This window comes from Nuphar pumila, chromosome 4 (genome assembly GCF_984573655.1).
Source record: "Nuphar pumila chromosome 4, dmNupPumi1.hap1.1, whole genome shotgun sequence".
NCBI classification, from domain to species: domain Eukaryota; kingdom Viridiplantae; phylum Streptophyta; class Magnoliopsida; order Nymphaeales; family Nymphaeaceae; genus Nuphar; species Nuphar pumila.
Window position 1 is genome coordinate 33,279,256 of NC_143252.1, and position 72,089 is coordinate 33,351,344.

At 37.3% G+C, this 72,089-nt stretch overlaps 2 protein-coding genes across 2 annotated transcripts; one reads left to right on the forward strand and one right to left on the reverse strand.

Annotated features, from left to right (window-relative positions):
• Positions 1-6,049: 6,049 nt before the first annotated feature.
• Positions 6,050-34,286, reverse strand: EER4 (Transcription initiation factor TFIID subunit A). The gene is made up of 9 exons (XM_090004271.1): positions 33,597-34,286; positions 31,838-32,053; positions 27,615-28,136; positions 24,269-24,343; positions 23,372-23,450; positions 22,961-23,025; positions 21,618-21,653; positions 21,281-21,508; positions 6,050-6,682 (listed from the first exon to the last, which is right to left on the reverse strand). Exons 1-8 carry the CDS (start codon positions 34,119-34,121, stop codon positions 21,344-21,346), a joined length of 1,683 nt encoding a protein of 560 aa, XP_089860397.1. The 5' UTR covers positions 34,122-34,286; the 3' UTR covers positions 6,050-6,682; positions 21,281-21,343.
• On the forward strand, positions 13,657-18,243 carry LOC149839900 (uncharacterized). Its single transcript, XM_090004948.1, has 4 exons — positions 13,657-13,986; positions 15,423-15,932; positions 17,717-17,896; positions 18,061-18,243. Exons 1-4 carry the CDS (start codon positions 13,657-13,659, stop codon positions 18,241-18,243), a joined length of 1,203 nt encoding a protein of 400 aa, XP_089861074.1.
• Positions 34,287-72,089: the final 37,803 nt, after the last annotated feature.

Genomic DNA, 72,089 nt, shown 5'->3' on the forward strand with positions numbered 1-72,089 from the left:
TTTACGACCTAAGCATTTATCCTCTTTTTTTCGCCAGCGGTTACAAATTAGATATGATATGTTTATCATTCGCTCGACTCTTTGACAAATGGACCCTAGCAGTTTCTCTCTTACTCCAGCAGCTAAATGCAGTATATGTCCAAACGAACATAACATATATATGTATATTATTTATATACAAGGATATACAAGGAATCCCATGATTGAATCATTCATGGTTCATATCCCTTACAAAGAAAGGTTCTTTTGAAAATCCAAAGAAAAAGAAATCCCAGGACTTGTAATGTTTCTTTAGTACCTTTAAATGAATTGACACAGATCCATGTCCTCCAGTAGGATAATGTATAGAGGACGGTCGGGATAGCTCAGCTGGTAGAGCAGATGAAAGTTTAAACAAATTGCCTAGTGGTCCTATTAATTTTTCGATGAAGGCGCCTGACTTTTCTGGAGAGAACTTACATGACACCTGATTTTTTCAGGTGAAAAAAAAAATAGAAAAATGATTTTGACATAGGTGTCTAATGTTTCAGGTGACAAAAAGGCAAAACTGTCAAAAAATCAATTGGCTAGATGTGTCATATTTTCTAATTCACGGCCAATCTCGGTATTGTGCTTAAAAGCTAATGCTATCTGCATCTTTATTGATTAGATTTATAAATAAATCTTACACCTGATCTTATTTTCTTTTCCAGCAAAAAAACCTTGTATGTGTGTGTAGAGAGATCTAGCAAGAAGGATCAAGGGCGGGGCATGCAGGGCAAGGCTGGGATTGGAGACGGGGTCGGAGCGGGGCGGGGAAATAAGTCCATCCCCGTTTCATGTCCTCCATTCCTGGTCCAAACGGGGCGGGGCAGGGCCCCATTTTCCACCTAGAATTATTTATTTGCCCATAAGTTGCAAAAGTGGCTTTCAATAATTGAAAAAAAAGAAGAAAAGGTTAAACTGTGGCTTTTAAGAGTTAAGTTGATTAGATTATCCAAAAAAGAAGAAAAAAAGAAAGAGTTGAGTTAGGTGAATGTAGGGATGTAAACGCTTAAGATTCAGGTCAGATGTAATGAATACCAGATTCGAAAAATCGAATATTGGATAAACCGATAGAGATTTGGATGGAGAAGAGTTTATACCAAAATCCATTTTTTTTTTACATGTTACCAATTTTGTGTATCCATAGAATAGGGTAATAAAAATGCAAAGCCATATCCTAATCCATTTTATAATCAGATTTGGTTTTGGCTTAGGGAATCCGACTAAACGGAGTTGAATTCGGTCAGATATATGATAAAATCCGGTCTGTTGACATCCCTGAGTGAGTAAAAAGTAACATAGTTAGTCCACTAAGTAATTTCTCAAAAAAGTTAGGCATTTTTCTTAAAATATTGGAAACCTGAAGTGCTTAAACGGAAACTTATCATAAGGAGTACAATAAAGGACGTGATCAGTGTTGTTAAGGTGCAAAAGGCCGGCCTCGCCTTGAGGCCAGGCCCTTTGAGCCTAAAGCACCAGCATAAGGCGTGAAAGAAGAAGAAAAAAATAGTTTTATATAATTTGTTTTTAAGTTATATAATTAGTTTTTTAATTATGTAATTAGTTTTTTAGTTACCTACTTTATCAATAAAGCATTTTTTATTTATTTATATTTTTAGATATTTTTTTTTATATATTTTTTAAAATTTTCAAAAAAAAAATGAGGCTTACCCTTTAGGCCTTGCCTCAGTTTTTGGTGGAACGTCTTGCTATGCCTCAACCCTTTTCATAACATTGGATGCGATGTATAATTTTTGGTGATGAAAGAGGCATTTTTCTGACCCATCATGTCATGAATCCATGTTTGTGCTTGTTGCAAAGATTGGTTAGCATTGTCAGAGATTTTGTTACTTGGATTAAATTGTATTTGAATGTAAATATCGATTTAGGCTCAACCCAAGTGACATCTTGAGATAGGGGTGTCAACGGGTCGGGTTTGACTGCGACCTGACCTGTACCAAATCCTGTGGGGTTAGGGTTTGGTGATAAAAAAGGAGGTCCTATTAAAATCCGGGTCTATTAGTATATGGAGCCGGGTATGGTTTGTGAAATTTCATACCAGACCTGGGTCTAACTCGAGTTTCGACTAAGACCCCTGATTTTTTAATATAAAAAAGAAAATTATTAGTTTACCAATATAGGCCGGGTTTGGTTCATGTAATCCCTAAAGGGATCGGATACGGTTTTTCTTATGTTGGATCCGATCTGCCCTGCCCCAAAACCCCATACCTGCACTTCAAAGTCAGATCCCGGTAAAGCATCCGACCTGTTGACACCCCTACCTGGAGACCTCCCAACAAAACGCCTTAAGATACGGATAACTCTACACATTTTTACCAATGTTGTCAGTATCCGTATCCGCCCTGAAAATCGTTTGGCCACCAATTCAGCTGTATCAGCCCGATACTCAACTGAATCGTTCTGTATCATCCCAAAAATAATAAAAAATTATTGCGTGTCAATCATAAAACAACACGTGTTAAAACCATTAAAATCATCTTAAAATAATATTAAAAAAATATTTTTTGATATTTTATATTTATTAAAAATAAACTATTCATGCTTGAAACATATCAATTTTATACCGATACGATGTGTATCGGCCGATACGCACAGATACTGATAAACATTGCATCTTACTATTAAAAAACCATGACAATCATCATCAGACAAATTGTGACATTTCACCAAGGTGAGCATTGACTTTAATATCCTAATTTGGCCCCATAATTAGGGTTATGTTATCTACTTTTCAAAGTGTTTAATTTTTCAGCCCCAATTAAATGAATTGATCATCTTTAAGAGAGATGTTTTAAAATTAGAATTGGCAAAGGCTCCAAAGTCCTTGTATGTTTGTTAAATATGATTTGCATAATGCAACAAATAGCTTAATTAACATCAATCACTTTAGTGATGCTGATTTTGATGTAGCCCACTTGTTTTTATGCCACCTACCCATGAAGCTTATCTTCTAAACATCTAATCATCAGAGTAGCTTTGCTGATAATTACACAACTAAATTGCATAATTTAGTATAGATAATAATGTGTCAGTTGTTGCTCCACATCAGCTTAAATTGACATGTCAGTGTGTTAAGTTGTTTGATTTATACTGAAGATTGTACCGACCCGATCCGAACCCGAATTCCAAGGTATGGACATGAAAAATGCCAACCCTAATAATATTTGGGTCGACGTGAACCCAACCTGAGCAATATGTGGGCCGGGTACGGGACCAGAGTATTTTATATGTATTTATAATAAAAAAATCTAAAATTATGCAGATCTGGGTGGGATTTCATTTTGGTGACCCTGATAAAACCTGAACCCGGTGATTTGTTATTTAGACGTGTTCAGATATAGCCTAACGGGTCGGGTATCTGACCCGTTGACAGCCCTGATTCATAGTGTGGCCGGCATAGTGGCAAATATCGATGTTTTTCTCAAAAAAATTTAAAAGTGAGATATTACCCAGCTGATAAAAATGTAAACATCGGTCAGAACTATTTGTTTTTAACAGTTTTTTATTTAATTTAATTTTTCCATTTTTTGCCATAAAATGTGAGGAAAGTAAAAAAAATAATTTATCACAACAATTTGGCCGTGAATATTTACCCAAAAAACGTTTTGTCACTGGTGGCTGGTGTTGCTCAACGTACTAAGTGCTCGTTTTGAGGTGCAAGTGGGTAGGTCCAACTGAACTCAAGTTGTGTGTGTATGTGTGTGTGTGTGTGTGTGTGTGTGTGTGTGTGTGTGTGTGTGTGTGTGTGTGTGTGTGAGAGAGAGAGAGAGAGAGAGAGAGAGAGAGAGAGAGAGAGACCAACATAACCTGGTCTATTTATACAAAAATAATTGGATCCATGACCCAGAATATAAATGAATAAAAAGGCAAGCTTGTCAAATGAATAAAAAGACATTGTTCAGCCGTGAATATCTTCTGAGAATCTGAAATGTTTTGTTTTCATGCATTTTAGTTGGAATATTTTAAAATATCAGATACAATAAACAGTAAAAACTACAATACATGTTTCGTCGATGTATCAATCCGACCTTCGTGTCATACCCTGTCCCGATAAGAACTACATGAACCAGACCCGGATCATACCCGGTAAAACAATATTTTTTATCATTTTTACATTGAAAAAGTATGGGTCTTAATCGGAACTCGGGTCAGGCCCGGGTCTGGTATAAAAATTGAGAAACTATACCCGAGTCCATGTATTAATCCAACCTTCGGGTCATACCCGGACCTGATAAGAACTACATGAACCAGACCCTGGTCATACCTGGTAAAACAATATTTTTTATCATTTTTACATTGAAAATTTGTGGATCTTAATCGGAACTCAGTTCGGGTCCAGGTCAGGTATAAAATTTCACAAACTATACCCGGGTTCATGTATTAATCCGACCTTTGGGTCATACCCAGACCCGGGTCATACCTGGTAAAACAATATTTTTATCATTTTTACATTGAAAATTTGCGGGTCTTAATCGGAACTCTGTTCGGGCCCAGGTCTGGTATAAAAATTCACAAACTATACACGGGTCCATGTATTAATCCGACCTTCGGGTCATACCCAGACCCGATAAGAACTACATGAACCAGACCCAGTAAAACAATAATTTTATCATTTTTACATTGAAAATTTACGGGTCTTCATCGGAACTTGGGTCGGGCCTGGGTCTGGTATAAAATTTCACAAGCCGGATCTTCTTATTTATCACAATACCCGGACCCTATAGGGTTTGATTCAGGTAAACCCAACCCATTGACACCCCTAATTGTGGTGAAGTGGCTCGTTCCTTATCCAGCCACATTGGACTCCACTAGTTTGCTAAGTTGTCAAGGGAGTTCATTTCCCAAACCCCCATAGCTCCTTTCAGATGTCCCATAAACAGTTGTTTTTTGCCATCTCAGTTCCCCTGGCTTTTCAAAATACCCTATGCTCAACATCTCCGTGGAAATCCAACTCCCATATTCACCAAGTTTTGATTGGTGGGACTCAGTCGTCCGCTGTGGCCCCATGTCACCCAACAAATGCGGCAAAAGCACGAGTTGTCTTGGACAATTGCGTTCGGGGTGTCAAACACCCTATTAAGGTTGGATTTGGCTTTGGACGCACGCATATCTTGTGCAGACCCGCCTGTTAACAGTCCTAGTAGTTACTATGGATGTCAATGGATCTGATTTTATCTGATATCCAACCAAATCTGGCTTCGCTTAGTTAGACCATAAGCAGTGTATCCCATTATAATCAGATGTGGATATGGCTTTGGCTTTTTGCTACTGAATCCTACCGCCATGCGGATTTAATGGATAATCAAATCAGATTACATGTAGAAAATGGATTTGGTACAAGTTTTTCACCATCTGAGTCCAAATCTGAATCCATTTAGGAAACAACCAATTATCCGAATTTGGTATTGACCACATCCGAACCCCATACCCCGAACCCTGAATTCGAACCGTTTACATCCCTAGTCATTACTCAAATCCCATCTCATGTTTGCTGCCTTCACCTGGCATTTAGAAACACCCCATGCTCGACATTTCAATAGAAATCCTCACTGAATCCAATTAAACAGTCTGATTCAGACAGATATCCAAAAAAAAACTGATCCATTGACATCCCTAACGTTCATAAAACTCTCTCTCTCTCTCTCTCTCTCTCTCTCTCTCTCTCTCTCTCTCTCTCTCTCTCTCTCTCTCTCTCTCTCTCTCTCTCTGCCTACGATGGCCTGCAGATAAGAGCACTATAATAAATTAATCTTATGAGATGCTGGATACAAAGATAATGTTAACAAATGATTAAACATCTTTATGTTGGCATTTCTTCTAGAAACAACTGAGGTCATTTGCTACTCTAGGATGAGGCTCATGGAATTAGTGACATCAATTCAATTAGCAGTTACATCTATAAATTCTAGACAGGCTATGGATATGAAAAAAAAAACCATATATGGAGTGATAAACGTCACAGATCCGATGGCATCATGATCCTTATTTCCCAATAAACAGCCTCTTTAACATCATGCTTCATTGACAGCAGAGTTTATCAGATAAATGCAGATCCGATCAAGATCTTGGAACATTTCTTGAAGCACCCAGCCAAGCAAAAATAGTGATTTACATGATTTTTCATTGCTTAATCCTAGCTCAGATTGGCAAAGTCAGTCTAGGATTGGCATCAGGTCCACACATCCATGAATGTTGACCTCCATCTATTTTCAGATGAATGGCATCGGAATATCTATAGGCTATAGCAGATGACTATACCTCAAGAAAGAACTATGCTGAAAAAAAGAAGTCTTTGCAGAGACACTTCAATTCATCAGACAATCTACACTGCTTCTGAGCTAAGAGGGTGACTTCAGAATAAAATTTTCTTTACATATGCACCAGGAGAGAATCATTCCACAGCAACTCATGACATTTCCTTATTTTTCAATGTGTTAAACATGATCATGATCACAACAACAATGACAGAAGATAGCTTGGGCCCGAGTGGCATAGATCATTTTACCATTCAACTGCAGAACCATCTTTGGACATGTAGATGCTACCGTGTACCGTTAGAACGTGAAGCCTGAATGTTTTTCAGTCAGTATTCACACAAGCTGCCAAACACCTGCGGCTTCTGAATAGCACGCCATCCCTAATCAATCAAGACAATAGAAATTTTCTCAATTAACAATACATCCAACGAAGACTTTTGGGCTTCTCAAGCAGAATGTTGTAAATATTGCCGGATATCGTGGTTGGGAAGACTAATTGCAAGAATCAAACTATAAGAACAATTGCGTAAGCAAATAATTAAAAACTGTTAAAAACTAAAAAAATGTAAAAAACATGTAACACGAACAAATAAGCAAATCTAGAAAATTAGGTTGAGCTATTTAGAAAGCTAAATAAATAACAAGGCAAACATATATATAAATAACTACGAGAGCTTTTAGAAAACCCCTATCAGCAGGAAATAATTTTTACCTAATGAAGAAATCTGAGAAGATGCACAAACACAAAACACCCTTTTTCATAATAAACAAACCCAGATCACGTGCACATTAAATAGTTAACAAAAGGACTGGAAATAATTCCACCTAGAAATTTAAAACCCATAGTTTGTGGTAGAAAAAATTGGCTTCATGCAGCTCATAGAGACATAAATGCTTCATATGTGATTTTATGGTTGTATTTTGTGCAATTCATCATTATTTCAGGTGATATGATTTTTTAAAAATTTTACTAACACTTTCTGATATTTCTTGATTTTTGGGATTATTTTTAAATTTTTATTAAAAAATTAAAATATGTTTACCATACGATACAGTGTTAGTATTGGCCCGACCGATACGAGTAACTACAACCTTGATTTAAGCCTTTGTGATAGTCATTGGGACCACAACCCCCCTCCATAACAGCACTATTTCTAGCTGTTGGGGAGGGTCTTAAGGCTCTCTCATGTCTTTGTATATAAAGGGGTAGAACCCCTCTTATTTAACCCATAAGTGGTCTCCAATTGTGCATGTTGTTCTTGCACATAAGAGACTTATTTGTGTTGATCTCATTTCATTACATGGTAGTAGAGCCTTGGTGCTCTTGGGTTGTAACTTGTACGTGAAGATCAAGAGGAGGATTGTGAGATTGGTGGAGCATTGGTTTGTTGGATTGTTGCCTTTGAAAGTGCACTATCAAACTACTTTAATACATTTTTTTGCAATCTTCTTTTTTTTCTATCTTTTTCTTCTGCTACTCTTTATTTTCTTGGTATGATAGCTGAAAAAGTAGTTCTAGTTGTTGGAAGAAATTATAATTTGTGGACCACCGCCATGAAAAGAATTTTAGTTGGCAAAGAATTGTGGGATTATGTTGATAACTCTATATCAGAACCTCAACATATTCCCACAAAATCTATTTGTGGGGAAGATGAAATTACCAATGAGACTCTTAAAGATAAAGAGAGAGAAAATACACTTTTAGACTACAAAAAAGGCTATTAAAGCATGGGGTGTTGGATATGCCAAGGTTTTATCCATATTTATAAGTATGTATAAAGAACCTTGTGAAAATATATTGGAATTTGAGAGGGCTGATGAAGCATGGGTTTATATCAAAGAAACCTATATCCAACATGATGGTGCTCATAAATGGGACTCGCAAGACAAGATTCACAATTGCAAGCGAGAAAGAAGTATTAGAGAGAACTATAGTACTCTCAAAAGACTATGGGACCAAATGGCTAAAATGAAGCCTATTTGGGATAACATTGATGATGCTCGCCGTAAGAAAAATCAAATCACTGGTGAGCAATCTTTTCAATTTATAAGAGAGTTAAGCCCAAATTTGAACATGTTCGAGTTTCTATCATCCACCAGCACAAAAATCAAGAAGATCTTCCTCCTTTACATGAGATTCTAGCCCAAGTTTGCATGGAAGAAAAGGCTAAAATCTATGACCAAATCTAGAAAGTCTAAGGACAATGTATTGGTGGTTGCTAGACCCAGTGCTAATACTTAATTCTTATAAGCTCCCTCACTTATACAAGGATAATTCTTGGAAGGCAATGAACAATGATAGAAGGTATGATGGGAATGATACAAAAGAAAAAATTACTTGTCATAATTATGAAGAACCGAGGCACATCAAATCTTTTTGCTCTTAATTCAAAAATGATAAAAGAGTAGCTACTCTAAAAGCTCCTCAGAAAAACAAGGAAGCCTCCAACTCCGGTTATCAAGACATGTCCTTGTCTCAACTTGCGAAAGTTCTACAACCGCTCCTCCTCCTTAACTGGTGTTGCGGTTTCCTCCTTCTCACCTCTCGGTAAGATTTCTTGGCTCCTAGATTCCGGTATCTTGTTTCATATGACCTTTAAAGTATTATGTTTTCCGATTGTATTGTTAACTCAAGTAGATCTAATGTTTTTTCTGCGGATGGATCCTCTCTTGAAATTAAAAGAATTGAAAAAATTTCAAATTCTTCAAAATTTTCTATTCCAAAAATCGGAATTGTTCTGAAAGTTAAACTTAAATCTTCTTTCAATTTCCCAAATAATCGACCATGGTTGTAAGATCTCCTTCACATCTGACCAGTGTTTTATACAGGATCTCAAGTTCGACAAGCAGATTGGGGAAAGACATAAGGAGATCTCTAATACATGGACCGGTTGACCATTCCTAAAGATTCCTTTTATTTCAATGTACAAAAATTGAATATTTTTTATGGCATCAAAAACCAGGTCATCCTAGCATTTCTAAATTATCCAATGTATCTCATTTGAGAAAATTTTGTAATAAAAAAATTCAATGTATTGACTCTATTCTTGAGAAAATGAAAGTCATTTCTTATCAAGAGAGAACTTTTGTTGCCTCCAAACCGTTTGAATTAATACACTCGGATGTTTGGGGTTTTGCTCCTATTGCCTCTAAAGGAGGATTTACTTATTATGTAATATTTGTGGATGATTATTCTCGTTTCACTTTGATTTTCTTTCTTAAGCACATACATAAAGTTTTTGAAACTTTTGAAATGTTTCACAACCTTGTTAAGAATCTCCTTAAAACCAATATTTCTACATTTCGGTTTGATTCAAGAGGAAAGTATATGTCAAAAGGCTTTAAAAATTATTTGGAGAATCATGACATTTTACATCAAAGATCTTGTGCATACACGCCTCAGCAAAATGGTTTGGCCGAAAGGAAACATAGGCATATAGTGAAAACCACTAGAATCTTGCTTATATCTAAACATGTTCCAAAACACTTTTGGGCCGAAGCTGCGCTTAGCTCGATTTATCTCATAAACAGACTTCAACCAAACTTTAAAATATTTTTCCTTATAGAAACCTTATAGAACTACTAACTATTTCAGACTAAGAATTTTTTAATATAAATGTTTTGTCCTTACAAATAAAAATGACAAACTTTCACTGAAAGGTATTCCTTGTGTTTTTCTTGGTTATGGAGAAACCCAAAAAGGATTTAGATGTTATGATTTTAAACATGATAAACTCTATATAAAAAGGAACGTTACCTTTATAGAGCAAGAATGTTTCTTTGATGTGCCTATTAAAAAAACATGATTACTATTTTCTTGAATTACTTCCTAAATATAACGATGATATATTAAACAACAATGATGTTAATGATGAACCTCGATCCAACATCCAGTATGGTGAGTCTAATGGTGAACCTCCAGTTATCTAATATGAAAGAATAACCAGTGATAGACATCCAAATGCCTGCTAGAACCAAGCACTCTTAGGAAATCCAATGGCCTCCAGATAAATTTGCATCCTATAAAAACTTTGCTCCTTAATATGGAGCTTGTCTAGCAAAGATTTTTTCTTATTTTGAACCCTCTTAATACAATCATATCAAAATTTGTCTTGAATGGATGAGTGCTATTAATGATGGAATACAAGGCTTACAAAAATCAAAAACCTAGAATATAAGAAGTTTTCATCATGGAAAGAAGACAATAAGTTGTAGAAGAATCTTTAAATTAAAACCAAGAGTGATGGAATTTTAGAAAGACATAAGGCTAGATTAGTGACCAAGCGTTAGTCTCAAAAATATGGTTTAAATTATAATGAAACTTTTGCCTCAGTAGATAAGATGACTTTCATTAGAACCCTTATAGTTGCCGATGTCATTAGATGTTGGCCTATTTATCAAATGGATGTCAAGAATGCCTTCCTCGACGGTGAATTGAAGGAAGAAGTTTATATGGACTCACCACCTGGATACGAGGTTCCTATTAAAAAGTTGTTTCACTTAAAGAAACTCATTTATGGTTTGAAACAAGCGCCTAAAGCCTGGTATGGTTGTTTTAGTTCTGTTATAGTGAAATTAGGCTTTACTTCCGATTATATTGACATTGCTATGTTTATTAAGAAATATGATGCAGGTATTGTTATTTTTCTTCTCTATGTCGAATACCTGAAGAAGACCATTATCATGTCTTATGTAGCATCGAAATTTTAGTTTGCCAAATTTTCTACGAAAGTTCTTGATGCAGAGCAGGTTCGGGACATCCACGAGCACAGAGAGTACAGGCCGGGATGCCCCAGATCCATCAGCACTCAAGAGTGGTCCCGGGTCCGGGAACCAGACCCGGACCCAGATCCAAACTGAAGCCCTTTAAATAAGTTGCCTAGGGTTTCATAAGAAGGGAGAGAATTTTCAAAAAGCACAGCCGCAGTTTTCCTTCAGCAGTTTTTTTTCCTTACTTTTTTATTGTTTTCCTTTTGATGTTATAACTTTGGGAGAGGGTGATTGAGTCTAGGTTGAGGAAGGTTGTCATGATATCGAAGAATCAATTTGGTTTTATGCCTGGAAGATCAACTATGAAAGCTATACATCTTCTTAGACAACTTATTGAGAGAAATAGAGAGAGGAACAAAGATTTGCATATGGTTTTTATTGATTTGGAGAAGGCTTACGATAGAGTACCTAGGGACGTTCTCTGGTGGACAATGATGAAGAAAGATGTTTCTCTCAAGTACATTAGTATAATTAAAGATATGTATGAAGGAGTAGTAACCAATGTCCGCACTTGTGGAGGGGTGACAACCAATTTTCCTATAACGGTTGGGTTACATCAAGGATCTGCTTTAAGCCCTTTCCTATTTGCTATAGTGATGGATGAGCTTACGAGATCAATTCAAGAAAATGTGTCGTGGTGTATGTTGTTTGCTGATGATATTGTTTTGATTGATGAGTCTAGAGCTGGGGTTAATGCTAAGTTAGAATTATGGAGACATACATTGGAAGCAAGAGGTTTTAAGTTGAGTAAGAGTAAGACAGAATACATGGAATGTCGATTTAGTAAGCAATGAAGTAGTGATGGGAGTGTAGTGAAGCTTGGTGAGCAAGAAATATCGGTGGATGATTCTTTCAAATATTTGGGATCTATCATTCAAAAGTATGGAGAAATTGATGGAGATGTAAATCATAGGATAAAGGTTGGGTGGATGGAATGGAAGAGTGCAACTGGAGTGTTGTGCGATCGTAGAATGCCATTGCGGTTGAAGGGAAAGTTTTATAGGACGACTATTAGGCCCGCTTTACTATATGGTACGGAATGTTGGGATGCCAAGAGACATCATATTCAAAAAATGAGTGTAGCTGAGATGCGTATGCTTAGATGGATGTGTGGAAATACAATAAAAGATAAGATTCAGAACGAGGAGATACGTAAGAAGGTAGGTGTTGCACCCATTGAAAATAAGATGAGTGAGAATCGTTTACGGTGGTTTGGACATATTCGGCGAAGGCCTAATGATGCTCCAGTTAGAAGGATGGAGAAATGGGAAAATATATTAGTTAAAAGAGGTCGGGGTAGGCCTAGGAAGACATGGATGGAGGTGATAGGAAAGGATATGAATGCTTTGAACCTCACCGAGGACATGGCATTGGATAGAAATGAATGGAGGAGAAGGATTCATGTGGAAGAACCAGAATGACTTTCTTTGTTGGTTCATATCGCCGACCCCAATTGTTTTGGGATGGTGTAGTAGTAGTTGTTGTTGTTGTTGTTGTTGTTGTTGTATTGCTTCCTTTCCAATCACTGTCAGTCATTCTCATATTAGTTAATGGTTTCTTATTTTCCTATAAGCATTGTTAGTCTTTTAATAACACGTTACTCAGGCCCATTGATCTGAGTTTTTGATTCACTGTGTGATTGAGTTACGACGTGCTGAACCACCGTGCATTGGGTAATCAGCATCAACGATAATCCCTCCCCTCAGCGTAGCTGCGTTGAAGCCCTTACTGCATCAAGGCGGGTCGGCGTGGTCCCCATTAACGTGAAGTTGTGATTTGTTTTCGCCGCATCAAAGCGAGGCACCCATTAACGTGAAGTTGTGATCTGTTTTCACCGCATCAAAGCGAAGCACCCATTAACGTGAAGTTGTGATCTGTTTTCGTTGCATCAAAATGGTATCAGAGCCCAGCCCCTCCTCCTTCGTCAACGGCATCACGCAAGAAGCGAAGAACGGTCCTATGAGCAAAAAAGTGCGAGGAGATCATGAAGCGGCTACTGAAAAAGTTGACGAAGATGTAGGAAGATATGCTATACCTAGAAAATGAGGTAGTCAGTCTATCGAAGCGCATGGATGGAGTCGAAGAATGGATGAATGCGCTTGAATCCAAGTTGGATGCGCACGCAGTGCAATTGAATCAGTTAGGCGCGCGCGCGATTAACCCTGTTGATACTATCGTCGTCGATCCAGCCCCGATGACGCTCCAACACACGGCGCGATGAGAAGAAGTTGAAGAAACCTTGCCCAGGGATGCAAGTTGCGGCAGTTCTCCCCATTCGGTAGCTACCCTCCATCAGGAATCAGCAGCGACCCTGGGTCGCACATGTTCAGGTACCCTCCAACCAAACCATCAAGGTGCGAATGCACCCCAGCAGTGGCAACGAGTCTCTGCGACTGCATCGCAGGCTGGGCCCGAGTTGCAGGACCACAGTGTTACATTGGGTCTTGTCCCAGGCCTCGGCTCGTGGCCTCGAGCTGGGGAGCTCGCGCCACAAGGTGGGTTGGGCTTGTAGGGTCCCGACGTGCAACCGAATCACATTGAGGCGAGCCTCCGCAGGGATGTTGGCCGCGCGACCATCCAGCAGATGGTGGCATATCCATCATGGTTTCTTGATGCATTCAATTATGCCATTGCAACAAATATGGACGTCTTAAATTTGCGTATTGGTGGATATGATTACTTAGACCTTTCATTGGTCGAAACAGTTTGGGAGTTGACTGCAAATAATATTATTATGGTTTCGGCAATGGGGAATGACGGGCCTCTTTACGAAACATTGAAAATTCCAACAATAATTGATCTTTTGCAGCCGTTTGGGTTTGCTTTTCGGAACAAGATCCTGAACGGGGATTTCTCTATGGACGGTGAGCAGAGCCACTATGCATTCAGGGCAGATATAGTGAAGTTTCAGCAGGTGAGCATGCTTGTATTGTTAGGATTCTAGCCAAACCCTTAAGACCGCGTGCTGGAGGGACAAAAATTCAGCTTGTGCTTCCATGGGGTGCCATAACAGATGGTATAGACGATCAATTTCAAAACCAATCTACAGGCTTTAATTTGGAATCGTCCAGGAATATCGATACATGTTGTCTATCGTCAATGTGCCTGATTTATATGCATACTGTGGTGACAACAAGTCGTCAGAGCCGACTTCTTCCCAATCAGGGGAGAATGATGCAGAGCATGTCTAGGACGTCCACGAGCACAGAGAGTAAAGGCCGGGATGCCCCAGATCCATCATCACTCAGGAGTGGTCCTGGGTCCGGGAACCAGACCCAAGACCCGGACCCAGATCCAAACTGAAGCCCTTTAAATAAGCTGCCAAGGGTTTCGTGAGAAGGGAGAGAATTTTCAAAAAGCACAGCCGCAGTTTTCCTTCAGCAGTTTTCTTTTCCTTATTATTTTATTGTTTTCCTTTACAGTTTGACGCCTATTGATGTTATACCTTTTTTTTATTGCTTCCTTTCCAATTACTGTCAGTCATTCTCATATTAGTTAATGGTTTCTTATTTTCTTATAAGCATTCTTAGTCTTTTAATAACACGTTACTCAGGCCCATTGATCTGAGTTTTTTATTCACTGTGTGATTGAGTTACGGCGTGTTGAACCACCGCGCATTGGGTAATCAGCATCAACGATCATCCCTCCCCTCAGCGTAGCTGCGTCGACTCCCTTACTGCATCAAGGCGGGTCGGTGTGGTCCTCATTAACGTGAAATTGTGATCTGTTTTCGCCGCATCAAAGGGAGGCACCCATTAACGAGAAGTTGTGATCTGTTTTCGCCGCATCAAAGCGAGGCACCCATTAACGTGAAGTTGTGATCTGTTTTCGCTGTATCAAAATGGTATCAGAGCCCAGCCCCTCCTCCTTCGTCAACGGCATCACGCAAAAAGCGAAGAACGGTCCTATGAGCGAAAAAGCGCGAGGAGATCATGAAGCGGCTACTCAACAAGTTGACGAAGATGCAGGAAGATATGCTATGCCTAGAAAATGAGGTAGTCGTTCTGTCGAAGTGCATGGATGGGGTCGAAGCACGGATGAATGCGCTTGAATCCAAGTTGGATGCGCACGCAGTGCAATTGAATCAGTTAGGCACGCGCGATTAACCCTGTTGATACTATCATGGTCGATCCAGCCCCGATGACGCTCCAACACACGACGCGACGAGAAGGCGTTGAAGAAACCTTGCCCGGGGATGCAAGTTGCGGTAGTTCTCCCCATTCGGTAGCTACCCTGCATCACGAATCAACATCGACCCTGGGTCGCCCATGTCCAGGTACCCTCCAACCAAACCATCAAGGTGCGAATGCACCCCAACAGTGGCAGCGAGTCTCTACGACTGCATCGCAGGCTGGGCCCGAGTTGCGGGACCACAGTGTTACGCTGGGTCTTGTCCAAGGCCTGGGCTCGTGGCCTCGCGCTGGGGAGCTCGCGCCACAAGGTGGGTTGGGCTTGGAGGATCCCAACGTGCAACCGAATGACATTGAGGCGGGCCTGCGCAGGGATGTTGGTCGCGCGACCATCCAGCAGATGGTGTCATATCCATCATGGTTTCTTGATGCATTCAATTATGCCATTGCAACAAATATGGACGTCTTAAATTTGCGTATTGGTGAACATGATTACTTAGACCTTCCATTGGTCGAAACAGTTTGGGAGTTGACTGCAAATAATATTATTATGGTTTCGGCAATGGGGAATGACGGGCCTCTTTACGAAACATTGAAAATTCCAACAATAATTGATCTTTTGCAGCCGTTTGGATTTGCTTTTGGGAACAAGATCCTGAACGGGGATTTCTCTATGGACGGTGAGCAGAGCCACTATGCATTCAGGGCAGATATAGTGAAGTTTCAGCAGGTGAGCATGCTTGTATTGTTAGGATTCTAGCCAAACCCTTAAGACCGCGTGCTGGAGGGACAAAAATTCAGCTTGTGCTTCCATGGGGTGCCATAACAGATGGTATAGACGATCAACTTCAAAACCAATCTACAGGCTTTAATTTGGAATCGTCCAGGAATATCGATACATGTTGTCTATCGTCAATGTGCCTGATTTATATGCATACTGTGGTGACAACAAGTCGTCAGAGCCGACTTCTTCCCAATCAGGGGAGAATGATGCAGAGCATGTCTAGGACGTCCACGAGCACAGAGAGTAAAGGCCGAGATGCCCCAGATCCATCATCACTCAGGAGTGGTCCTGGGTCCGGGAACCAGACCCAAGACCCGGACCCAGATCCAAACTGAAGCCCTTTAAATAAGCTGCCTAGGGTTTCGTGAGAAGGGAGAGAATTTTCAAAAAGCACAGTCGCAGTTTTCCTTCAACAGTTTTCTTTTCCTTATTTTTGTTATTGTTTTCCTTTACAGTCTGACGCCTATTGATGTTATACCTTTTTTTTTATTATTGCTTCATTTCCAATTACTGTCAGTCATTCTCATATTAGTTAATGGTTTCTTCTTTTCCTATAAGCATTCTTAGTCTTTTAATAACACGTTACTCAGGCCCATTGATCTGAGTTTTTTTATTCACTGTGTGATTGAGTTACGGCATGCTGAACCACCGTGCATTGGGTAATCAGCATCAACGATAATCCCTCCCCTCAGCGTAGCTGCGTTGACTCCCTTACTGCATCAAGGCGGGTCGGTGTGGTCCCCATTAACGTGAAATTGTGATCTGTTTTCGCCGCATCAAAGTGAGGCACCCATTAACGTGAAGTTGTGATCTGTTTTTGCCGCATCAAAGCGAGGCACACATTAACGTGAAGTTGTGATCTGTTTTCGCTGCATCAAAATGGTATCAGAGCCCAACCCCTACTCCTTCGTTAACGACATCACGCAAGAAGAGAAGAACGGTTCTATGAGCGAAAAAACACGAGAGGAGATCATGAAGCGGCTACTCAACAAGTTGACAAAGATGCAGGAAGATATGTTATGCCTAGAAATGAGGTAGCTGGTCTGTCGAAGCGCATGGATGGGGTTGAAGCATGGATGAATGCTCTTGAATTCAAGGTGGATGCGCACGCAGTGCAATTGAATCAGTTAGGCGTGCGCGCGATTAACCCTGTTGATACTATCCTCGTCGATCCAGCCCCGATGACACTCAAACACACGGCGCGACGAGAAGGCGTTAAAGAAACCTTGCACAGGGATGCAGGTTGCGGTAGTTCTCCCCATCTGGTAGCTACCCTCCATCTCGAATCAGCAGCGACCCTGGGTCGCCCATGTCGAGGTACCCTCCAACCAAACCATCAAGGTGTGAATGCACCCCAACAGTGGCAGCGAGTCTCTGCGACTCCATCGCAGGCTGGGCACGAGTTGCAATACCACAGTGTTACGCTGGGTCTTGTCTGAGGCCTGAGCTCGTGGCCTCGCGTTGGAGAGCTCGCGCCACAAGGTAGGTTGGGCTTGTAGGGTCCCGACGTGCAACCGAATGACATTGAGGCGGGCCTGCGTAGGGATGTCGGCCGCGCGACCATCCAGCAGATGGTGTCATATCCATCATGGTTTCTTGATGCATTCAATTATGTCATTGCAACAAATATGGACGGCTTAAATTTGCGTATTGGTGGACCTGATTACTTAGACCTTCCATTGGTCAAAACGGTTTGGGAGTTTACTGCAAATAATATTATTGTGGTTTAGGCAATGGGGAATGACGGGCCTCTTTACGGAACATTGAACATTCCAGCAATAATTGATCTTTTGCAGACGTTTGGGTTTGCTTTTGGGGACAAGATCCTAAGCGGGGATTTCTCTATGGAGGGTGAGCAGAGCCACTATGCATTCAGGGCAGATATAGTGAAGTTTTCAGCAGGTGATCTAGTTTTTGGTAAGCATGCTTGTATTGTTGGGATTCTAGCCAAACCCTTAAGACCGTGTGCTGGAGGGACAAAACCTCAGCTTGTGCTTCCATGGGGTGCCATAACAGATGGTATAGATGGTCAATTTTAAAACCAATCTACAGGCTTTAATTTGGAATCGTCCAGGAATATCGATACATGTTGCCTATCGTCAATGTGTCTGATTTATATGCATACCGTGGTGACAACAAGTCGTTAAAACCGATTTCTTTCCAATCAAGGGAGAATGATACAGAGCAGGTCCGGGACGTCCAGGAGCACAGAGAGTACAGGCAAGGATGCCCCAGATCCATCAACACTCAGGAGTGATCCCGGGTCCGAGAACCAGACCCGAGACCTGGGCCCGAATCCAAACTGAAGCCCTTTAAATAAGCTGCCTAGGGTTACGTGAGAAGGGAGAGAATTTTCAAAAAACACAGCCGCAGTTTTCCTTCAGCAGTTTTCTTTTCCTTATTTTTTTATTGTTTTCCTTTACAGTCTGACGCCTATTGATGTTATACCTTTTTTTTTATTATTGCTTCATTTCCAATCACTATCAGTCATTCTCATATTAGTTAATGGTTTCTTCTTTTCCTATAAGCATTGTTAGTCTTTTAATAACACGTTACTCAGACCCATTGATTTGAGTTTTTTATTCATTGTGTGATTGAGTTACGGCGTGCTGAACCACCGTGCATTGGGTAATCAGCATCAACGATAATCCCTCCCCTCATCGTAGCTGCGTCGACTCCCTTACTGCATCAAGGCGGGTCGGCATGGTCCCCATTAACGTGAAATTGTGATCTATTTTCGCCGCATCAAAGCGAGGCACCCACTAACGTGAAGCTGTGATCTGTTTTCGCTGCATCGGTTCTTCCTTCTCCCAATTTCATTTCTTGCTTGACAAACTTTCGATGATTACACCGTAAGTTTGAGGGAGAGTGTTAAAGTATATATATATATATATATATATATATATATATATATATATATATATATATATTTCTTGATGTAATATGTAAAACCCATTAAGGGTATTTTAGTCATTTTGTCCTGTGTAATAGATTATGCCCATTAGGGGCACAATAGTAAACTGATTACGTATTTGAGGTATTTCTAGGCTTTTGTATACAAATTCCCTTTAGCTAATAGATAAATTTTGAAGAACTAGATGTAGAAGGTGGAGCAGTCTATGAAAGTGAAAATGAAGATAATGCACGGAGATTATCAAACGATGAAGATGGCTCATACTCAGACTCTTATGATGATGATAATTTTAATGATGCTTGATCCTATCTTTATTTTTCATTTTATATTGGAGATTATGATGATGTAAAGACTTAAGAACCTTGCAAGACATTAGAAATTTAAAAGTTTAATTTTTAGTATCTAGTCTAGTGCAATGCTTAAGATCAATAATTTCCTGCATATTTAGGTTGTTTGTCATGTTGTTTATGTCATATTATGGCTCGTTTGTTTTACATCTATTTTTTCTTATATTTTCTTAGTTTTTCATTTTTTTCATTTTATTTTTTAAATCCCAAGATTTATTGGAAAACCTATAATATCTTTATATTATACCTTGCTGAAATATAACTGATACTAATATTTGTGACTATGATATATATATATAAGTGAGTGGTAGCTGCTTAATCCATAGCTACTTAACAAAAAGTGCATGTGCGTTGAGAGTCCATCGTGCACGTGATGGATGCTTAGCGCGCAAAAACACAAAAAAGAGCTTTTTGCGGAGTTCCAAAATGCTGCTAAAAAATAAAAAATATTGTGTGTGCACTGCTAAAGGGTGTTTTTAACCAAAAATGTGTGTTTTTAAACAAAAAACGTGTTGAGTCATCCATCCCATGCGTGTGATGGACGCTCAGGGTGTGTGCGTTTTGTTTAGGCAGCTATGGATTAAGCAGTTACAACTTATCTGTGTGTGCGTGTGTGATTTTTATTTGTATATATGTGTGAATTTCTGTGATTTTTTATATAAAAGCCTGAAAGCAAGTTTAGTATTACTGTGTTTGTGCTTCTGCGATTTTTTCTTCGAAAGTATGATTTTTTGGTATATATAAATAAATAAATATGTATACATGTATACATATTCTGATTATGCTACAAATATAACGTGTGTATGTGTGTGTGTTAAAATCAATTTTTCTGTGAAAGGCTTAAAGCTTATTTTGTTGATTATATTGAATATATTATGTGTGTGTGTGTGCACGGGAGCGTGTGTACAGTTATATATATATATTCTGGTTAAGTATATTTTGTGAAAGCATGTGTAATTTTGTACTTGTGTGATGAAAACATCTTATTAATAAAAGAATTAAACATATTTTGATGTATATTTTGAATACTTTTTTATTTTTAATTGGGTTACCAACTAGTCCTGCCTAGTCCTCGACTAGTCTTTTGAGGGTCTACCAACTAGGTGCCACCTAGCACTCCTGACTACATAATGTCAAACCACCCTCTGTCAGATTGGTTATACAATTAAGCATGATCCAGTACAAGTTGTCATGATCTCCCCTCTCCAATTTACAATTTCAGTGGAAAGACATGATTGGTTAATGGTCAGCTCTTCAATCTTAAAATGTCTGTGGTGCTGCTCCAAAATGATCAGAATCCCTATTGCATATCTAATTAAGAGGAGAACCTTCCCTTATCATTCCATGTTAGAATACGCATGATTGTAATAAAGTGAAAAGTTTGGGAATGAGAATCTCTATTCCATGCCCCAGGCACAGTACCATGCCCCATCATAGCTCTTGATGTTTAAAGGGGATGATGTCATATCAACAGCTTGGACTTTAAATGCACAGCCTTTTTCGCAAAAGCTGTCTTAGTATTTCATTTTCTGGGTCTGTGTGTGCTGTGTGCATGAATGCTGTCATGTTTTGTGTCCTAGTTTTACAGAGATCACGTAGTACCAACCATGTCCATGTTGTATCCCATACCCATGTCTGTGTATACATGACGTAAACAACCACAGTCTATGGCTTTTACATATCAACATAAACAAAAAATTTCAATCTTTAGTAATGCTTGGTGGAAGACGCCAACCACACATTTAACTTTGAAATGGGAGAAAAACGCCCAACCCTCTTCAAAATCTAAAATCCCTGAAAGTCCACAGCCAGAGGGATGGATAAGCTCAGCAATCATGTGTTTTTAAATCATCTTTTATAGAATGTGGATGCTTCAGCACTTGCTGAGAAATTGGTGCATTACATGGTTTTCCAGAATTAAAACCTATTGTATGTCAATGATCCAACACATAATATAGTAAGATTTTCATCCCCTATTTAAAGGAAGTAAAAGTAAATCGTCTAATTTAAAATTAGAGCAAGGGCTTCATCACCTGATTCCACTGATGATGAGAATAAATCTCAGAGGAGGAGCCCCATAATTGATGAAAATTTAACTAAAATCGGGGTACTTTCTGCAACATTGGAGAACCAGAGGAAGGAGAAAATAATGCTTCTGAACTTTGTGAAGCTTTTATTGATTGATCCATAACACCAGAATTGTTGTTAATTTCCTTGACAGTTTCAGATGCAGAGCACGCTGTATCCATCAATCTCTGGATCTGGTTTTGCAGTTCACACATAACTTAGCCCACATGATTCGGGGAAAATAGGAAAGGCAACAATAATCAACCAAATACTCCAGAAGAATACACTAAACTCCATAATTACCATGGCAAGCCGTTTCTGGTGCACATCACTCCCCATCTACAGAACATTTAAGATAATAAAACCATGAGTCAAAAATAACACCGAAGAGCATTGAATATACCAGTCTATTTTTAAAGTTTCCAATTCAAACTCCATGTGTACGTGTATTTGGAGCAAAAAAGTAAAAGTAATATGTATCATGAGACTAAAATATAATCAACAGAACATTACCACCAGGAAAAACTGCTATTACTAATACCATCAAATGCTTGGTTCCTAGACTAAATAAGGTCTCAAAATTAAAAGAATTGGGCTCTAACACTGCAAAGTATAAACCTCAATAATATCCCAAAGAGACTCTACACTTTGCAGACACAACTGGTTCAGCAAAATGTTAGCCATCCATGAGTCAATTATTGTGAGTTGCATTGGATTGGGACAAAGACACGGTGAGAGTCTACTACAGGCCAAGTTGCCACATTAGTTGACTGAATCTGAAGGGTGTCATGCAATGAGGCAACACAAAGAAAGCTGATTCACTGCATGTTTCTTAAAATGAAATATAAAAGGTAGAAATTCAAAATAACCAACATATCAGACATCTAGTCAGAGATCGAGCTCTAAGATTGGACCCTTGGTCAGTTTCAAATGCTAGATCAGTTTTAGACATAAGGGGAACTGATCAGGCTAAGGATCAGATAGTAGAGGTTCTAGATCAGGACCGTATGACCCTTGCTCCCATAATTGTCATCAATGAAAAGATAATCTTAGAATTATGCCAGGTCAACATGACCGTAAAAGGTGTTTTGGGGAGGAAGGAAACAAAAACTTGATCCGAAGCATACAGGCACATTCTTGAAAATCATATTACTGGGAGGTTGTCTTTAAATTTTTTTCAGATCAGTTGAGCATGTCACAGTTGCCAACCAGTACAAAATCTGCCATTCTAAATAAGCAAATTTTGGTTTTTACGGTTTCATTATGTACAGTCATTTCAGTAGCTAAGCTACTCTATGGAGAGTGATGGTGTGCATCTGTGGGCTCAGAGACACATGATTGTCAAGTCAGCCTACAAAATATGTTAAATTTCTCTAAAGAACATGTATAGAGATGCGGAAACATGCACACATCAACAGACAAACAAGATAAAAGGACAAAAAGAAATCAAATGAAAAACAAAACGTGATCATCAGGCTATTTCCATTCAATGTCTTTATGACAGGTGCTAACACAGGCAGGAAGAGAAAACAGATAGGAGCATGTCTTCTCAAGGTGGGGGAGGTTTAGGAGGTGGTGGAAAAGATTGAAGAACCTCTGGCCAAATGGACGTGTTCTATTGTTGCAACAGAAGTAGCAGTTCTTACAGGTTTTCCATGATGCTTTGGTTCCTCACTTGAAAAGCCAGGGATAGTCAGCTGCCAGTTTTTCTCTGCATGATAATTACCATTATTAGATTGCAATTTCCCACATAATATAAGAAGAAATAGGAAAATAAGACTTTGGCTAGGTCCATTAATGGTGATGATGAATTAAATTCAATACTCAGACAAAGTAGAGCTTTCTACACCACTAAAGAACTAAATGAGTAGGAAACAATGATAAAAAAGGAATTATTTTATAAAATTAAAAATAACTCAGATTACAGTGATTTTTCAGCACTGAAAACATCAGAACAGAAACAGCTTCTACTTTGTGTTCATATTTTGCTGAGAAATCTGATGCCTGAAAGACACATAAAGTCATAAACAGCAATTGTGCTAGAAATGAGTACAGACCCAAGTGTAACAGTACATCCTTAGAGTCCAATGTCGAAGATTTTCGATGCTTTGCCAAACCACAAGCAAATGTAGTCACCTGAATAAAGAGAGGGGTATCAGAAACAACAGGATATGTAAGAGCCAGTACACTGAAAATGTTTTCTAAAGCCTCACCATCTATAGTATGTTAAAACAACAAAGCATAACATGCAGCCAAAAATCTCACTATCAACATTACACTCACTAACATAGCCATGCAAGACAATAAATTAATAACCATTTACATGGCCGACAAACCCTAGTAAAAAATTATTGGTTTTCTTAGTTACATTTCATTGCAAGAATTTTATTCAAAAAGAAACTCCAAAATAATCTTATCAAAATAACATCACGATATCTTTTTGAGAAATTCATTTTTCAAAAAAAACAAATTTTAGTAAAACAAATTCAGAGGTAATCCAAGAAAAAATTATTTTTAAATTCTCTCAGGAAAAACCCTTGCCAATTTTGCATGAGACTATTTTTTGTGGCTACGCTATACAAAAAAATCAATGAGTGAGATCCAATAAAATATCTTTCATTTAGGCATACCCTAAAAGAAAGTAGCCAGCATGACATGATAAAACAAAGAGGCCAACGATGCATTTAACTGGTTTAGATATACAAAATATAGGCAACATTATTTCAGCTAGAACTTCCATTTGAAAAGTGCAGTAAGAGCTTATAAATATAAAAAAACAAGCTATATGAAATTTGATAAGACATTGGCCGAAAACACACAAACTCTTGACAAAATTTAAGATAGGGATCACATCATTGTGCAAGTAAGAACACTAAATAATTTTGCTTAAGAAATCCACTCCACAGACACAAATCATCCTGCCTTATATAGAAAAGGTATTTTATGGTCATCACCGAATCTACAAAGTCATGGGCTAGCTCCAATAGGATATCTTCAACTTCAGGGTCCAGCTTTCCATTTGAATCAACCTGTACATACATGCAAGTGGTAACCATAAATGAATGATAGCAAATTATACTAAAAGAATGAATGAACAGGCCATAATAAAAAAACAGAAAGAAAAACTACTAGCATTAATTCATAAAAAGCAATCATTCATTCAATATAATCTAAAGCATACAAATAAAATCAAGTGAAATAAGCCAATTTGAGACAATAAGTCTCAGATTTGTAAGTTACATGCAGAAGAGAAATGTCAACAAACTTGTGTATCCACCATATTTGAGCATGTAAAGAATGACAGTCATAAGACTCATAACTAAAAGTTAGGAAAGTGAAATAACACCAAAAACAAACACTGAATATGCAGAATGGCGGACAAGATCAAAGGGCTTGTAGTCATGTAACACAATTATAGAGTTGATAATATCTTTGATTTTACTCTTGTTCTTGCAATATAACAGTCTACAGAAAGGTACGCCAAGGGCATCAGGCAAGCAAAGTAACAGATAACATAGCTTTATAATCTTCCTCAAGTATAAACCTAAGAATTTGTAACATAACACCCTTCAGTATCAACACCCACCCATCAGGTACACCTCCCCAGTGTAGTACTACAGTGTGAGACAACAACTCTTATCATTAGGACAACTTGGTTGAAACTCCCTTAAAGAGTGCTCATGTGCTTCATATGGGAAATCGGTAGAAAACAAGATACGTAAACCAAGACTAACCAGCTAAGCACCATACTTTCACCGGTTGGTCACCTCAAAAGATTTGGCCTTCTAATAAGCCCTCTCTCTTACTCTACCATCTCCAGATAGCAGGAAGGTGCATTCAGGAAAAGGTTTTCAAAGTTCTCAGATAGTTTAGACTTTAGATACTAAAACAGATCACTGTCCACATTTCCTCCAGCAGAAGTAACTAGGATGGAGTTAGAGAATCCTATTTCCAGTAGGTCCCAGAAGACTTTCAGGCTTCATGAAATCAAGTTTGAGCACGCGCCTGACCAATCAATCAAGATACCACATCAAGTTTCATGCACACACATTAAAAGAAGGGACCCAAGGCCTAACTTAAGTACAATTATCAACAATATAAGGTCAATCAAACCCAAATGCAAAACAAGGGCCCAAAGCCTGAACGCGTAAGGTCCTATAACCAAGCTTGTCTGTGTGGCCTGGAGCCCTGCCCATGCCAGACCAATTGGTGGTAGTGTTTTGGGAATAATAAATCTATTAAACAAGAAAACTTGATGACGGTCTGACATCCTAGAATTCAGATACAGCACCATGGGATTACCAAGACTAGAACACAGTTCTTTATTATGCTCCTATGTCACCTGGGTAAGGGTAAGGGTAAGGGTAAGGGTAAGGGTAAGGGTGAGGGTGAGAGTACAGAGGGTACAACACAGCAATTCCAAAAAATGTGGGTATGGGGACACGGCTAACGGGTGCAGGTGCAGGTGTGGGTGCAGGTACAGAGGGTACGACACAGCAATTCCAAAAATTGTGGGTATGGCGACACGGCTAAATATATAGTAAAAAATATATAGTACATATCTAAAACATATATTATATATCTAAAATATATATTATCAGCATTTGCCGTGTCCAGGTACCAGTACCTGTGTCAACACAGGTACAGCACCCTAAGTGCCGTGTCCCGGTTACATAGTTATGCTCTGATAATGCTACAACCTTCTGATAAGAATCAAGATTCCTCCCTCATGCCCTTTCACCCACATGCTCTCATGCATTCAACAAGTTTTTTTTATATATTATTTCAAGATAATGTGATGACAAGCCAGCATATTTAACTGAATGCCAACAATTCATCCTTCCTCTCTCCCTCTCATGCATTTTCTATTTCTATCATATATCTCTAATGAAATAAAGAGTATGAGAACTGATGATTGCTTTAGAAAGAAGGATCAAATTAAACATACATAACAGCCAGATAGTAAGATTTACACATTTCCTAGAGTTTCCTAACCTCTTTAAACTCTTCAAATGGTTTTTCAGAGACTAGATAGACAGCCACGGTGCTTATCTTCTTTCTTTCCACCCAATATGCAGTAAACACTTAAAAGTGATCGATAGATGACCCTATTTTCTGTCACCATCCTATATGTATTAAATAAAATAAAAAATTTGGATGTTGGTTGATAGAGATCACCAAACCTCATGCAAAGACCAACAACTAATGCAGTATAAATAGAGAACAATAGTTAACTTAAAAATTTTAAACATGAAGCCGCATGCATAATATGCTTTGAAATGGGAAACCGTATCCACTACTAATATATCAGTAAAAGGAGAACCAACAAGACTGAACAAATTAGGAAAAGTTCAAAAACAAACATTAAGTTTTGGATATTGTTAAAACACACCTAAGTGTATGCTCTGTTAATCAAAAACACATTTTCGTCCATTTAACTTGGCCGATCATTAATCCAAGTTGAGTTAATATGATAAAATTACTTATTTACCCTTACACACATTTTGCCCTTAAACACGTGTTTTCAAAAAAGCACCTAACCTTTCAAAAACACACCTAAAGTTTTGTTGATAATCAAAAACATACTTAAGTTTCGGATATTGTTAAAAACACACTTAAATTTTGGATAAGTTTCATTTAGATATTGATAATATGGATCGGACCTAGTTTTGAATATATTTATTTACCTGATTTTGACCTTGACCAACTTGACCAAATCATCAACTCAGATTTAGATATGTTTAGGTGTCAATCCTATATGAAGATTTTAGGTGACAATTTAAAATTTTGAAAATGTAAGTACGTTGTTTTATAAATGCCAAAGAGTTAGCTGATTTTTTAAAGCACTTGTGACGATAAAATGGTAATTTAAACATGTTTTGGATTTTTATAAGTAATCATGAAAAGTTTTAGGTGTGTTTTTAAAAATTTCTAAAACTAGGTGTGTTTTCAATTAACACTAATAATTTAGGTGTGTTTTCAATTAACACTAATAATTTAGGTGTGTTTTCTATTAACACTAATATTTTAGGTGTGTTTTTGAACATTTCATAAAAAGTTAGGTGCTCTTTTGAAGACACATTTTGAGGGGAAAATGGTAATTTTAGCACACATTTAACAGCAGCTTTGATGGAAGTAAAATCTGGGCTTTTTTTAATTAACTATGAAAAAGTTCAGGTGTATTTTTAACAATATCTGAAACTTAGGTGTAATTTTTATTATTTCCAAAACTTAGGTGTACTTTTTATTATTCCCAAAAACAACAACCAGAAGGTACTCTAGCATAACGTTAATAAAGACCTGTGACACCAGATCCTGGATCTTTCTCTTCCCTAGCAACTGCATGTTTGCCTCTCCTCCTTGGCTTGCACTCCCACCTATTGCTACACCTGATGCTGGAGTTCCTGGCTGTGATCCAGTCAAATTCACTGACTTTTGAATGGTCAATCCAGATGCTCTGGGTGACGACTGCTGTTGTTGCACAGATTGTTGCTTATGATGAAGTGCTTGCTGTTGGGTGGCCTGATGTGGTTGTTGTACTGATTGAGATACTTGCTGCTGGTTCAGGGTCAAAGGCTGCTTCTGATTTGACTGAGATGCTGATGAAAGTTGTTGCTGTAACAAAGCCTGCCTTTGCTGTTGATTAAGGTGATATGAAGGGGACCCTGGAGTAGACATTGTTGGCTGGATCTGTTTCAACCACTGTTGTTGTGACAAAGAGTTTTGCATCATTGCAGATTGCCCATTTTGAGCCAATCCAGGTACCTGTGGGTTCAGAGATGCCAGTGATCGTGCCCTTGGTATGCCTTGAGCTTGTAGTTTCTACAAGCAACAAAAAAATGAAATGCTAAGTGAAAATATATAAAAATAGTTCAAGAAATATTTGCCGAATAGTGGCACACATGAATAATCTAAGATGTGGACATCCTATATGAACAGCATCTTCATATGCATACAGAACCAATAGAAGAAAAATAACAGAGGTCAACATAAATAAAAGGAATATTGTTCGCTTTCAACATAAAGTAAAATCAAAGAGATTTTTCCTTCTTATAAGCTCTGGAGTTTGTGATGGTATTTCATGGCATTCAGATGCTTCCATAAATTAAACCTATATATATATGAGGTACTTTTTCTGTTCTCTATCCATGCTGTGCTACTTGAAGGTTCACACATTTTTCATAGAAGCATAGACTAATGGCCAGATTCATTTGCCATGTTGAACACAGATTTGCATCAAAACATGTTTTCATAAAGAAGAAAGCTTAATCCTTGGGGAAAAAATAGGGAAAATTAAGTCAACATATGCAGATCAATTCCAGTTTCTCTTTGTTCGAGAATATGAACTACTTTTTAAAGAAATTTCTCTTCACAGACACAAACAAAATGTGAGAACACACCATAAAAATTGGAGCCATCTAATATACATTCTCAAGAAAACATCATCTTCATAGTTAATGTTAATCAATAATGTGTATCAACCATGACCATCTCTAATGGACTCCAAACCTGTTTATCATATGGTTGATGCAGACAGTTTACCCCCTTTTGCTAGGCTTCTCTGTCCCCTGGGACCTTTTAACAGATTTCACAAGCCACCATGAGAAAGTCCATCGCATAATTAATGTACTTTTTTTCTCCATTCTCCATATGTTCTTTTTCTAAACCTTAGGGACTGTGTGTGGCTCCTTTCTTTACAGTTACTTTGTACTTTCTTGGTAAAAGTTTTGGCAGTAATACAGATTTAGGCACGTGATTGGAGGATCTGTAACTAATTTGAAGTTGCAAGGATGCTTTATAATTTGTTCCTTCTGAAATTAATTTTAGATAGTTCCTTAGAAGAGGTAAAGGAAGAGCTTCAGCAAATAAAAAAGCATAGGGATGTCAACAGATGGGATATATATATATATATATATATATATTGGAAGATCTATCACTTGAGTTTGTGTATACATTGGTATTACACTCGGACCGCTCTCATGATTCAAATTTCAAGATCTACTGGGAATTGCTGTAATACAAACAACAACAACAACTACGCCTTCATCCCAAAACAATTGGGGTCAGCGATATGAACCAAAAAAGAAATTCATTTTGGGTCTTCCACATGAATCCTTTTCCTCCAATCATTTCTATCCAACGCCATGTCCTCGGTGAGGTTCAAAGCATTCATATCCTTTCCTATCATCTCCATCCAAGTCTTCCTAGGCCTACCCCGACCTCTTTTAACTAATATATTTTCCCATTTCTCCAACCTTCTAACTGGAGCATCATTAGGCCTTCGCCGAATATGTCCAAACCACCGTAAACGATTCTCTCGCATCTTATTTTCAATGGGTGCAAAACCTACCTTCTTACGTATCTCTTCGTTCCGAATCTTATCTTTTATTGTATTTCCACACATCCATCTAAGCATCCGCATCTCAGCTACACTCATTTTTTGAATATGATGTCTCTTGGCAGCCCAACATTCCGTACCATATAGTAAAGCGGGTCTAATAGTCGTCCTATAAAACTTTCCCTTCAACCGCAATGGCATTCTACGATCGCACAGCACTCCAGTAGCACTTTTCCATTTCATCCACCCAGCCTTTATCCTATGATTTACATCTCCATCAATTTCTCCATACTTTTGAATGATGGATCCCAAATATTTGAAATAATCATTCACCGGTATATCTTGCTCACCAAGCTTCACTACACTCCCATCACTACTTCGTTGCTTACTAAACCGACATTCCATATATTCAGTCTTACTCTTACTCAACTTAAAACCTCTAGCTTCCAATGTCTGTCTCCATAATTCTAACTTAGCATTAACCCCAGCTCTAGACTCATCAATCAAAACAATATCATCAGCAAACAACATACACCACGGTACATTTTCTTGAATTGATCTCGTAATCTCATCCATCACTATCGCAAATAGGAAAGGGCTTAAAGCAGATCCTTGATGTAACCCAACCGTTATCGGAAAATTGGTTGTCACCCCTCCACAAGTGCGGACATTGGTTACTACTCCTTCATACATATCTTTAATTATACTAATGTACTTGAGAGAAACACCTTTCTTCATCATTGTCCACCAGAGAACGTCCCTAGGTACTCTATCGTATGCCTTCTCTAAATCAATAAAAACCATATGCAAATCTTTGTTCCTCTCTCTATATCTTTCAATAAGTTGTCTAAGAAGATGTATAGCTTCCATAGTTGATCTTCCAAGCATAAAACCAAATTGATTCTCCGATATCATGACAACCTTCCTCAACCTAGACTCAATCACCCTCTCCCAAAGTTTCATAGTATGACTCATGAGTTTTATACCACGATAGTTTGTGCAATCTTGTATATCACCCTTATTCTTATATAAAGGCACCAAAGTACTCTTCCTCCACTCATTAGGCATCTTATTTGTTCGCCAAATCAAGTTAAAAAGATTTGTCAACCATTCTAAACCTTTCTCTCCCAAGCATTTCCAAGCCTCGATAGGTATACCATCTGGGCCAACTGCCCTTCTTGATTTCATTTTCTTCAAAGCCTCTGCAATTTCTTTCTTTTGAATCTTGCGCATGAAGTCACGATTTATCTCATGAAAAGGAATGGAGAAGTCTCCAAGATCTTGAGCATGACTATCATTAAATAGCTTATCAAAATAATCTTTCCATCTCTCCTTAATCTCCTCATCTTTGACTAAAACCCTTTGCGTTTCATCTTTGATACATCTAACCATACCCAAATCCTTCGATTTCCTATCTCTCATCTTTGCAAGCCTATAAATATCCTTCTCGCCTTCTTTGGTATCCAACTTGTCATAAACCTCCTTATATACCTTAGCCCTCGCGTTTCGAACAACTTTTTTAGCTTCCTTCTTTGCTATCATATACTTCTCCAAATTCTCATTATCACGACTCAGGAATTGCTGTAATCTCATTCAATAATGTGTAAGTACTGCCTCATGTCAGATCACACCAACTTTGGATACATCTCTTCTGCACCAGATCATTGAGTAACTTTGGTTCATATTTAGAAGAAAAATCACTTCTCAAAATAAATATGAAAATGAATCGAGACAGCAAAATACCACATTACAGGGATCTCTACAGGCCCATTTTCCATTTACAAATTCACCAAAGAGAAACTTCATGGTTTGCAAAAAGAAATAACGGCTCTTAGACAGGACATGGAAAATGAATAGCATATTTTAGTTGATCCATCCAACCAAAAACAAGCAAGTCATAGCAGAATAGGAGCTAGCAGTAGTTACCAAGAAGCAGTGGTGTGCAACAAAATTTCTTAAAACAACCAAGAAAAATACGCAATTGTGGCTGTTTGGAAACAAAGTGATGGTCAGTACAAGATAAAGTCAGAGTTCATCTACTCTGCTTGCTATGAATAGTTAAAGAAAGAAATGATGCCACAAAAGAACAATCAGCATTCAACCATACACATCGATCATTCATGACACCACAGTCTTACATGTTCACAATATTCACAGGCATCTGTATATATGTTTAAATCAATACCTGAGGTGAGGTAAGTGCTGGTTGCTGGGGCAATTGTTGAGAGTGAATCTGTCCAGGTCCAATACGTTGTTGAGTATAAGGAAGTGAACCATTTGATCTCAGTTGAGAGCTCAAACCAAGAGAACCCATCATACTGATCGCATGCATCCCTTGCAATTGCTGCCCAGGATTAGGTGACTGCAATTGAGAACCCTGCATCAAAGCCTTCTGCCTTGGCTGCAGAAGGAAACTGCCATAGTTCAAATGAAGGATTTTCAAATATTACAGAAGATTAAAAGAGGTAACCAACTTCTGTGTCAATTTATAATGGTTTCAAGATTGTCACTGCAGGCCCCACCACAACACTGATGCTCAATACATACATTGCCAGTTAGAGTAGAATCAAAACTTAATGCCTAATTGCCTATAGAAGCCATGGTTCACACCAACCTCACAAGAATGGGCTTGCAAGTTTACACCATTCCTACAAGATCATTTCTCAACATTTGAAATAAAAGGTTTTGGTATAGACAAAAGAAGAAAAGGCAAAATTCAATGACCATATGAGTATATGACAAAGGCAACCATCAACCCGGCAGGAACCGCCTGATCTTCCATGTGCAATAAAGCAGACCACAACACAGAAGGGGCTTAATACTGAATATCACCAACCATCAATCCACACAGAGCCAGTTTCAATAGGATCACCCCTGGTTCACAGTATCACTAACCTCCCTACATTACCTCCTAACACATCAAAGGTCGGTATTACATGGTACATACTCAAAATTCTCAATCTTTGGCTTAAAACTAACACAAAGTCTGAACAACGGTTACACAATTTTAAAGTGGCTGCTAATTCTTCCATAAACAACCATCACAGATCCCATTCTACCAAGTCACCAAGTATCAAGATAGAGACAATTAGTGGCCTAAGCAGGTTCACACCTTACCACTAGCAAGACCAACATCCTCAACGACCTCACAATAATGTCCAACAGGTTCTATCTTCCATACACAAACTGCATGGATATTGTCTTATTGTCACATGAAAACCATGAAAGCCAGTTGCCAAGTAAATGGTAGGACCGTAAATACTATCTGAAATAGTGAAAAGTGCCAAGTGGATGGAATCCCTCTCGACTAGACCCCGATAGGCAGGGAAGGCCAAGGCCTTCCAATAGTGACGGGACGCAAAAGGGTGGGTCCTACCAACATACCAAAATCAACAAAAACGAGAAAAATGGTTTAAACTGGATCAAAGAGGACCTACTACTAAGAACAATAACAACCTCATTGATTTCACATACACAATACATCATTTCCCCAACTCAAATTCAAACATGTTTTATAACATTTCAACCTAATGAAAAATTTAAAAAATACATTTAATGGCATTGATCAGAACACATAAATCATAAACATAAAACCTAAACAAAAAAGAGGGATGGAATTAGGGCAAATGAGTAAACATAAACAAGAAATCAAATAATAAAAAAGTAAATAAAAAATGAATAACAAGATGCACAAGAATCATAGAAGGAATTAGGGCAAAGGATTGAACATAAACAAGAAAGCAATTAACAGGAACCTGAAAGAGGATGAGGGCAACTACAAGGGAGATGCTGAACATATTACAAACATCAAGAATTGGACTCAAATCGAACAAGAAAGCACGCAGTCACGATCATTCTAGTGGCCGAATCACAAGTGGAAGGCGTAATTATCGAAATCTAACACGATCAAAGAGCAACCACAGGGGTGGGGAAAAAAGGTATACCTGAGAGAGCAGCTGCGACTGCAAATTGGTGAACTGCGTGGCTTGTCCGGAAAGCATCGGAAGGTGTCCGGCCTGGCCGATCATCGCGGATCGCGACAGGCCCCCGCCCGCGACAGCGGCCGCCTGCTGCTGGAGGTGCGAAGAAAAGTTCATGCCAATCGCCTGCTGCTGCCCGTAGATCCCCGGCCGCATGCCGTACTGCGCGGCGGCGGGGTTCATCCGCAACAGCGAAGCCGACGCGGTGCGCTGGAGGTGGGCGCTGGCGGACTGCGGCGAGGAGAGGCCCTGCTGGACCTGGAAGGCCTGAGACGAGAGCAACTGCTGTTGGGTCGGGTCGGTTGGGTTGGTGGGGAGCTGGCCCTGGGCGAGGAGGAGTTGGCTCTGGGTGAGGGTGAGTTTTTGTTGTTGTTGCTGGTTGGGGGTGTCGATCGACGGTGTGGAGGAGGCGGTGGGGAGGGGATTGACGGTGGTGGTGGTGGCCGTGGTGGCCAGGAGGGAAGGGTTTAGAGGAGGGTTCTCGTCCATCGGATGGGCTTCGCCGGGTGGAGATCTAGGGCATATGGGAGGAGGGAAGTTGCAGCACAGAGAGAGAGAGAGAGAGAGAGTTCCGATCTACCGGGGTTCTTTTGGGGGAAAAGTTCACGGATTTCACGAAATTCAGAATTTCCCAAACGCGGGTTTTGGCAACGAACACAGATGGCCAGCCCAGGGGGGTTGGAATGTTTGCTCAGTTGCTCATTTTGGAGACTCATTGAAGTTCGGATTCGGTTCCGATACACTTGGGTTCTGGATTTGGGTACTACTGATCATAGACCTTAAAAACTCCATTGTTGGTCCAGAAATTCCCATGAACGTAGGAAAAACATTGAAAAAAAATGTGGATTTTATCAAAATGAAAAAACTGGCGATAAATTGAAATTTTTTATTTTGTTGAAAGTATAAGGAAAATTGAGGTTCTTTTTATAATTGGAAGTTTAGACATCAGAATAATAGCGTTATGAACTTGCAATAATATATGACAATATATTTAATATATGTCTGATTTCATTATTATCGAGATTTTTGTGATTTGTGAATATATTGCGATAATATAACGAGATTTTACAAATTGGTGATATTTGTGGTTATGGTTAGGGATGGCATTGGACCGGGGCGGGGGTGGGGGACAAAGGTTTTCACTCCCGCCCAGTCTCAAAATCTTGTCTTCCATCCCGCACGGGTTTTGATTTTAACCTCAATCCTTGTTTCATGTCCTCCATCTTCAGTCCAAACAAGGCGAAGCAGGGCGGGGCTCCGTTTCCCCTCGATCCATTGTCATCTCTAAAGAAGGATTGGGAATGGGGTGTCGCGGGACAAGATGGGGATTGGGACGGGGCGGGCGGGGTGAGGGAAAGCTTAAGTCCATCCCCTTATGGGTTTTGATTTTAACCTCCATCCCCGCCTTGATTCCCGTTTCATGTTCTCCATCTCCGGTTCAAATGGAGCAAGGCAGGGCGGGGCCCTGTTCCCCCCAGTTCACTGCCATCCCTAGCTACGGTTCCATAAATAATCGGGTCAAATACCCAGGAGCAGCTAGTACCAGTTACCTTGTGTTGGGACGTTGCAAATTCAAATCTCAATGATCTCGTTGTATAACTGGTTGGGGTCTGCCTAACCCCAGCTTGCCTTTCAAAACACAATAATAATATCTGGTTCAAATGATGGCTTGCTTGAAGCTGCTGTCAAACACGGCCGTGGACTCATTTTTGGGTCTAATTACGGCCCAAACAGATCCACACTTGAAGCTTTTTATTGAGAGAAAGAGAGAGTGCAAACGGGTCAAAGCTCTGACCCATGTCATCAGTTCCAAAGTATGGATTGGATCTCGGACAAACATATTAAGATTTATTCGGATTCGGGTCAAAGTCTGGTGAAGATATACTCCGGGGTTTGGATCATAATTGGGACTGACCTGGCTCTTTTTTTTTTAACTTGAAAAACAATAGGTTCAGCACCTTTGTTTTTAGTGGATCCAGTATCATAGGGCATTATTTTTCTTTCATGCAAAGAAACTTTATTATGAGATTTGAATCGGACTTTAATCTAGAACTGTCACAAAGATTCGTGGACATGAGGACGTGTAACAAGGGTTTAACTTGTAAATTCAAGATTTTTTTGGAAAATAGGACACTAGGACATGGAATTTTTTATTTTTACAAATAAAAAATAATGTTTAATATTTTAATATTAAAAGTACATTTTATTATAAATAATACACAATTTACTTTAAAAATAAAATAATATTAAAATATTAATCATATGTGTCTGTGCTCGTATCCATGTCCTTGTCCAAGCATGTCTGCTTGTGTCACTAGAGACACCACCAAAAGGTGTGTCCCAGTGACACACTTGGAGTTCCACAAAATGTTAACACTTGTGACCTGTTTTTTTAATAGTAAGGTAACAATTGTCTCGATCACTGAGTCCATTAGCATAAAACCCTAAGTCCCCCTTGCCACAATCGGGGAGTACATGCAGCCATTTTGAACTCATAATGTCTCAACTTGGTGATATTCTTAGTCATCCCCCTATGTCACAGGGATTCTTCAATGTCATGTCACATTTATACCATTTTTAATAAAACAGTTGCACAAAATAGCGTGTTTAGTGTCTTTTTATCGGTGTCCTTGTGACATAGGTCACCCCTATCTGATGAGCAAAACTCTTACGGACAATTGTGACATTCTAACATCTATATATAAAAAAAGTAAAACATGCTCAGTTCAGTTTCGAAAAATGATTGTATTGTCTTTGCAAAATGACATGCTTTCTAAAATGCCTCACGAATCGTCAAAATTTCCTCCATATCCAAAAAATGTCTGGTTCTTGACTTTTTAAGACATTTTTGCTCTTCTCGAATCATTTTTGTGAATGTCTTCAATAATAACAAGTGTTGTAATTGTTCCTCTGCGACCTACTTTGTAAAGTTGTATCTAGAGCCTGTTTTGCTTTAATTGAGTCTTGATGTAAAGTGTTGAGTTACTTGTAACTTTCTCCGGGTCACCCTTACACTTTGGTTCAAGTTGATAAACACCCTGAATGGTCAGCCTGTAGATCTGAACTGTAATGAGTCTGTGGGCAAAATTGTGAATAAATGCAAATGCGTTGAGCTTTCTTTTGTTGATCCTCATTGTGATTACTTTCAAGTGATTGCAATTTCTCTTCTTCTTTCTTCTTTTGCTCTCTTGCACCCTGAGTTATCTAAGCTTCTGCAAGCAGCAAGCGAGCGATCGGAAAGCTTGCGGCGATAAGGAAGGACCATCATGCCACACTAGTCTAGTGAAGAAATAGGCCCGTGACAATGACAATGTCTTTTTTTTGGATGTTGTGTGAATAACAGCAACAAAGAGATGATAAGAGCAAGTTCTGAATGATGTTCACACCATAAACTCATGACATTCACAACCTCTAACCTTACAAATCAATGATGATCACATATTGCAGTATACGAAATAGTGGATAATCACAAATATCGATCATAGTTCGCAAATAGATGACATTTGCTTTAGTTGAACACCAACTTATGCAAATACTGACTAAAATTCACAGATATGTGTTGTGAACATCTCAACCTTCACAACACTTTATTGATTATGAGACATGCATGTTCACATTACATATTTATGAAACTGAGGACCTTATTATATTCATTGCATCTAAACCTCCTTTATGTATAAACACGATTAAGTTGAATACAAGTGTCTACAAATACATGTCAAAGTTCACAAATGTGTTGCAAACATGCCAACCTTTGCAACTCTATGATGATTACGAGGTTCGCATGTTTGCATCACATATTTATAAAAATGAGGACCTTCACGCATTCAATGCATGTGAACATCCTTTAAGTATACATTCACTTAAGTTGAACACTGATGCCCGCAAATACAAGTCAGAGTTCACAAATATGTGGTGATTCTATACAAACCTCCTTTCGGTATAAAACTGACTTCCGTAAATTTGTTTATAAACTTCGCAAACACATGTTGCGAATGTCCTCACCTTTACACATTTGATTATCCTTATGATTAGTTGATTTTCATTAGTGTGTGTGAATGTCCTGATGTTCGTACACTCTTATGTGAACTTTAACTAATATCAAAGTATGTGAATATCATTATGTTTATACACTTTAAAGTGTGAAACTTGTCCAATTGATAAGGTTAATACCAGAGCGTGTGAATGCCCTGATGTTCGTACACTCGGATGTGTGCATGTTGTCTAATTGATCATGTTAATACCAGAGTGTGTGAATAAGATGAATACATTCACAAACTCTTATGTGTGAATATCATCTAATTGATAAGGTTAATGTGAGAGTGTGTGAATGTCCTCATATTCACATACTTTGATGTTAACAATGTCATTATTCAAATGTAGTTTAAACACTTGTTATTTATATGGCCTCAGTATAAAAGACTTGTTACAAATTATATGTGCATCTATAAATTATACATACATCCATACACAGAAAACACATTATAGATATCCACACATTCAGAGTATATACATTCAAACATTAAAATAAAAGTGTATATAAATAAATATACAAGTTTATTCCAATTTAAACATGTGATTCAATCACAACTAATTGCAACAAAAGTATATACAAATTATAAGAGTATATATATAACAGATAAATGTTTGTGAATTCGATTAAAACTGCAAGAAATCAAGAGTTTGTGACTCTTATGGATGTTGCATATCCTGTCTTTGTGCTCTTAACTCCTCAAGCTCTTTATCCTTGGTAGAGAGCAGCCTTGCCTGAGTTTACAAAAGTTCTTTTCGAGCTTTTAGAAAGATCGCTTTTGCTTAAAGCAAATCCTGCAACCTACGAATTTCATCATTTGTAAGAGCTAACTCTGCCATGACATCTACTCTACTTGAAGTCCTCTAAGCTTTGGATTTCTAGCTCTAATTTGCTTGGTCTCTTGCGTTTGTAATATATATATATATACACACATATATATATAAAGTGTATGAAGTAATAAAATTATAATGAAAGTAAATTTATAAACAGAGTTAAATTGTAATCAAAGTATAATCAAATTATGAATATGAGAAAATCAAAGTATATATGGATAAGTGTATTATTATCTCACATCCCCTCTTGGTATTGGAACTGCTTAGCAATTGCTAATTGTGAGCATTTACATTCTCCTGGTGGACACGTACAATGAAATAGTATTTGATGTCATCATCATTGTGTCAATTTTTAAGTTCAATGAAGAACATGGTGGAGTAATCATTTGATCGATTCTTCAAACAACATGAGACACTTTTGCTAACATAGTCAAGGTGATAAGGCCAAATTCAATTTGATCTTTTCTTGAAAAAACGATCTCGACAAATTATGGATACGAATGAAATCCAACACAATATGCTACAACAAGAAGAGTTATATGACAAGATCAAAGAGTGGGGGCTTCATCAATAGAGCATATCCAAACTATCCACTCGACTGACCATTTTGCGTTCAACTTCATTCACGTTGTGCAACTGAATGTCCTTTGCGAGCTCTATGACATATACAATCATATCCTTTTCATCATCTACATTTTCTTCGTAAGGGCACCACGTTACTTACATAATGAAGTTTCATTCATGGTCAAAGTCTTATATTGTATTATTTATTAAAATATGATTATTTCTTTTACGTATACTTATATGTGATCCAATCAACACGTATAACTTTGCAGTGTAAAAGGCCATTCCTAACTGAGGACCCATCCATCTTCTATCATTCCCTTCTTCCTCTTCCTCTTCCTCTAAGTTTTATCCCTTGCGTGACCTACTCCACATAGAAATACGTGAAAACCTAATGATTTGATCATATTTAAGAGGCCATAGAATGAATATGTGCTCTCATATTCAAATATGCAAGGATCACACAAATTAATACACAAATTAGTACATAAAAATAACAAAATCATGTTTTTATATGAATCAATATTCATGCCTTCAACAAAATAAACATGACAAAAAAAAATTCTTTCAATATTCACTTGAATCAAACTTGAATACAGGTGAGCAACTGAAGTTGAACCCATGCATATTCATCGACACAATCCAGGTCTTATATCAGTTGCACATATGATGCATGTACTGACTTTTCACAGTGTCGATGAATACACATGTGCCAAAGAAGTAGAGCAAAAATTCTCTTAACTCCTCTACCCTAGGACGAGTCTTTTATCCAACAGAAGGTATCTTATCCTTCATTCAATCTGCCTTGTTGTTATATGTCTTCCTCAATCATAACAACTTCAATCTCACCTTCGAATGCATTCTTGATTGCTCTCAATAAAACTTTACCTGGTTACTTAAATTTTTCAAACCGAGGTGCATTTACTAGCTTCTTATGGCACTTTCATCTTATTATGCATGTCATGTCTTACAAGGTGATGGTCATCTAAAAATTAGAGAACTGAAACATGTTCATTGTTGGATTCCGTAATTGCACCATGGAATCTATGAGACTATGACCAATGTTTCATGATTAAACCTTCAAGAATCCTCAGAAGTATATTCAATCTAGCCAGTCTGTCACATCCTCTACTATTATTAAGAATCACTCATGTGCTTAGCACCAGTAGAACCAATGCATATAGCTTATTGGATCATCTACTCTTTGTAGTTGCGGATCCTACAATTATAATAGAATTTGCATAGAATTAGTCATATATCACAATTTAATTATTGAATATCACTCAAATTGATTTATTTTAGTAGACTACATACAACTACACATAATAATAATTGATTCACTATTGCATTTAATATATGATCGTGAATTATATTATCCAAACTGGTTATCTTACAAACATGCTTCACAAACACACACACATCACAATTTAATCATTGTATTATAATATTCAAAATGGTTATCATATAAATATGTTTCACACATACATATCATAATTTAATTATTGAATTGCAATATTCAAACTAGTTATCTTATAAACATGCTTTACAGACACACATATCATAATTTAATCATTGAATTGCAATATTCAAATGGGTTATCTTACAAACATGTTTTACACACATATCATAATCTAATCATTGAAATGTAATATTCAAACTAGTTGTCTTACAAACATGCATCACACACACATATCATAATTTAATCATTAAATTATAATATTCAAACTAGTTATCTTACAAGCATACTTCACACACACACATATGACAATTTAATCAATAATTGAATATAACAGTGAAATTTATTAAAAATACCTTACAAACATATTGCATACACTACCAAATTAAGGAAATATATGTCCTTGAGCACTAGACCTTGTTAGTAGTTGTGATCTCTTCGTCGGAGTATGCACTTCCTCCTCCAATCAATGATCTTTAATCTGATCCTTCTCTGCCCTCTCCACCTCAGCCCCCTAACAATCGTTCACTTTATCTGCCTCAATCTCCTTCTTTTGCTAAGGATCCTTATAACACCCCAAAATTTTAACATAAAATACATGATTTTTTTTTAAAATACAACGCAAAAAATATCTAACTTAACTTGGGAAAAACTTCGGATGGGTTATATATATTCGAACACACTATCATTCATAAAATTAAAGCAACTATCAATTAAATGAAAGTTATTACAATCCAGTCTTAAATTAAATAATCAATTAATTCAAAACAAAATTCTTGATATTCAAATTGTTGGTTCATATGGCACCCCTGCAACATCCGGCAACCACTCCATTAACCTACTAGTTAGCTGGATATTGATAAAGTAGAGGGTCAGACTACAACAAATTTTAGTAAAAAACATCAAAACTAAGCATACATATATAAACTAAGTGAACCCAACATCAACTATCAGTTGAAACCATTATATTGCACAATTAAACCACAGAGCATTCAACTGAACATGCATAAATCATATTTCTAAGCAAGATGTCATAAACCAAAAACAATATTATGAATATACAGTTGACTTATTAAGGCATATTTTCATGCAAGTTTTTATGCATAAATATGATTATTTAAGGCTTTAAGCTTCACTTTATTACTCTCATGCGGATACACGCAGCACAATCGTAGCCTTAGAAAAGATCACTCAGGTGTATGTTATTTCATGTATTTTAATTTGTTGAGTAATTTATTAAAATTGATCCACTAAGGGCAGTTTGTGATCAAGAGAAAACCCATCAATGACCGAGATTTTGAGGATGCACGCTAACTCTTTTGCATAACATATGGACTTACCACCTAGGATACATTGGTAGTCATATCCCTTAACTCTAAGAACTAGGGACCAAAGTGAGACACAATTTCTCTCAAATAAACACAAACAGAGTTTTATACTACTTATCCTCTCTAAGGTGAGCCTAAGTTTGAATGGGTTATTAGGTGTTATTATTAAGCAAGGTTTTATGCATTTTTATAGTAAGTGTCAACACTGCACTACAAAGCTCAAAGGCCCAAGTACCCCTCTAAGGTGACTTGTTACATTACTCTTGAAGCATGAGCACCATACTACCCATCTAGTAGTTCACAGATCATTACATAACCCATTCAATATGCTCAGGTTTTTCAAACCATTAGAACATCTTGCCTATGAAGGTGATCCTATATTATTAAGTGTGCACATGGTGTATTCATTTATATATCATAGTGCACATCAGTACTCCACTGGGTTCGTGTCAAACCCCTTGCTCACTTATAATAACAAAAACACTCATGCCAAAACCATTTACATTTGTGCACCCATGGCACTTCATCAATTCCTTGAACCATAAAACGTTAATTGGAATGTGGAAGTATATCTCTATGTCCAACTGCACATTCATGCATGCATATGCAACATTCACAGCATGTGCTTAGCACGAATCAGTTCCTTAAATCGAAAAGCTCATTCTGGAGCCTTCGCTTGTGCAACAAGCAATTCATGTAACATAACACATAACCATATCAATTAACATTATGATGCATGTATTAACATCATTTTATATACATATGTTGCATAGCATTCTCATTAAACTTGTAAACATTGTATGCACAATTACCCTTGTAATTGAAATTAATATAAGCATAAATACATGTTCATAATCAAACATCAAGATAAACATCACTAGGACTACATAATGTACTCAAACAAAGCATGTGTCCAATTGGTCCAGCTCTTGAACCCTTTTATGTCAAACATGTTCATACTTGAAACCATGACACAACATGAACATGTTTTTCCAATTTGGGACAATATAAACATAATTTATTAGATATTGTAAATTTTGTCATTGTCCAAATATGAGTTATAAAATTCTAAAATTTTAACAATAGATTATATGATGTGTTAGCTAACCATAGCCATAAACCTTGCCTCATTTGGATTCTGAATTAGGGAAAAATAAATATTTTATCGAATCTGGTTTTTGTTTCTTGAACATACCTATCTGATTCGATCTTACCTAAGATGCATCAATCAACATTAATCCATAATGAGATAAATTCTACCATTTTTACTAAACTTAGACTTGCATATATGTCAAATTATTCCATAAAAAGCAAGTCTAAACTCCACTTCATCTGTGAATTAAAATTCATGCACCTCTACCTAATCCTGTTCTTGGCAAAACTTAAAAGTTATGTGAACCGTGATTACACTGGTGTCACAACAATCCAAAGTGGTTCAAACTTGTTGTGATCAGCCCCACTGTGATTCGGGGATCACATGTAAGTCGGTCGTTGGACATTGTTATCACGATCTTTGTGTACCAGGCTGAAAATGTGCATGACATTTCAATTGTTCATTCGATGGTTTTGAATAGGTTAGTGGGTTAGCATTGATTGATATTAGGGTAGTCAAATTAATTGAATAGTTAAGGTAGATTGAAATTTTCTTGTCCCAGTAACATAGCTATTTCAAAGAAAAAAAAGTAGTTGTTATAAGCTTTCTTTAGATTGTTTCAAAGTTATTAATTAATTTGCCACATGCTAGTTCATTCAATAGTTTGTTAGTTATTTGACTTAGAATTAGCTATTTCAATTGACAAGTGTGATACACGTTTAATTTATTTGGTTTATATCTACTATTTGTATGTTTCATGGGTTTTTAATTACATAGTTTGCGATAGGATTTTAGAAGTAGTTATTAATTGAATAATTCTTGTTAGGAGTTTATTTTGTTAATTCATCTTTTAGTAGTTAGTTTCATATTAGTTCCTGATTAGTTAAATAGCTAGTTATGTTATTTTATCTTCTAGTGTAGTTTGTCATTTTATGTTAGTTCAATTTTTGTTTTGTGAATTTTCTTCATACTAACTTGTGATTTTTGTGTAGTTTTCTTTCATGTTTTTGTGTTTCATATTTTTTTTTTACAGAAGAACATTCAGACGTGTGGTGAGCCCTCAAAAGTCTCTTTGAAAAGCTCTCTGAGGTCTCGAAAAGGTCCCCTCAAAAGGCCTTTCAGAGAGCCCTTCCACAAAAAGACTAAAAACCAATGATGAAGAAATAAACAAGGGATCACAATCAAATAAGGGACTAAAAGCTCAAGCACTGAAGACCTTTTCTTTTTAGCTTAGGGTTTATTTTAATTATTTAATTCATTTAATTCAATTGGGTTTGTAATAAGGCTACTTAATTATTTTCATTTATTTAAGCCATCCACAGAGGGATGCACTCTCATTTAGATAATTAACTAATTCTTTTTTTTTTTTAGGCAACAAAAGTAGTTCTGTGTGGGGTACAAAAGTACTTATCTCATTCTTTAAGTTTGACCCAGACTTCACCACTAGTGTGAAACGGTTTTTATTATTTGATGCACGGTTTGCATAAACATTTTTATTGAAAATATTGTTTTAAAAATACTCTATTAAAAAAGCTGCATCAAATTTTTGGTGTCGTTGCTGGAGAACAACGAATTAAGAACTGAGTACCCATTTTGTTGCCTAGTTCATGTTATTTAGGGTTGTTAGATTATTTTCCTATTGATTAATTAGGATTGTTAGTTTGCTTTTTGCATTTAGGATTGTAGAACCATGTGCTTGTAAACCTAGAGACCATCTTACTTTTTTTGCATGGGCCACCTATTAGGCTACCCCTAGAAGGTGATTGTGCACAATTGGTATCGTGTTTATAGTTTGCTTTTTGCAAAAATATATGTTGGTTGCAAGTGTGTGGTTGTTTATTTCTTCTTTTTTTGCTTTCTTTATTTTATTTTTGCCTACTTTCATGGTGTGGTTTGATCACGTTAGTGCGCTAGTTAGGTAGAAAACCAACCATTAAAATGGTTGCTACACCGGTCTACTTGGAGGTGTATGCAAGGATAACGTTTGGTTGACCCTGAGCTTGTGGAGACGTTAAAGGACCCCGAGCCCCTTTATAGGAGAGCTCTTCGATCCGACCCCATGGCTGAAGATCAGTAGTTGACCCGTCCCCTGAGAGAGTATTTCATTCTCAATAAATATACTCCCACATCATGCATCGCTAGACCCATTGTAGGAGCAAACCAATTCGAGATCAAGGCCAACATCATTCGAAAATTACCATCCTTTTATGAACTTAGCAACGAAGATCCCTGTCGCCATCTTGATGAATTCCTCAAGATCTGCTCTATGGTGTAGATCAATAATTTTGGGGATAACGTATTAAGGTTAATATTATTTATTTTTTTCCTCAAAGATAAAGCCAAGCACTGGTTGAAGGCTCTAGATACAGTTTAGATTACCACTTGAGAATGCATGCAAAAAGAGTTTCTCAAGAAATACTTCACAATTGGTAAGGCGAACCAATATCGAAAAGTCATCATCAACTTTTCATAAATTGAGGGAGGAATATTTCATGAGACGTGAGAGAGGATGAAAGATCTTCTCCGAAAGTATCCTCACCACCAGGTGCCTCGTTGGTAACTGGTGCAATATTTTTATGACGGGTTGCCCGGAAAGAACCGTCAAATGATCGATGTGACATGTGGGGGCACTTTCATGTTGAAGAGTGATGATGAGGTGTGAGCCCTGTTTGTGACCCTGAGTGAGAATTTGATACACCATGCCTCAGCCTCACGATCTGAGAAGGCTACACCTGCCCCTGTTGGAGCCAAGAAGGCTGGCATCTTTGAGTTATGGACGAATCTTGAGTTGCATAATAAGGTCGACCTGCTGACCCAAAAATTGGATCAACTCTTGTCGAATCCCTTTCCATCCATGCAGGTGTATGCATTGTGTGCTAGCCTAGCACACCATGTCTTTGACTGTCCCATGACGTCACAGTACCCTGAGTTTGTCCAGGAGCAAGCTCAGATGGGCAAGGTTTCGCCAAGTCCGCGCCTAACCCATTTTCCAACACCTATAACCTGAGTTGGGAAAACAATCCCAATTTCTCGTGGAAAAATCCACAAGTTCAACCCTCCATCTCGTCCCAGAACCAACCTAGGCAAGGCGGTTATGCGTCTGGTTTTTAGAGATCTAGCTACCCCCAGCCTAGCCTTCCTATAGTTAGCCTACATCCTAGGAGCCTGTATCCAGTCAGTCCTTCGAGGACAAGATGTTGCAGGCCTTCTCAGACATCAAGGCGAACCTAAGTTTCCACATGCAACCATTGTCAAACTTGAGACGTAGATGAGACAACTCATCGAGGCGCTTAGCAGGCAAAGCGAGGGGGCGTTACCTAGCCAACAATTGGTTAACCCTAGGGGTAAGGAGCCAATGCATGGCCTGCACATGACAGATGCCCATCAAGAGCAGGGTCAAATGGTTATAAGCCTTAGGAGCGGAAAGCAATATAAAGCAAGGGAGGTTGTAGAAGAAAGCGAGAAACCTAGTGAAAAGCTGTCAGTACCTATTGTCATACCTCAGGAAAGCAAGAAGGCTTCCCCATCTAAGCCTTCTAAGTCCTATATCCCCAAATCCTCCTTTCCTGAGGCGTTAGAGAGACCAAAGTCGTTTCACAAGCAAGGGGTAAATATGCAAAAGATGTGTAATCAACAAAAATAGATAAAAGAATAGAAAAGAGAGAGGGAGAAAGAGATAGAATGAAGGACTTCGTTTATTAGGTCTAATCTCTTTAGTTTAAATAGAGATTAGCCAAAAGAAAAAAATGCATTTGGGTCCTTCATTTTTCATAAAATACCATATTCAACCTTAAGAATAAAGTAATTCTAAAGTAATCAATTGCTCTTAACACTCCCCCTCAAGCTGGAGCATAGATGTCAACCATGCTCAGCTTGCAACAACATTTAGAAAAACTCGAACTAGCAAGAGGCTTTATAAAAACATCTATAACTTGTTCCTTAGAGGACACATGCTTGGTAGAGATATGTCCAACTTGAACCATATCTTTTATGTAGTGGCAGTCAACTTCAATATATTTTGTCCTATCACGAAATACAAGATTATTGGCTATATATGTGGCTGCCTTGTTATCACACATCATCAACATAGGAGATGAAACCTTTACTTAAAGATATGTCAGCACAATTCGAACTCACATCAATTCAGCCATTGTTTTGGCCATAGCCCTATATTCTAATTCAACACTTGACCTAGCAACAAGAGTCTGCTTCTTACTCCTCTAAGTAATTAAATTACCTCCAATAAATACACAAAATCTTGTAGTAAACTTTCTATCCTCTACAGATCTTGCATAATCAACATCATAATAAGCAACTACATCCAGAGAACCCCCTTTCTTGAATAACAGTCCTTTTCCAGGAGAAGCTTTCAAGTACCTAATTATCATCATTACGACATTTCAGTGTACCTTAGTCGGTTTTTTCGAGAACTAACTAACCTTGCTTATAGCCAAAGCAATATCAGGTTTGGTCATAGTCACATATAGTAACTTTCCTACCAATGAGCGATAACTCTTGCTATCAACAGGCCTTGACCTCTCATCCATTAAATGAACTTTGTGATCCATTGGAATATTTGTTGGTTTAGCTCCTAACATTCGTGTCTCTTTTAGTAAATCAAGAACATACTTGCGTTGAGACAAGACCAAACCCTCACAGTTCCTGGCCACTTCTATGCCCAGAAAGTATCGAAGGGGACCAAGATCTTTTGTAATAAACTATTTTTCAAGATGAGCCTTTGTAGTTGCAATATCCTTCATATTGTTTCCTGTAAGTATGATGTCATCCACATATACCACCATAACCACTATGCCTCAGTTAGTTTTCTTAATAAATAATGAGTTGTCTGATGCTGACCTATTGAAGCCAAACTCTGACATCACCTTAAACAATTTTTTAAACCATGCACGATGACTCTGCTTTAGACCATATATCGCCTTTCTTAATATGCACACCTTTTGACACTCTCCCTCAACCTCAAACCCAAAAGGTTGTTGCATGTAGTCTTAGAAAGATCCCCATATAAGAATGCATTCTTCACGTCTAACTGACACAGATTCTATCCATAATGAACAGCTACAAAAAGAACAAGGTGAATGGTGCCCATCCGTGCCACTGGAGAAAATATCTCAAAAAAATCAACTCCATATGTCTGAGTATAACCTTTTGCTACTAATTTGGCCTTGTACCTCTCAATTGAGCCATCTAAGTTATACTTAATGGTATATACCCATTTGCATCTAACAATGTCCACATCCGATGGAGGATCAACTAGGTCTCATGTCTGTCGAGAAAGTAAAGCATCTATTTCATCTTGCATAGCATGCTTCCACCTATTATCGAGTAGTGCTTTTTGGTAACTAAGGAGAATAACTTCAGCAGATAAAGCCAAAATAAACTTTTTCATCTGATTACCAATTATGTCATCTAAAATAAACTGAGAAATATGGTGTAAGGTACACTATCTTTTTCCTTTTTGCACAATGATTGGCCTGTCATCATCAACAAGAATGTCAATATTGTCAGAAGCACTTACCTCAGGAGAAGATGAAGATGGATGCATTGAGTCAGATGGAGCTCTATGCACATACACCAAAGGAGGATTGTGAAACCAGGATGTAGGTGGAGTTTGATTCGGTAATGGAGGCACAAATTCTAAGGGAAAATGAGGAACAGAAAGAGGAAATGAATCATCTTGATAAACTTGCATCCTAGAACTCGTACTGGAATAATATGAAACAGATTCAAAGAAAGATACATCTGCACTGATATACTTCCGATGAGAAATACAATCATAACATTGGTACCCCTTTTTATTTTTGGGATAGCCTATAAAAATACACTTAGTGGTTTGAGCTGCTAATTTGTCACGGTCAGGTCCAAGTTTGTGAACAAAACAAACACACCCAAATATCTTGGGTGAAAGTGGAAAGAGGGATGCATTAGGATACATGATTTGCAAAGGAATTTGGTCGTCCAAGGATGATAAGGACACGCGGTTAATCAAATGGCAAGTTGTGAAAGCTACATCACCCCAATATGAAGCATGAACATTGGATTGGTTCATAAGTGTGCGAACTACATCAAGAAGATGTTTGTGTTTTTTCAAAGCCACCTTATTTTGTTGGGAAATATGAGCACATATGGTTTGAGGTTGAATTTCATGGTTTTGATAGAATTGCAACAATTCTTTGGTTTTAAACTCAAGAGCATTATTAGTGCGAATAATCTTGACAAAAGAATCAAACTGAGTTTTTATTTCAATAACCAAAGATTTGAGAATACTAGGAACTTTAGATCTTTCTTTTATTAAGAACACTCAAGACAACTTAGAAAAATCATCAACAATAACAAGATAATAACAACACTGGGTCCTGGTAAGAATCTTACTAGGACCTCATACATCAGCATGAACAAGTTCAAAGACTTTATGACTAGACTGACTTTGATTAGAAGGAAACAAACTCCTGTGATGCTTGCTCAACTGACATGCTTCACACTGGTATGATGTAGTAGAAAGAATTTGAGGAATGGCATGACAAAGCTTCGACAATGAAGGATGTTCGAGACGACGATGCCACTGAATTGGACTAGAGGAGGACTCGATTGTAGAATAAATAGTTTTCACTAGTTGATGTAGGTAGTAGACTCCATTTTTCTTATAGCCTCCACCAATCTTCTTCCCCATCAGCAAATCCTGAAAGTGATAACACACAGGATGAAATATCACCCTATAATTTAGCTCTTTAGTAAGGCAACTAACAAAGAGTAAACTCTAAGGAAAGGAAGAAGCATGAAGGACATTGTTCAACTGCAAGGTAGAGGATACAAAAACATTTTCCTGACCAACAATGAGAGAGGAACTCCCATCAGCTAATGAGACACTCCAATGTGCAATAATAGCCTTTAACTCTGAATTTTTTTGAAAATTTCCACATAGATGTCTAGATGCACTAGAATCAATAATCCACTTACTACCTTGATGAGATAGGTTATCACCTATTGAGTTGGCCACACCAGCTATAGGCGAAGAGGAGCTTGGAGGACGATGTGCAACCAACTCATCATATTCTGCACGACTAAGAGTAATAGTCACTGGGGGGGTCAATTTTCTTATCTACCTCTGATTTTGTAACATTAGCTTTGGAAACATTTGACTTTGATGGAGGAATAGCAGGTCGTCCATGTTTATCTCAACAACGATCTTCTAGATGTCCTGATTTTCCATAATAGGTACACTGGAGTTTACCTCTACCTCCCATACCTCTTTCACAACCTCTTCCTCTAACATTCAACATATTACCTCGTCCATAGCCAGATGGGATAGCTAAAGCATATGACTGAGTTTCAGGTTGAGGCTGTGGAAGCAAAATGGCAAGTCTACTCAACCGATTGTATGCATCAGCAAGGGTAGGAACATCAGACCCAGTCAACATTTAAACTTTAGCAATTGAGTACTTCGATGATAGGCATGTGAGGAACTGAGCAACCATAGTTTGTTCTTGATGATCCTTTTGTTTTGAGCAACATAGAGGCCTATGCACATTGAGTCTCTCAAAGGCAGCTTTAATTGAGGCATAATATTGGGCAAAGTCTGATCCTCTTGTTGCAGATTATATATCTCTTGTTCAACTTGGAGAATATGACTTACATTAGTCTCTTGAGAGTACGTATCTCAAAGATTGTCTCACATTTGTTTAGCAGTTGTATAATAAATCAATCCATATGTAATATGAGGTTCAACACTATTCATGATCCATGACATAACAATATCATTATCTTCTTCCCATATAGTATATTTTCCTATTTTCTATTTTGGTTCAGATTCTAACAAAATGTGTTTTCTACGATGTCCAAACACTGACATCATAAAAGTTTGGGACCACCTTGCATAATTCGTTTCATTTAATTTCATGGATGACCCATATGAGAAGGGATTGACAAAGGCTTTATATTCCCCAATCAGTTCAACCTTGTGATCAAATTTTGGAATGTCACCCATAATGAATAAAAATTAACTAAGTATTCACAACCAATATCGCTGCTACAATATCTAAAAATTAGGCTTCCACGTGCACCAACATAAGTAATAAAAAAAATGCTATCACAGTTTGTAAATTTGGTCGACTACCAGCAATAGCACTAATCAGATCTACTCCAACGATCCACTAAATAATCATATCTGAACTCAGCCAGGGTATAAATATGATTCTTTCTCCTTTTTTTAATTTTTTTTTCGGCAACCACATATGACACATGAACTTATGATCAGATCTGATTTCCTATTTGGGTCTGCTCCACGATATGCAGATCAATGACTGTATTTGATCTTCACTATGACACGTAGATCAATGACTGTTAGATTTGATCATCTCTCACTACATGACCTCATCATAACACCCAGACCTGTAACCACCAGATCTGGTCGACAGACACACAGGACTTCATCTCAACATTTAGATCTGAGTCATGACCACTATCAGACTACAGATCTGTTATCAAATCTGCCCTGTAATGTTCCTAAAAAAAATTAGACGAACCTCTGATCTAATGCCCTTCACGTGTTCTCTAATCCGATGCCCTTTACGTGAGCTCTAGCGCAACACATAGAAATCAGACTCCCAAGGTCGAATGCTCTGATACCATGTAATCAACAAAAATAGATAAAAGAATAGAAAAGAGAGAAGAAAAGAGTGAGAAAGAAGGACTTTATTTATTAGGTCTAATCTCATTAGTTTAAATAGAGATTAGCCAAAAGAAAAAAATATATTTGGGTCATTTATTATTCATAAAATACCATATCCAGCCTTTAAAATAAAGTAATTCTAAAGTAATAAACTGCTCTTAACAAGATGCTTGAAATTTTTAAGCATGTTTAGATAAACCTCCCCTTGCTAGATGTCATCCAGCAAGTTCTTGCATACGCAAAGTCCTAAGAGAGATTCTTGAGGATGTTTTGGTCAAGGTGGAAGACTTCTACCTCCCTATTGACTTTATCATTGGAGGGAGCAAATGATATGAGGAAGATCCCCATCATTTTAGGTCACCCCTTCCTGGCCATCGCCAATGAATGTATCAATTGCCACACAGGCACAATGGATGTTTTATTCGACAACAGGAATATGAGGCTGAACATTTTTCACACCGCGATGGGACCTATGGGCGATGAGGTTTCTTTTGAGATTGATCTCATTCACGACCTCGTAGAAGCAAAGCATGTTTAGACATTGAGTGATCCACCTCAGAAGGAGGTTGAGGAATCACTAGAGGGAGAGAGCCTTGAATTGATTGATAGACTGTTTGGTGAACTGAATTGGACCTGGCACTTTGACCCACTCCCTAAGTTGGCAGAGAAGCCTGCTCGACCTTCCATTGAGAGTTTGCCCGAACTTGAGTTAAAGGCCTTACCAGCTTCACTTAAGTATGCCTTTTTAGACAAAGATCAGACTCTCCCTGTTATCAATTCCGCAGACCTGACTGACACTCAGGATGTCAACTTCTTTAGGTTCTGCATGCGCATAAAGAGGCAATTGGATGGTCAGTGGCGGATCTAAAGGGGATAGACTCCTCCTTTTAAATGTATCGGATCATCATGGATGAGGGTACCAAGCCCTCACGAGAGATGCAAAGTTGGTTGAATCCTCATATAAAGAAAGTGGTGAAGAAGGAGGTAGTCAAATGGTTGGATGCAGGGATCATTTATCATATCTTCAATAGTCAGTGGGTGAGTCCCACCCAGGTTGTCCCCAAAAAGTCTGGGCTCATTGTTGCTCTGAATAAGAAAGCAGAAAGTGTCCCCATGAGGACTACTACAGGGTAGCGAGTGTGCATTGATTACAGGAAGTTGAATAGTGCAACTAGAAAGGATCACTTTCTGTTGTCGTTCATCGATCAGATTTTGAAGAGACTCGCAGGCTAGCATTATTTTTTTCTTAGATGGGTATTCAGGATATAATCAGGTGATCGTTCACCCCGAGAACTAGGAGAAGACAATGCTCACCTGTCCCTATGACACCTTTGCATTTAGGAGAATATTGTTTGGGCTCTGCAATACCCCGACAATATTCCAGCGATGCATGATGACGATCTTTTCTCATATGGTAGATGACGTCCTTGAGATTTTCATGGACGACTTTTCAGTTTATGGCTCTTCATTTGACAATTATCTCTAGAAGTTATCGAGAGTGCTGAAGCGTTGTATGGAGACAAATTTTATGCTCAGTTGGGAGAAGAGTTATTTTATGGTACAACAAGGGGATTGTTCTTGAACATATAATGTTCGAGAAAGGGATTGAGGTCGATAAAGCCAAAGTGGAGTCGATTGCCAAATTATCTCCACCGACCTCTGTGTGGCAGTTACATTCATTCTTAGGGCATGCAAGTTTCTATCGACGGTTCATCAAGGATTTTAGCAAGATTTCTATATCATTATGTAACCTGCTGTCAAAAAACTAGTTGTTTCATTTTGATGATCCCTGTCTAAAGGTATTTCTATCTTTGAAGGAGGCCCTGACCACATCTCTCATTCTTCGTTCTCTCGATTGGTCAATGTCGTTTGAGATCATATGCGATGCTTCTGATTACGCGATTGGAGCCATTCTGGACCAAAAGATTGAACATAAGTCTCATGTCATTTATTACGCTAGCAGAACCCTCTTCGATGCTTAGATGAATTATATGACCACTGAGAAGGAATTGCTAGCTGTAGTATTTGCCTTCGAGAAGTTTCATTCATAGTTATTGGCCTCCAAGGTCATCATTTACTCAGATCATGCCGTCCTTCGATACTTGATGAGTAAAAATGATGCCAAGCCGCAACTCATCTGTTGGATCCTCTTGCTACATGAATTTGATCTTGAGATTTAAGATAAGAGTAGATATGAGAACCTTGTAGCAGACTATCTGTCCAGACTGACGGTGAAGACATATTCTCGAATGAGCAGCTTCTTCATGTCAAGTGTTTGCTCTGGTTTGCGAACATCATCAACTATCTGGTGACCAGTCAGTTTTCTGCGCATTGGGCCAAGAATGAGCGAGATCATTTTCTGGCGTAGATAAAACATTATCTCTGGGAGGATTAAGAGTTGTTTCGATTATGTCCCGATCAGGTGATTCAAATGTGTGTCCTTGAGGAAGAGTACGATTCTATTTTGTCTTTCTGTTATTCCCTGACCTGTGGAGGCCACTTTTCCAGTCAAAAGACTGCTGCGTAGGTCCTCCAATATGGATTTTGGTGGCCGACACTGCATCAAGATGCTCATGATTTTTATCGAAGATGCTTATGTTGTCAGCAGATAGGGAGCATTTTTAAGCACGATATGATGCCCTTTTCTGATTCTTGTTGTAGAGATTTTTGATGTCTGGGGCATCGATTTTATGGGTCCCTTCTTGCTATCGTTCAATTTTGTTTACATTTTAGTGGCAGTCGATTATGTGTCCAAGTGGGTTAAGATCGTGGCCACCTGGACCAATGATCATAAGAAGGTGCTTTGATTTATTAAGCACAATATCTTTAGTAGGTTCAGTGTCTCTAGAGCGATGATTAGTGATAGAGGTATGCACTTCAGAAATGTGCAGATGGCTTCCTTAGGAAATATTTTGTGCACCATCAGATTGTCACACCATACCATCCACAGACGAGTGGCCAGGTCGAGGTCTCAAACAGGGAGATCAAACAAATTCTTGAAAAGACAGTCTGGCCAGACTGAAAGGACTGGTCCCAACGCCTTGATGATGCCTTATGAGCATATCAGACTGCTTTCAAGACCCCAATTGGCATGTTCTCTTACCGATTGATTTTTGGAAAGCCATATCATCTCCCTGTTGAGCTGGAGCATAGGGCGTATTGGGCTATCAAAAAGTTTAATTTTGATATGGCCCAAGCTGTCACAGAGAGGAGATTGCAGGTGAGTGAGCTCGAGGAGTTGTGAAACGATGCGTATGAGAGCGCCAAAATCTACAAGGTTCGAACCAAGCATTTTTCATAGCAAGCACATTGTGTGAAAATAGTTTGAGCCTGAGCAAAAGGTTTGGCTTTATAATTCGTGACTCTGTCTCTTTTCAGGAAAGCTGGAGTCTAAATGGGATGGCCCGTTCATAGTCTAGAGAGTTTTTCTGCATAGTGCTATTAAGATTTTGGACCCATAAACGGGTAGCATGTTCAAGGTCAATGGGCAACGACTGAAGCCCTACATTTTGGATGCCATAGTTAGTTAGGACATCGAGGTCATTGACCTCGTTGATGTGTGAGGCAGCGTATAGTGTTTGTATGTTGTATTGTGAGGACTAGATTTGTGGTTATTTCGTAGTTTTCTTAGGATTTGTTTGCTTATTTTATGAGCATGAGTGTCAGATCATGGATGCATTTATTTTGTGGATCTTTATAAGTTCTCAACATTGAGATAGGTGAAATCTCTGTAGAGCCAGTATAGAGTAGCTTTAGGTAAGATTTCACAGTATGAATCAGGTGACTTCTACCACTTTCCTCCTATTTTTCCTGTTTCTCATGTGCATTCATATAGTTTCATGCAATCATGGGGGAGTGCCACTGAGGACAGTGTCATTCATGCATAGAGGAGGGTGTAGTTTGCACACCCAAATCTTCTTGTCTTTATACTTGCACATTGATGAAAACTCATAAAAATTGGACTTTTAAAGAATGAGTAATGTTTTACATAATCTAATGTTTTTAGAGAATTTTTAAGCCCTAAAAAAAAAAAAAATCGATACTAATATAGAAAAATGTGGTTATTTATACAGTTTTCAAAGAAATGGTGATAGATGCATGTTAGAGTTTATTTTGAATCATAAGTATGAATATGCACAGTTTTATTTTTGAAAAATTAAGCAAATGAACAACAATGAAATAAGAGCTCAAAAAGTAAAAAAGAGCATATGTTTAGTCATTTGATATTTTTGTATTCCCTAGTAGTTGGGCTCAGATACAAGTTGAAGTATTTGATCTCCATATCGAAAATGATAACAAAGGAAATCACTTCTTTGTCTAAGTTAATATATGTGACCTATTTTGTTTGAGCAAGTAGAGCCTGAGGGGTGTTTACACCTAGTACCCTAAAGCCATCTGGTTTGAGAGCTACAGGCTCAAAAGCCCATTACATGGATTTTATAGAGAGCCTAATAGATGTTGTTGACATTGCACATGACAAGAAGCAAGCTATATGTAAAACTATGAAAATGAAAGGTCGAGTGACTCAAGCAATTAAGTCTGAGGAATACTTTGTATCTGGTGACCTAAGGTCGTCTGGCCTGTAAGTAACTGACCCAAAGCTTGTTACACGGGTCACAAAAATTAGAAATTTGAAATAGTGCTCAACAAAAAGAAAGTAAAAGTCTGAAAAGATTAAAAATCTAAAAAAAGAAAAAGAAAATTAAGAGCAAGAAAGAAAAAGTTTACTGCTTAGGAATAAGTATTCAGAAAACCTGTGTAGAAAACATATGAGTGAGGATAAGTAAACAATGATATGTGTGTATTTGAGTTTTTGAGAACAAAGCATAAGTGATTATGGTTCTCTTAGAAAAGTAAAAGAAATAGTTTTATTTTATGGTGGCATGTAAAAGGCTCTAATTATGTTTTGAATGTGTAATGGCATGAAATATTTATGAAAACAAACTCCTTAACTGCCTAATATTTTTTGAATTGAAATCTTTGTGCATACATGATAAAGATGTTTATGGGTAGCATTACTGCAAACCCTTACGAGACCTTATTCATCCTCTAGGGTAACCCAGGGGTTTAAAGGGCTTGTTGCATATGCTAAATGTAACTGTGATTCCTATGAAAGTGAGTTAGTTTTTTTTTTATTTTGTTAGGTCAGTTTGCTCGAGGACTAACAAACGATAAGCATTGGAGAATTTGATCATGCATAATTTTTATGCATAACTTCATATATTTTTATGCATGATCATGTGTGATAATTGTTTAAAAATGCCTGTTTGTGAAGGTTTTCATAGTTTTTTATCAAAGTGTAATTTGAGTAAATTGAGCCTTTTTGGAGTATTTTGGGAAAACTAATTAAGTTTTTAGAAAGTGAGGTCTTTTGAAATATTAAAAATTTTATGAACCATTTTTAAAAGAATTTCTAAAAACCTAATTAGAGATTATAAATAGTTGTGTTTGAGAAGAGTGGAAGGTTTTTCCCTCTTAGAATCTATGTCCCCCCCCCCTTCTCTCTCCTCTCTACCTCTTCTTTTCCCTTTTCTCTTCTCAAGCCGGTTTTCTTCTCTCTTTCTTCTTTCTCGTCTTTGCTTCTAAACCTCATTGTCACCGGTTCTTCTTGCCCCCATCATCAGAGAGTTTGAGGTGTGTGTGATTGCAATGAAGAAGTCATCTTCTTCTTCTCAACCCATCAGTCGGAGGTAAACCACAAGGTAAACTTCTTCTCCCCCTTTTTTGTAGTATTTAGGACCATTGCATGCATCGTATTTGATTTTATTGTTCTCATCATCGCGTACAACATAATCTGATTTCTATATTTGTTAGGTTTGCATAGTAGATTAGACATAAGCATTATAAATACTAGTCTTGTTAATCTGTATTATTTCTTTCGATTCTCATGTGCTTGTTTTATTTAGAGTAGGATAGAGTCTAGTTTATGCAACATTTAATTTAGTTGTGATTTTGTGGGTGTTAGTGGAAACGTTTTATCATTTTTTAGTGAATAGTAAAGAGCCATCGAACTGAAGTTGTGATGGGATTTCATGACTCACGCAGATCAGCGTGTTTCTGAGAAATCATGCACTCAGATGTCCATGTCAAGGGGCATAATCAGAGTTTGAGATCTTTACCTCTGACATGAATCCATGTCCCACAATTGGTAGAACTTAAAAGTTATGTGAACCGTGATTACACTGGTGTCACAATAGTCCAAAGTGGTTCAGACTTGTTGTGATCAACCCCATTGTGATTTGGGGATCACAGGTAAGTCAGTCTTTGGACGTTGTTATCACGATCTTTGCGTACCAGGCTGAAAACGTGCATGACATTTCAATGATTCATTTGGTGGTTTCAAATAGGTTAGTGGGTTAGCAATGATTGATATTAAAGTAGTTGAATTAGTTGAATAGTTAAGGTAGATTGAAATTTTCTTGTCTCAATAACTTAGCTATTTCAAAGAAAAAAAAAGGAAAGTAGTTGTTATAAGCTTTCTTTAGATTGTTTCAAAGTTATTAATTAATTTGTCATATGCCACTTCATTCAATAGTTTGTTAGTTATTTGACTTAGAATTAGCTATTTCAATTGACAATTGTGATACACCTTTAATTTATTTGGTTTATATTTACTATTAGTATGTTTCATGGGTTTTTAATTACATAGTTTGTCATAGGATTTTAGAAGTTATTATTAATTGAATAATTCTTGTTAGGAGTTTGTTTTGTTAATTCATCTTTTAGTAGTTAGTTTCATATTAGTTCTTGATTAGTTAAATAGTTAGTTATTTTATTTTGTCTTTTAGTGTAGTTTATCATTTTATGCTAGTTCAATTCCTGTTTTGTGAATTTTCTTCATACTAACCTGTGATTTTTATGTATTTTTCTTTCGTATTTTTGTGTTTCATAATTTTATTTTTACAGGAGAACGTTCAGATGTGTGGTGAGCCCTCGAAAGTCTCTCCAAAGAGCCCTCCAAGGTCCCCTCAAAGGGCCCTTTAGAGAGCCCTTCCACAAAAAAGACTAAAAACCAATGATGAAGACATAAAGAAGGAAGCACAATCAAATAAGGGACTAAAAGCTCGAGCACTGAAGACCTTTTCTTTTCTTTTCTTTTTAGCTTAGGGTTTATTTTATTTATTTAATTCAATTAGGTTTGCAATAAGGCCACTTAATTATTTTTATTTGTTTGAGCCCTCTGCAGAGGGACACACTCTTATTTAGTTAATTAACTAATTCTTATTTTTTTAAGGCAACAAAAGTAATTCTGTATGGGGTACAAAAGTACTTATCCTGTTCTCTGAGTTTGATCTAAATTTCACCACTAGTGTGAATCGATTTTTATTATTTGATGCATGGTTTGCACAAATATTTTTATTGAAAATATTATTTTAAAAATACTATATTGAAAAAGCTGCATCAATATCCAACATAAATCAAATGTACCACATGTTGTACATAATTAAATCAACACAAATCATAGATCAAGAATTACATAAATTGATTTCTATGAAAGCCTCCTTTGATTTTTGCAAAAAACTCAAAAATGATTTTAGTAAAAATAGTTTTAGAGATCTGAAACCTAAACCCCCAATATGATATCAGTTCAGGCATAAATCATGATTGATATACATATTGAAATATATCTAAAAATCCTTTTATAACACTCATATGCCGCTTTGCATCATACATGCATTCGTAGTTAGAGTGTACCTACCTTGAACTGAAAAAGAATATCGAAATGAATAACCCAGGAAATCGAACACATAGGATGGGTCTTCTCCTACTCTAGGTTGCAACTCCTGTAATAGTACAACCCCAAGCTCCAGCTCTAGACCTCCCAAACACATCAAGGGGTGCATGAGATTTGGGAGAAGAAAGAAAAAAATAAGAAGAAAAGAGAGAGAAAGAGAGAGTTTAAGAGGGAGAGAGAAAGAACAAGCAGGAGAGGGATGAGGGGGGGGGGTCTTAAATAGCTCCTCCCCAATGTGTATGGTAAGTTCTCAACCTTCTTTTCAATTAATTTCCTTTCTTTCTTTTCTACTTTTTTCTTTTTTTCTTTCTTTAGTATTTAATATTTATTTTATTATTTTGTTTCAATATGTCTAGGTATGAGGGGTCCCATCGCCTTGGCCATATTACCAAATAGGAGTCCATGCTACATGGACTCCCTCCTATTCAAGAGGGCCCACCAAGGGGCGAGGGGGTCTCACCTTGGACCCCAAGGCATACCAAAATTAAATTTTAAATGTCCTAGGCTACCTATTCAAAGCCTTAATTTTATTTTTAGAAATAATTGACTTTATAAATATACATGGGCTCCTAGGTAATTCAAGAATTAGAAGGTAGGATTTTCAGCTAAAAGGAATGAGCTCACCTAGGGGGGGAGGGGGGGAGAGGTGGGCATCCCACCCTCTTGCGATTCCATTTCATAATATTTAATTAATTTAATAATTAAATTCCCTATTTTGGATTTCAATTTTAATCTTCATCCAATTTTGATTTTAGATTCTATATCCAATCCAAATCCATATTATTTTCAAATTTAATTTAGATCCAAATTCAAACGCAAAATCCAAATTCACCTCTAATTAAATCTAAATTCAAATATATGTTTAATTTAATCTAAATTCCAATTTGCATGAAATTAAATCTTAATTAAATTCAAACTTCAAATTAACTTCAATTAAAATTTTAATTCACTTGAGATTTAATTTCAAACTATCATACACATCACATTCTAATTTAAATGCATATTTAAATAAAAAATTAAATTTATAATTGCAATATAAAATTTATTTTTATTAATTTAAATAAATACCAAAAAATTCACAGGTATTATAATCTTCCTCTAGCCTCTAACCGAGCACACCCTCACTCTCCACCTAACCCTTCAACTCCACCATTTGATGAGGTTCATATTATTTTCTCTCATCAGCCTCTTTGTTTGCTATAGGCAGATCTTCTCTCTTTTTTGTAGTCTCCTCCACATCAGCTTTGCACTACAAGAAAAATGTCAATTAGCGACAGAAATTTGTGACAGAAATAATTCATCGTAATTTTGCGATGGATTAGTGAGAGAAAATAAGTCATCCCTAAAATTTGATTTAGTTGCGGGATTTGCGACAGAACAATTTCGTCGCCAAATCCATCGCTAAGTAGCGACGGATTAACGACGAAATTACATTCATCGTAAACTATGTCACAACTTAGAGATAAAATAGCGATGGCTTTTTTTCGTCGCTACTCTATCGTTGATTAGCGACGATGTTTACGATAGAATGTTTCTGTCGTGAATTCCTCACTAAGTATCGTTGGTGTTGACGACAAAATTGTTTCATCGTGAATCTGTCACTAATTTTCAATGTACAATGCCCATCTAGGGCACGAAATTACTCTGCTCTCTCTCTCTCTCCCAGCCGCGCTTCTCGCCTCAGCCACCTACCTCTCTCTGACGATCGCCCCGGCCACCTACCGCCCTCCGGCGATCGCCCCGCCCACCTCCCGCCCTTCGGTGACCGCCCCGGCCACCTTTTCCTCCCTTTGTCTAGCAGACACCCCAACGACCTCGAGAAACCCCCCTCTCTGTGTCTCCTCTCGTTTCCTCAGTGGCCACCGGCGATTAGAGCCATTGACGACTGCGCTGATAATCTCCTCGTTGTCGTCCCTCTCCGACCTCGCTCTCCAGGAGGCCCCCTCGATCGACGACCTCTTTTCCCCGACGACACCTCTCCCTTTGGCTCAGATAACCACTGACTCCCCTCTCTCTTTCTGTTGCATCGCCGACCGTTTCATTTTTCAACAGAGAGTGGCTGAGCCTTCCTGTCTTACGGGATGCGAGGGAAAGGCTCGGCCTCCTCCTTGTGCTTTTTTTGCCGAGGGACCGAGACCCCTCCCTGTCTCCCTGTCTTATGGGTTGCGCTGGAGGGGCTCGGCCCCTCCCCTTTTTGTTTTGCCATGGAGGGGTCGATCCCCCTCCCTATTTTTTTCGCCAGGGAGGGGCTGAGCCCCCTCCCTATTTTTTTTTCTTCAGGGAGGGGCCGAGCCCTCTCCCTGTCTTACGGGATACGAGGGAGGGACTCCGACCCCTCCCTGTTTTCTTTTTTACCAGGGAGGAGTCAAGCCTCCTCCCTATATTGTTTTGTATATTTGTGCTTTGCAGGTACGTTGTTGAGCTAATTGTGCGATGCTTAGTGCTAAGCATCGCATGCGACTAAAAATGCAATGCAAAAAGAAATAAGAAAAAAATGTAAAGGCAAAAGCAATTCAAATCGGGTATATACCTGTGGTGAGTAAGTAATGTAAGCACATCACATGTTATTTAATTTCTTGGATGCAACACTTTTCTGTTGACACACCCACTTAGTTGTGTATATCTATGACTGCTTTGATGGAGTTTCGAGATCATGTTGAGCATGATTTTAATCTATGAAAATAGAAGTGTTCTTATTTTTGGAGTACGGATTCCATGCTAGGTATGGTAGTAGTTAGCGGGATATTAGAGTGTATTTGTTGCATGTACATGTTTGACATTGTTTTGATATGAATAATTTGAATGTATTGCAATGTTTGATGTATATGTATCCATGCTTGCATGAAGTTATTTTTCATTTGATTATGCCTTTCATGTGAAATTGTATCATGAAAACATGCTTCAAATGAATGTATCATTTTATGAAATATGATTTCATATTTCTAAATATCCTTGTGGTATGTATAAATATGATGTGATGGTGTTACACACGAAAATATTAAATTATCAATGCATGCATAATAGTTCATGAAATTGTATTTTATGTTAAGCATGTTTGTGGTATAGAGGAGAAGAAAATTTATGCATTAATTGAAACAAAAAATTGCTCATAAATAATCACTAAACAAAAATTAATAGATAAATTAGATATTTTTTCATCATAGCATTATTAAGATTCTCTTTTAACTGGTAATGATAATATTTGTAACATTATAGGACAAAATGACTGCAAATCGTGAATGAATGTACTGTAGGATAGTTGATAATGAAGTGTCACATGAATATATGGATGGTGTTGATAGTTTTATTGAATTCGCAATGGCAAGTGTCAGTATAGTGGATCCCACCGGTCGGATCAGATGCCCCTGCATGATGTGTAAGAACAATCGATTTGTAGAACCTCATGACGTTAGATATCACCTATACAGAAAGGATTTTGTTAGTGGTTATCAGAATTTGACACTTCATGGTGAAGAATTTTGGAATAATTTTGACGCACGAGTGGATGTGGTGCACGATAATCCATATGTGGATTTGATATTTGATGCCACAGGATCAGAAATGGGTTCTGCTATGGGACATAGTGATGCCCCAACTGGGGTAGAGGAAGAAGCAACAAACGATGCAACTAGTAGATTTTATGACTTACTTAGAGATGCTGAAGAGCCACTGTGGAGTGGTTGCGAGAGTCACACTATCTTGTCCACAGTTCTTCAACTACTGAATTTGAAGTCAGTGTATAATTTGAGCCAATCATGTTTTGATCGTTTGTGCTATATTGTGAAGAGTATGTTGCCCAAAGATAAAAAATTGCCAGAAAATCTCTACCGTGCGAAGGTTATGGTCAACACTCTAGGTATTGGGTATCAAAAGATAGATGCTTGTCCAAATCACTGCATGTTGTATTTCGAAGATCAAGAAAATAGCAGATCATGTTCGTCATGTGAGCATCTTCGGTTCAAGCCAAAGATAAGGGAAAATGCTAGCACGAGGTCAAAAGAAGTGTCATACAAGTCACCCCTAGATTGCAACGACTGTATATGTCTTTAAGGACAGCTAAACAAATGAGATAACATGCAAATAAAGTTTGACATGATAAAGACAATATCACACATCCTGTTGACGTGGAAGCTTGAAGGCACTTTGATCATACTCATCAGAACTTCACAATGGAAGTGAAAAATGTTAGGCTAGGTTTATGTACAGATAGATTTAATCTATTTAGGGGTAGATCAACCACATACTCGTGTTGGCCGATATTTGTCACCCCATACAACCTTCCTCCAAGTTTGTGTATGAAGCGTCAAAATCTTTTCTTGTCTCTATTGATCCTTGGTCTGACTTCTCCAGACCAAAATCTTGATGTATATTTAAGATCATTGATTGATGAACTGAAAATATTGTGGGATGACGGTGTTCTCACGTACGATGCAAAAAAAAAAAACAAAATTTCAATATGAAGGTTGTTGTTCAATGGATAATCAGTGACTTCTCTGCATATGGTATGTTATCTGGTTGGAGCACACATGGGAGGTTAACATGTCCGTACTGCATGGAGGATACAAAATCTTTTAGATTGACGCATGGAAGGAAGTCGTGCTGGTTTGATTGTATCATCGATTTCTACCCAATGACCATCCGTTCTGATGATAAAGAAATGTGTTTCAAGCAGACACAACTGAAATGAAAGGTTCACCCACAAGGTTATCTGACATAGAGGTTTTAAGAAGATTGCGATACTTTTCATGTGGACTGACACATGCCTGTAGCCCGACGCCCTTCCTTGGATTTGCGAAAGATCACAATTGGACAAAAAAATCTATATTTTTGGAACTACCATATTGGCCAAACTTATTGATACGCCATAATTTAGATGTGATGCATGTGGAGAAAAATGTGTTTGATAATGTGTTCAATACGGTAATGAATGTGAAAAAAATGAATGATAATCCAAAGGCCCATATGGATTTAAAAGTAATATGTAAAAGATCAAAATTGAAACTCAAAGAGTATAATGACAAAATACTAAAATCAAAGGCAAGGTACGTACTTGGACCATATCAAGTAAAGCATGTATGTCGATGGTTGAGACAATTGAGATTTCTAGATGGATACATCTCTAATATTGCTCAGGCTGTGAAGATAGACGAGAAACATTTATATGGGTTGAAAATCCATGATTGTCATGTTATTATGCAACAGTTGATACTCCTAGCATTCCATGATATGTTAGACAAACCTATATGGAGGGTATTGTTCGAGTTGAGTAGATTTTTTAGAACATTGTGTGCATCAAAAGTCATAGTATCTAAAGTAAAAAATCTTGAGGATTCTGTCGTCACTACTATTTGTCAGTTAGAGAAGATATTTCTGCCAGCATTTTTTGATGTTATGGAACATATGATCATACATTTGTCATATGAACTAAGGGTTGGTGGTCCTGTGTAATATCGGTGGATGTACCCATTTAAAAGGTATATATTTTTTTCTTAAATGCTATTGAGAAATTTATTGTAATTCAAGATGTATATTGTTGACAAATGCATGTTTAACCTAAAAAAAAAAGTTCGAAATAAAGCAAGAGTAGAGAGCTCTATTTGTGAGACGTACACTTTAAAAGAGATTTCAAATTTCTTATCTATATACTTTGAACCTCATATTCTAACACGTTACACATGTCCACTTCGTAATGATGATGGAGAACAATTTATTGTAGCTGAGAAATTGTCGATATTTCAACCACTTGGGCATGCATTTGGCAGTTGCCGGTCAAGACTCTTGAAAGATCGAGAGAAAGACTCAACATAAATCTATATTCTTTTTAATTGCTCAGCAATCAACCCATACATCGAGTAAATATACTTAATATGTAACACTAAGTTCTATACGTGCGTACATGGTTCGGTAATATAAGTATTTGTTAAGTGCAGACGATTTGATCTGGAGTTGCGAAGAAAACTTCCATATCTCACTGATGCAGAAGTACAAAAAGAACATGAAAATAAGTTTGCGGCATGGTTGAAAGAGTTGGTAAGGACGATGACATACATTCTTTTTGTGTAAACAACAATAAGTTACTTAATTGGTCGTGATCACAGTCATTGTTTATGCTTGTAGGTCCGCCTTGGTGATGTTAAAGATTAAGGAATATATGATTTACAAAATGGTTTGACCAAAGTTGTGCAATATTACAACGGGTACATCGTAAATAGTTATCGATTCTATACAAAAGACTACAATGTCAACAAGTTAATGATGAATAGTGGCGTGTGCGTCAAGGGTAGCAGCTACAGTGAAAATGAACATGACTACTACGGTGTTATAGAAGAAATAATGGAGTTGACTTATGTAGGCACAAATAATAGTGTAACTTTATTCAAGTGTCATTGGTTTGATCCCACAACAACAAGAGTCGACAAAGCCTTAGACATTGAGGAGGTGAATCATAAATCAAGGTTCAGAACATATGAACCATTCATATTAGCCTCGCAAGCTCAACAAGTTTATTATACTTCATATCCGAGTACAAGAAAGTGAAATAGAAATGAATGGTGGGTAGTTTGTAAGGTGAAGTCTAAACTATACCCCGAGTATGATCAGTTACAGGAAGACAAGTTAACTGAAGAGAGTGATTACTATCAATCAGATGATATGTATGACTTCTTTTATGGTCACAATTTCATACATGGTCTGCATGTCACATCTCCATTATCCGATGACACATGTATAGAAGAATGTGATCCAAATGATATACCAAGTGGATGGGCACCCAATGTAGAAGAAGACAAAGATGACAAAGAGAAGGAGGAGGAAAAAGAAGAATATGAAAGTCAAACTAGTGATGAGGAAGCATACTCGATCTAGTGAAATACATGTTTGAGTGCTATGAATGATTTGAATGTATTGTCATGTTTGGTGAGGTAGTAGTTAGCGGAATATTGGAGTGTGTTTATTGCAGGTACATGTTTGACTTTGATATGTTGTGAATGATTTGAATGTATTACCACGTTTGATGTGATTGTATATATACCTGCATGAAGTTATTTTCGATTTGAATATGTATCCATGAAATTGCATATCATGTAACTGATCTAAATAACATTTTTATTTGTTAAAATATGGTTCGTGGAGGTCATAGTGGTCGATGACCAAGTGAAGGCCGTTGGACATCATTAGGTAAATGTCTTTGTATTATATTTAAATATAGGCATTCATTATGTTTTAGCTTATATGTTGATGTGAACATTGTTACTTGTTAATCGTCTTTATAGGATCCCAACTCAGTGATAGGCAGCCTCAGCCTTCGTCTTCACGCAATGCTTCGATAGGTATATCATTTAAATAATTATATACTTGATTAGTTTAAATGTGCATTGTGTAAATTTCTAACTCATTATTTTGTAGGTGATGTTTCGCTTATACATGACCCACCTACACCAGCTACTCATACACATCATGAGACAACGCTGGATGCAGGGTCTTCTCAGTGTGACACACGATGACTTATTCAAATAGTGTATATTGATAGTCGACCGTAAGTATTTCATTGTCACTTGTCTAATATTTATCTTATAAATAGTGTATATCGACAACCCATTATTAATGTGTATCAATTCATGTGCAGTGCGAGGTACGAGCAACAAGAAGTAATACAAAAAATTAGGAAGTGACTATTGTAGCATCTTCCAAGACTGGTCGCGCAATGGAAAGAGTACCCGACGGAGGTGTTGGACAGATTAATGTCCTCATTCATGGTATGCAATCGTTTATCATAAATAATGTGTTTCATATTTAATTTTTTGTTATACTCATGTGTGCTTTCTGAAAGTATTTGTAGGCTTCCCCTCGCTTTGCGACTGTGAACGAGGAGAACGACACAAAGGTAGTGTGGCAGAAGGTGGCTATCAATCGATTTGCGGATATGCTGCACAATATGAAGACTGCAACAAAAAAAACAGCTGGTGGGATAGATGATCCACTGCAGTGGAAGGGCCATGAGCCTTCTACTATCAGGAGAAATTATTGAGAGGACATGTGCGACAAGTGGGCGAGCAATGAATTTTGAAACCGCTCAGCAAAGGCTGCACAAAACCGAGCGAAGATGCCCGATGCTCATCTACACACAGGTGGATCTAAGACTTTTGAGAGCCACCAGAAGAAAATGGTAACTCATCAATATATATATATATATATATATATATATATATATATATAATCAAATTTGTAAGTATTTCGGCATATTTATTAATTAATTTTTTTATCATTTAACATTACAAAAAGTAGAAAAAGGAGACATTGTGCCTTATAAGAATGTGTTTGTTAAAACACATAAACGTAAGTGCACAAAAGATTTTGTATCAGAGAAGGCGAGAGCAACATCGGTATGTATTTATTGTATTAATAAACATTGTAATATACAAGTTACTATGAATTACGTTATCATAAACATTGTAATTCTTAATTATTAATTCATATTCTAATCATTACTTTGTAGGAGTCATACGAGCAATAAATGGTAGAGCGATATGGCGATGACTCCACTCAACATCCGCCTTTTGATCCTGCAGCATGGGTGACTGCAACCGGTGAGCCCAAAAAGGGTCGTGTGTTCGTGTTTGAGAGTAACATGAACACCACAACAGTCGTTGCCTCCCGCAACCATGGCTCTCAGAGTTCTCCCGTCAGCATCAACACTCAACGTCCGATTGACCATGCTATGTCTTGGGATGGTGTCTGTCAGCGTCTTGAGGACAAAATGCACTACTTTTTAAATGAAGCAATTTCCAACATTGTCCACAATGAGTTGTGCAATTTTTTTTGAGACAGGGGAACTTCGTCTGCATTCAACATGAGCTTCGGTGCCCGTCAGGTATAAAGATTCATGTCATTTGTTTCATGTTGTTAGATTTCAAGCTGGTATATGCATGATTGAATACATATATGCGTGATTGCCTCACTATGATTTTTTTTGACACCTTTAGAACACATATATGCATAATTGATTCACTATACAATTTTTATGACACACTTATAACACATGTACGCATGATTGAATCACTATAAAAGTTTTTTTACAACCTTACAACACATATATGCATGATTTCATCACTATAAAATTTTCTTAGTGCCTTATAACACATATATGCATGATTGAATCACTATGAAAGTTTTTTGACAACCTTAGAACACATACAAGCATGCTTTCATCACTATGACAACCTTAGAACACATATGAGTCTGATATTAGCATATATGAAAGTTTTTTAATGCCTTATAACACATATATGCATGATTGAATCACTATAAATTTTTTTGACTACCTTAGAACATGATACGCATGATTGAATCACATATAAAGTTTTTTGACTGCCTTATAACACATATGAGCATGATATTAGCATATATAAAAGTTTGTTGACTGCCTTATAACACATATATGCATGATTAAATCAATATGAAAGTTTTTTAACAACCTTAGAACACATATATGCATGATTGAATCACTATAAAAGTTTTTTGACAACCTTAGAACACATACAAGCATGATTTCATCACTATAAATTTGTTTTACTACCTTAGAACACACATATCATGATTGAATTACTATAAAATTTTCCTTAGAACACATATATGCATGATTGAATCAATATGAAAGTTTTTGTCTGCCTTAGAACACATATGAGCATGATTGAATCACTATGAATTTTTTTGACAACATTAGAACACATATAAGCATGATTTCATCACTATGGAAGTTTTTTTACTGCCTTGTAGCACATATATGCATGATTGTGATACATAACACATTTATTTGACAACCTTATAAACCATATATGCATGCGTGAATCACTGTGACATTCTTTGACAACCTTAGAACACATATTAGCATGATTGAATCACTATAAATTTTTTTCTAGTCTTAGAACGCATATCTGAATTCTGTTAATGTCCTTCAGTTTATTGCTAGTTCATGTGTCATTCAACCATTTACTTTGTTGCATTAGATTAGGTGCATTTCATATAATTTATTTCATTATATTTTGTTTATAAATACTAATATTTTGGTTCTCTTGTAGGATGCTAAAGATGATCAACGTAGAGGAGCTGATGGAGGCATGAAGGGAGGGGCAGATCGAGAAAATGAAGAGGATGATGCCCAGAATCTTGGTGAGAATTAGATTCATGTATTTAATTTGTTTGATGTACTTGTAACTAATTATAACTTGGCAAGGACTGTATTTGATTGTTAAAGTTGTTTAACTTAGAACTTGTGTTAAATTTGTTTCACCTGTATATGTATTTTTTATGTGTACTTTGTTTTTTTATAAGCAGGTTATATGAATTGTATAACGAGAATTTTTTTCTCAAGTTTTAGAATATTTCAAAAAAAAAATAATTTTTTTTTGAACTTAGCGACGAATATTATCCGTCACTACTCCGTCGTCAATTTAAATCAGTCGATGGTTTGCGATGGAATTTAAGTTGTCGCTAATGTCCGTCGCCAAATTGGTGACAAATATTAGCGACAGATACGTATCCCTCATTACAGATTAGCGACTGATTAAATTTTATCGCATAACCAAATCAGTCTCTATTTAGCGATAAATTTGCGATGAACATGATCCACCACTAATCCGTCGCTAAGTAGCAACGGATTGGCGATAGATAAATTCTACCGCAGTTTAGCGACTAGGGTTATGCGACGAATGCTATCTGTTGCTAATCCTTCGCTAAACACGTTAGCGACAGACTTTATGATGGATTAGCGACGGATAGAGTCTGTCGCTAATACATATTTTTCTTGTAGTGTTGGCACCCTTTCCTTGCTAAGTTTCCTCCTCCACCTCACGGTGTTCATATTCTCACTCTCAAGCTTACCATTGCAGTTAGCTATGTCTCCTACTTCTTCCAGCCGAGCACACAAGCTAGCAACTACTAAAGACTTAGATGTCAATGACTCCATGCACTTCTTCACCATTGACTGCTCTCCCTCCTTAGATGCTTCCTTGATGGGAGACAAGATTTTAGACACTAGCCCTTCAACCTTTTCATAAAGTATCAGCTTTTCTTATTGCTATTGAATATTTTTCCTACTTATTTGAACATAACATTCTTGGCCTCTGCAAATTAATGATGCATTTTTTTGTGGAATATGTCAGTCACCCATACTCTTGGCCATAGAGCAAGTTTCCTTTGTATCCATGTGTCAGGTCTCTTCTGTGCTGCATAGTAGGACAGATCACCCAGTACGGAATTTATTTGTTGTTCTATTTGCTCTATTCATTCAATAGGTGTTGTTGCCTCCATAACAGTCTCTTTATAATAAATAAATGAACAATTTTCTATAAAAACAAATTCAAAGATAGAGGTAAACATGCGGGCAAATAAGAAACTGAATAAGCTATTGAAATAGGCTATTGAAATAGGCTATTTTATAAGAAATAAATGACATACGCTATTGAAAATGCAAAAATAACTTAAAAATCATGCAAGTGTTTCTTAGTCATCTTTATAATACAAGATAAACAATAGATAAATAACTAAATTTGATGATAGAGGCATACCAAATTGAAAAAAAGCAAGCAAAAGAGACTCATGTGAAAATAAATTAAACAAAAAAAATAAAATAATCTATTGAACATTCAAAGATAACTTGAGAACCATGCAATTATTTAACAAAATAATTGATTCATGTTAACATTTCAAAAATTAACTAATTCATGCCACTAATTCAACTATCACAAGGAGCGAAACATGTGCTTCCGGAATATCTTGTTGTTGATAATGTGTCGAGCGCTAAAAAAAGCCACCAATGATGTGCTGTCGCGTAATGGAGATAAAGCAATTACGCCAGAGATTTGCTGAAAATAGTGAAAAAAAATATTATTGGGAGAAACAGGTTTGGGACCACAAAAACCTTAATTTTGTGCAAAAATAGCCCTTAAATATGAAACTGGCCTTTTAAACATATGAAGCATCACATTTAATACACGTACGAAGGTTCACATATTTTTGGGACATTCGCAAAACTGATTTATGGAGGTCATACTATATTTGCGAATGTAAGTATTTTGTTAAAAGATGTTCATATATTTTGGGATATTTGCACAAATTATTTGTGAAGGTCACAACATAGATGTAAGTATTTAATTAAAGAAGGTTAACAGATTTTAGGGATATTCACAAAAAAATTGTGTGAACGTCGTACAATATTTGCAGGCGAAAGTATTTAGTTAAAGGAGGTTCTTATATTTTTTAGACAATCACATAAATTATTTGTGAAGGTCATACTATATTTGTGAACAAAATATTTAGTTAAAAGATGTTCATAGATTTTTGAGATATTCACACAAATTATTTTCGAAGGTCCTACTATATTTGTGGACGTACCTCAGAAGTATTTAGTTAAAGGAGGTTCACAAAGTTTGGGGATGTTTGCGAATGTCGTACTATTTTTGTGGACGTACTTTGAAAATTATAGTTAAAGGAAGTTCACATAGTTTAGGGACATTCACACAAATTATTTGTGAATGTTGTACTATATTTGCAGACATACATAGGAAAATATAGTTAATAGAAGTTCGCATAGTTTAAGAACATTCACATAAATTATTTACTAAGGTCGTACCATATTTATGGACGTACGTTGAGAAATATAGTTAAAGGAGGTTTATACATTTTGAGTGTCAATCACAAAAATGATTTGTGAATGTCGTACCATAATTGCAA

Coding starts and splice junctions, on each gene's coding strand:
- LOC149839900 (XM_090004948.1), top strand. CDS start 13,657: ATGGTGGCATATCCATCATGGTTTCTTGATGCATTCAATTATGCCATT. Junction 13,987..15,422: donor ATATAGTGAAGTTTCAGCAG/GTGAGCATGCTT, acceptor ACTGCATCGCAG/GCTGGGCCCGAGTTGCGGGA. Junction 15,933..17,716: donor ATATAGTGAAGTTTCAGCAG/GTGAGCATGCTT, acceptor ATTGTGGTTTAG/GCAATGGGGAATGACGGGCC.
- EER4 (XM_090004271.1), bottom strand. CDS start 34,121: ATGGACGAGAACCCTCCTCTAAACCCTTCCCTCCTGGCCACCACGGCC. Junction 32,054..33,596: donor AGTCGCAGCTGCTCTCTCAG/GTATACCTTTTT, acceptor TTCCTTCTGCAG/CCAAGGCAGAAGGCTTTGAT. Junction 21,509..21,617: donor ACCAGAAACGGCTTGCCATG/GTAATTATGGAG, acceptor CTGCAAAACCAG/ATCCAGAGATTGATGGATAC.